Source organism: Ambystoma mexicanum, chromosome 5p (assembly GCF_040938575.1).
Source record: "Ambystoma mexicanum isolate Mex_15411 chromosome 5p, UKY_AmexF1_1, whole genome shotgun sequence".
NCBI classification, from domain to species: domain Eukaryota; kingdom Metazoa; phylum Chordata; class Amphibia; order Caudata; family Ambystomatidae; genus Ambystoma; species Ambystoma mexicanum.
Window position 1 is genome coordinate 181,332,986 of NC_090930.1, and position 72,089 is coordinate 181,405,074.

Sequence of the window (72,089 nt, forward strand, 5' to 3'; positions counted from 1 at the left end):
GTCTCTCAGAAGGACCGGAGTGAGGGGAACCAGAATGTCAGAGTGGCTTTTACTGACCATGGTCTGTCCTGTCCTTGGTCGCCAGGTGGAACACGGAGTTACGGGAAGCTATAGTGTGAGGCTGTGGATCAATAAAGCGGGCTCCCTTGGAGTCATCTGGTTAATGGAGGCCTCCTGGTGAGAGCGAGGAATTTGGTGGCGTAGTCCATAAATGGATCCCATATGTTTAGGGCTCTCAACATTTCAGCCACCAAAGTGCCACAGAAGGGCCTTCTTTATTTTTCCACACCCGGGCCATTGCTATTTTTGCTGCTAGGAGTAGATGCGTACATAGCCTAGGGATTTGGCATGATATTGGGAATGTACCGTCGCCTGTATTGCCTACAAGAATGATTACGGGATCCCATGGGATGGTGAGGCCCGATATTTCCTTGATGTGTTTGATTACCTCTCTCCAGAATGTTTCCGCCTTCAGGCATGACCATACCATGTGGAATAGTGAGCCGGTAGTCGGGCACCCCCGCCAGCAGGTTCCGGGAATGTTTGGATTGGCCTTGTTGATTTGAGCAGGAGTTACATAATATCTGTAGAAAAGTTTATAGCCCCCTTCTCTGTTTGTAATGCATTGTGAGCTTTTGTGCAGCCTGGTCCAGATTTTTCCCCATTCTTCAACTTCAATTTCTTTTCCCAGGTCCTTTTCCCATTCGAGCATGTACCTTTCCTTTTTAGAGGGGTCTGTCCTGTCTAGGAGACGATACAGGGTCGAGATCCTGCCTTTGCTTGTAGGGGTTGCTAGATATAGTTCCAATGCTGTTAATTCTGTGGAGCATTTCTCCCTGGTTACTCTGTGGGACATCCAGTGTCGGATTTGGGCATAGTGGAATCTCTCCCATTCATCTATCCCAAATTTTGCTTTGCACCTTTCAAATCACTGGCCTTGAGTAAGCCACCTTCCCTCCAGGGTTGGAAGCCGTGCGCTGACAGGCCTGGGGAGAATTCAGGGTTATTCCAGATGGGAGTTAGGGGGCCTAGTGACCCGTGGATGTGCCATTTCTGGGCTGCTTCCTTCCAGCAGCAGACTGTCGATATTGTTGCCAGCAGGGGTCAGCTGTTTGCTTGTGGCTTTATGGGTGGGTGGTGTGGCTTGGGACGAAGGTGCCACCGGAAACCAAGATTCTTCGAGTTGTGACCACTTTGGTTTGTCTGACTCTTGGGCCCATGTGAAGGCGTGAGAACGTTGCGCAGCTAGGGTGTATCTGGCTAGATCCGGTACTCACAGACCTCCCTGTGGAATCCCCCTCAGCATTATTCATTTGGCAATACGAGTTTTCCCTCCCCGCCATACAAATGCTTATATTTGCTTTTGCAAGGCTGGACCCGGGATTTGGGTTGGGAGTGCTGTGCAATGGTACAGCCATCTAGGGATCAGATTCATCTTGATGGCTGTGATTCTGCCAAACCACAATATTTCCTGGGGCTTCCACCTTTTGAGATCATTTTGAAGATCTTTGATCAGTTGTGGGAAGTTGCTTGAATACAAGCGCAATGGGTCATTGGGGATGTAAACCCCGAGATAATCGATTGGTCCTGTCGACCATGGGATTGGCATTAGGGGGCTGAGAGTGTCTTTTTTCTGCCTAGAGAGGTTAATCACCAGTGCTGCGGACTTGGACAGGTTTACCCTGAACCCTGACAGTGCCCCGAAATTTGAAATCTCCTCCCAGAGGGCACCCAGGGATGATGACAGGTTTGTTGCAGTTTTTAGGACATCATCTGTGTATAACGCTATTTTATATTCATGGCCTCCCACGGACAGCCCACTTATATTAGTGTTTTGCCTGAGTCTTGCAGTGAAGGGCTCCACAGACAGAACAAAGATTAGGGGTGAGAGTGGGCAACCCTGTCTAGGGCCTTTGGATATGTGGATTTTGCTGGACCTTGTACCATTGACCCGCAGCTTTGTGGTGGGAGATTGATAGTTGGCCATTACCCATGTGATAAAGTTGGGGCCAAAGCCCAAGTGCGCCAGGACTGCCCTGATATACCCCCAGTCAACCAGATCAAAGCCATTGTGTGCATCTAAAGAAATGGCGGCCATTCCTACCTTTAGTTTGTGGGCGCTTTCGATAATGTTGATCGTCCTTCTAATATTGTCATGGGTACTTCTCCCAGGGATGAATCCTGTTTGGTCTTGATCAATTAGGGTTGGTAGGGCTGGTCCCAGTCTACTGGCCAGCACTTTGGCAAAAATCTTCCCGTCGTTATTCAGGAGTGAGATGGGCCGTTAGGAGGCAGCCAGTTTGGGGTCTTTTTCCAGGTTTATGTAGCAGGACTGTGAGAGATTCTGCCATTTATCCGGTTATTGACTTCGAGTTAAGGAAGGAGTTAAATAGGGCCAACATCTGAGGGGCTAGTATTCTGGCGTATTTTTTATAGAAATTTGCAGATAAACCGTTGGGGCCCGGGGCGGCTGATTTGAGAGATTTAATAGCTTCCATGATTTCTTCAGTAGAGATGGGAAGTTCTAGGGATTCCAATAGGGATGTGTCTCAGGAGGGTATGGGACTTAGGTATTCTGGCAGAGTGTCCAGTGCCGTGGGGTTCCCGGACATGATTGATTCATGGTGATTCAATAGTTCTTCGATTTTTTCTGTCTCGGAGTAGAGCATTTTTCCATCTTCCCTTCTTAGTTTCAGAATATGGTTTCGGCTGCGGATTCTTTTCAATTTTTGGGCTAGCACTTTGTTCGCTTTGTTCCCTTTGCTGTAATAGAACTGCTTTGTAAATGCTAAGGCTTTTTCTGTGCGGTCAGCGCAACGCATTTCCAGCGCTGTTTTAGCTTTCCTTAGGGCTCTCTCCGTTTTTCTGGAGTTGTGTTTTCAGTTCATTCTCTAATTGCTTTACTTTTCCCTCCAGTTTAGCAGCCATGATATTAGAGACTCTTCTCTGTTCCGCTCCGGCACTGATTAGTGTGCCTCTGACGACCGTTTTCATGGCATCCCAGACAATGTTGATGGGAGAATGCTCCGTCGTGTTTTCTTTGAAATAGTTGGAGATAGTTTCTTCAGTTTCCGAATGGATGCATTCATCTAGTAGTAGAGAGTCGTTAAGTTTCCAATGCCTTTGAACTGGATGTTTTTGGCCTGAGATAACTAGATTAGCAGATACTGGGGCGTGATCCGATATCATGCAGGTGTGGATTTCTGCACTGTTGAGACAAGGGAACAGGACTCCAGATAGTAGTATGAGATCTATTCTTGAGAGGCCTTTATGCACACAGGAGTAATGGGTGTAGTCCCTTGATGTGTCATTAAATAGCCTCCATGCGTCGACAAATTCGGTTTCTCTTAGCAATTTGGCTAATGATAGTGCTTGTGCGAAATCTGTGTTTGTGGGGGGTAGAGTTTTATCCATTTGTGGGTTTGGCATGCAGTTGAAGTCTCCACTCATGATCAGGTGGCCTTCGCGAAAGGTTAGGATGGTCGGAATTAAGTTTGTGATGAAGGTCGCCTGGGATGTGTTGGGGCCGTAAACTGAAATGATGGTGATGGGAAGATCTTCGAACAGGCCCTTTAGAAGGAGGAAGCGGTCTTCCGGGTCTCTTTTTATGGTAATTCTCGACAGTGGGACTTTGTCGCTTAATAGAATTGCTAGTCCTCTGGAGGAGGCGAAGTATGCTCTATGTTTATATCTATTGAATCTCACTTGGGATTCGTCTACCTGCAGTAGGTGAGTTTCTTGGATAACTGTCCCAGTCTGTGTTCCACTGACTTACGTTTTCTTGGCGAGTTCAGGCCTTGGACGTTCCATGTGAGTATCACTATCTCACTTGTATCGGTCATTGATATCCGTTTTAGTGTCAGAAGTGTCTTGGTCCGTGCCCTCCCTCTGGGGCCGAGAGTCTGTTAGAAGAGAACGTTTGCTGCGTTAGACTGTTGGAAGCTTAAATGCTGGTCTGATATGCTGCGAAGCTGACTGTGAGGCCAGAACCCATGGGGTTCGGCATGCCCTTCTCTGGGGTGATCGCCGTGGTAACTTATCTCCCTCCCTGCCCCCCCAAATGGAACTGGTAGTAGAACCATTGTCCTGCTGCCACTGGGGAACTGGTGGCACCAAGGCGCCTAGGAATGGCCAACTGGGCCGCTGAGTTGAAGTATGTTGGAGCTCATCCTTGCTCCCGCACTGTTGTCGTGAATGACAGTAAGTGATTCTGAGGACTTCCTCCCTTTAATGGACTTGAGTCGTTGTAAGCCGTGAGATGTACCTTATCTTTAGACCGGCTACCTGAACAGGGTGATAGCCCAGGGTTGGAGTGTCAGGGCTCAACTGAGTTATTGCCAGATTGGTTAGCCTGGAAGGTAATCCGCCTGCCGGATTTTGACCATACTCGTGTGGTAGGCATATCCCGAGGGGGGCGGGTTGTTTCTTCTGATTCTGACTCCCCGTCAGACTTTCTGAGACCCATGAATTTATCTGCCTCGTTAGGTGTGTGGATTTGCCTCAGATCTCCTTCCCATTTAAATTTGACTGAGGTCGGGAAACCCCATTGATACGGGATCTTTCTTTCTCATAACCATTCCGCTAGAGGTCGCATGATTTTCCGCTTTTGGAGAGTAGAGGCAGCCAGGTCTTTGTAGAGCGAAATTGTGGATCCCTGGAAGGTGATCTGGTGCAATTGCCTCACCTCGCGCATAATTTCTTCCTTCAGTTGAAAGAAATGGATTCTAACTAGGACGTCCGGAGGGAATGTAGATTCCCGTCTTGGGGAGGTTCTGTGTACCCTGTCCAGCTCCCAGGGTGCACTGTCTGGAAGTGGAATTATGAATCTGAGTAGATTTGAGACATAGCTTTTTAATTCTGCGTCTGGGATGGAGGATGGGATCCCCCGTAGGCAGATGTTATTCCTCCGAGAGCGGTTTTCTGCATCTTCCTGTTTTGCCTCAAGGAGGTTGCATCTTGCCTACAATCCTGTCCCTGTCCTGTTTGACTTCAAATCTTTGGTCGCAGATCTCGGTTTCTTTTGCTTAGAGCTGACAGTAGGTCTTGCAAGTCGGGTTTAGTGACCGATTGGGATGGGCAGTGGGTTGATGCCGGTGCCGTGGACACGGTAGTATTGGTGGGATCTTCTGGTAGTTCCCTCTTTCTGGATCTCTCAGCAGGGGTGTTCGCCAATAAGGAGACAATGTCTGCTTGCCTGGAGGCCTTGCCGCTTTTTGACATTTTGGTGCTGATGGGTCTCTGTGGCAAGCCTATCTGCGTAGGAATTTTTGCTAAATTCCACAGGGAGAAAGTTCTGGAATCTTCTTTAGATGCCCACTCTGACTGGTGTGGTCTAGGGAGCACGAGGGCCGAGAGGGGGTGGGGGGATTGTGGTATATGTTCAGATGCCTGTAGCAAAAAAGCAGTGGGCCTCGATGTGTCGTTTGAAGGATCCTGGTGATAGGGGGAGATGCGGTGGAATATCAGGCAGAGGAGGCTTGGGGGTGTAGTCACGGTAAGGCGGGATGGGCCCGCAGCTTTCAATGCTGGTATGATTCGGGAGCCTGATACGGACGGGGCTACAGGAAGTGTCTGACTCATGCGGGTATAACCTTCTCCACCCCACTCCTCACCTTAAGGATGTTGATGTTGGTCTGATGAGCATATCCAGGGGGCATGGGGACTCTGTGCTGCCCCACAAGATTTCAGTATTTCAGGCCCGTAAGTTTTGATCCGGGAGTTCTGTGCGCCGAGGCTGGGCATGCTGGTTGTGATGTCCCAGTTAAGCATGGCGCATGCGCGAGCCTCAGTTGGGCTCGCGCATGCGCAGTTGAATAAACAGCGTCCGTGCGGGCAGTTGCCACCGGGACGCGTAACAGGCAGCCTTGCGCCCTGCGCCTCTCTGTGTGAGTGTGTGGATGCATGAGTGCGTGTGGGCCGCCCGAGGCACGGGTGGCCATGTAACAACTGGCGATGAGGCGGGACGCCACCGGAGCGTTTGCTCGATGCACACGGCATGTTGAACATCAGCAACGTTACGACGTGGTGAGTCACGGACCCAGCGGGAGCACTCCTTTGATGTTCTAACAGCTGGTATACAGCAGTAGCGGCCTGAAAAGGTGCTCGTGCGCTGCTTTTACCACCTCATAAACAATTTTTGGAACTTTTGGCTGTCCTCAACACCCAGAGGACAGCCCACATCTGACAGACACTCAGCGCCAGAAAGGGAGCAAGGAAATGCTGTTTGTCACCGGACAGTAATTTTAGGTACGTGCACTGCCCACCCAAGTCAGGTTTGCGGCCTCTAAGCCATAAGGAGGTGCCTGTGCAACCTGTAAACATGGCAGGAAGCGACGGAGAGGCGGAAGCTGCGGCAGTGGTGGCGAAAACACAACAGGGGTCTTTACTGCCGATGCAAGAGTTTGATGTGTCAGGTCCCCCTTCGAAATTGGGCCCAAGATGGTTGCTATGGATAAAAAAACTTGATATGTACTTTACAGCAACTGGGATAACCGATGACAATGTGAAGAGGGCCACCCTTTTGTACTCGGCGGGTTTGGAGGTCATACGCATACATGAGTCCCTTAACCTGCAGGTAGTCACCTATGCTGCAGTCAAGACTGCTTTGGAAAACCACTTTATACCGCTCTCCAATGTTGATTACGAGAGATTTCTCTTCTGTGGGGAAAAACAGCAGGAAGAGGAGTCACTTGATCAGTTTTGTGCTCGATTGCGATTGATGGCCACCACTTGTCGATGGGACAATGAAGAATCTATGATAAGGAATCAAGTTCTCCAAAGGTGTACATCTGGCAAGCTACGGAGGCAAGTGTTGAGGGAACCGGGCTGGACCCTGCAGCAAATCCTGGACAGTGGCAGACGTACGAACTAGCCGAGTCGAGAGGCGCCAAAATGGACGCAGCAGTGCGTCCGGGGACATCTGAGGATGCGTTTGCTATCGGGAAATGGGCTACGTCGAAAGACAAGTGGGGGCAGAGAAGGCAAGAGTCTCGTCCTCCAATGGGGTCTGACTCTATTTGCCAGTACTGCGGATATGACTTGCCCCACTCTGAGGAGTGTCCGGCCAAGTCGAGGTCATGTGGGCGATGCAATGGACCCAGCCACTACGCCCGGATGTGTCGCGTCCCTGCTCATGTGTCTGTGCAGAGGGGCCCAGCCAGGGTACGTGGTGGTGGTTCAAGGAGACAGAGGAGCATTGCGGCCTTGGAGCAAGAAATGCAGAGACTGCAGCTAGCTGAAGAGGAAGAGGACGACGAGGAAGAAGTTTTCTTCATCTCGAGCTTCGCCTCAGGGGCAAGGAGTAAGAGACAGCCCAAATGTGTTGTGGACATTCAGGGGGTGCCGACACAAGTACTCATTGACACAGGGGCCTCAGTCTGTGTGCTTGCCTCGGGTCATTACCAGGGGATCCCGGGGCCACCTGTGCTAGACGTTCGACTGCAAAGATCTTCAAGTTTGGTGGGGACACTCCGCTTCCCATCAGGGGCGTGTTCGTAGCGCCTGTGTCCAGGGGCGGGAAAACCATAAAGGCCGATTCTTCGTCACAGATGTGAGTCCCCACTCTCTACTCAGCTGTGCGGCATCCGAAGCCCTGAGCCTGGTTCACTTTGCAATGGAGGTCTATCAAGTGGACATTGAAATGCTGTTGGACAGGTTTGCAGGTATTTTTGAAGGGGTCGGGAAGTTGAAGGCACCCCCGGTGCGTCTACACATTGACGACACGATCAGGCCAACGGCCCTCAAGCATAGGCGGATCCCATTCCATCTTCGTGAAAAGGTGGAGGAGGAGCTTTGCTCGCTTGTCAACATGGATATTATCGAGAGGGTGGAAGGGCCGATGCCCTGGGTTTCACCCATAGTGGTTGCACCCAAGCCAAAACAGCCAGGGGCAGTGAGAATTTGTGTAGACATGTGCCTCCCCAATGCCGCAATTAAGAGGGAGAGACACCTAACGCCGACCCTTGATGATATCATAGGGGAGCTGCAGGGGGCGAAAGTCTTCTCGAAATTGGATCTATGAGTGGGCTATCACCAGCTTGAGCTCCACCCAGACTCTAGATTCATCACGACTTTCACAACACACAAAGGTCTTTACCAATTTAAGCACCTGAGTTTTGGCATTTCATCAGCTGCTGAAGTATTCCAGAACACTAGAAGAGGGGCGCTCGCAGGCCTAAAAGGCGTTTTGAACATGAGTGATGACATTTTGGTATTCGCCGACTCGGAAGCAGAGCACATGAAGAGGCTCGAGAACACGCTAAAAAGGCTGCACCGTCAAAAGTGTGAATTCTTTAAAGACCGGATTGGGTTTTTCGGATTCATTTTTCACGCAGCGGGGGTGTCACCTGTCCCGGCAAAGATCAGAGACATTCATGAAGCAGCGGCACCATCGTCCCCCACGGAGGTAAGGAGCTTCCTGGGGATGGTAAATTACTGTGGGCGCTTCATCAAGGGTTTGGCTTCCTTATCTGAGCCCCTAAGGGCATTGACCAGGAATTATGCCATGTGGAAGTGGGAAAGCAGAGAACAGGGGGCATTCCAGGCTCTCAAGAATGCCCTGTCTGATGGGGACACTATGGCGTACTTTAACCCTTCCGTGGAATCAGAGATTGTGGTCGATGCCAGTCCCGTGGGTGTTGGGGCAGTACTCTTGCAGCCAGATGAAAGAGGGAACATGCGGCCCATCGCTTACGCGAGCAAGGCTCTCTCCAGCACCGAGAGGCGATATTCACAAATTGAGAGGGAGGCACTGGCCATCCTGTGGGGCTGTCACCATTTTTGCCTCTACATCCTGGGCAAGCCTGTTGTAGTGGTGACAGACCACAAGCCGCTGCTGCCCATCCTGGCGGTTGTGTCTTCGAAGCCACCACCCAGAATTGAGAGGTGGATGTTGGCCCTGATGGAGTATGGGGTTCGACTGGTATACAGACCGGGCACCAACAACCCGGCGGACTATCTCTCACGTCACCCTAATTCGGAGAACACCGACAAGGACGGCGGTGTGTCGGACTGCCAAGGGTTGCTCTGTCATGTGATAGATGGGGCGTTACCAGTGGCGCTGTCAAGGCAAGCTATTGCGACTGAGTCATCCAAGGATGAGGTCTTCAGCATAATCAAAGCAGCAGTAAGAAGTGGAGATTGGAGAGAGGTACTGCGTAACAACTCCCGACGTCAGCCGGAGGCCCAAAGGGATCTTCAGGCACTCTGGAGGGTAAGGGATGAGCTCTCTATCTCTGATGATGGACTGATCCTCAGAGGGCGGCAAATTGTGATCCCACAGGCTTTAAGGATGCGGGTGTTGGAGCTGGCGCACATCGGGCATCAAGGGGTTGTCAAGACCAAAGCGAGACTACGGCCCAAGGTGTGGTTTCCAGATTTGGAGGGGATGGTCGAGAGTTTCGTGAGAAGGTGCCTGGCATGTCAGGTGGTGACCCCAGGAGACAGAGCCCCACCGATAAGTTTGATGGAGCGAAGTGAGAAGCCGTAGGGAACTGTCCATGTGGACTTTGGCTCGACTGGTCGAGGCATGTATTTCCTGGTGGCAGTGGATCAATGGTCTAGGTACCCGGAGGTGGATGTGGTGGAGTCGACGGCGACTGAATTTACCACGAGAGCCCTGGACAAAATGTTTGCAACACATGGCTTTCCGGAGATACTTTGCTCTGATAATGGACCGCCATTTACCGGCAGACAGTTTGCCCAATATCTCCGGGAAAGGGGGATACATCACTGCAAGGTATCCCCGCTATAGCCCCGCACCAACGGAGAGGCTGAAAGGCTGATGCGTACTTTAAACAAAGTACTGAGGATTTCCGCCAATGGGGGTGACGACCTTCCGAAGAAGCTCGTGGAATTTTTGCGAGAGTACCGGACCACGCCCCACCAGTCCACGGGGGTTGCCCCTGCGGAGGCGCTGTTTGGGCGCTGCCCTCGGGGAATGATACCGGAAATCGAGGGGAGGAGTCCAGGTGTCATAGACAATGAAAAGGTTCGAGAAGAGCGTGCCACGCACAATCAGAAGGAAAGCGAGAGACGAGGTCTGCAAGACAAAGAAGTGTGCGTTGGGGACTCAGTGCTCGTTCGGAACCGACACCCTGCGGGCAAGCTATCTTTACCATATGAACATCGCCCATGGAAGGTCACCCATGTGAAAGGGACCATGGTGATGGCAGCCTGTGAAAGCGGCAGGGTCACCCGCAACCGGTCGTTTTTCAAAAAAGTGAACACGCAACATAGACCATGGGTCAGGAGGATGTGCCTCGCCAGGAGGCAGTCCCCGAGGTTCCAATTGATGATCCCACTAGTGCAATCGCCCTTTCTGGGGACAGGGCCCCTGGAACACCACCAGTCACTTCAAGGTATCCCGTGCGCAATGGCCGGAGACTGCCTGCTCATCTCAGGGACTATGTCCTGGACTCAGGAGACTGAGCCGAGATCGCAATGGACCGTCAACAGTGACAGGTGGGATCCTGTTCATGTTTTGCCAGGTATGTTTGGTGCTGCACCATAATGTTATGCTGTTTTGCTGTTAAAAAAAAAAAGGGATGTGATGTCCCAGTTAAGCATGGCGCATGCGCGAGCCTCGGTTGGGCCCGCGCATGCGCAGTTGAATAAACAGCGTCCGTGCGGGCAGTTGCCGCTGGGATGCGTAACAGGCAGCCTTGCGTCCTGCGCCTCTCTGTGTGAGTGTGTGGATGCATGAGTGTGTGTGGGCCGCCCGAGGCATGGGTGGCCACGTAACACTGGTGAAGGATCCCTGTGTTCAGCGGGTTGGCCTCCGGCTGCGGCTTGCAAAGTGGAGCAGATGAGGCGCTGCTGCGGGTTCCCCCAGCAGAAAATGGTGTATGGATGTGCAGGAGGCAACTGCTGCTGGAGCGATTGCCAGGGGTGAGAGGATGCCCAGGCAGGAGACCACGGATCGTGACACACTCCGCCTGCAGCCCCTCCCCAGAGGAACAGCTCCGTACAGGCCGAGCTCAGGGTGAGCAGCGGGCCAATCTCGTGTGGGATGGGAGTGAGGCGGCGTGCTGGCAGTGGTAGAGGGACCCGGGACTGGGAGGCCTCTCGAGCCGGAGACTCGCATCAGACATGGAGCAGACTCTGTCCGAAGTGGCGCAGTCCTTTGCTGAAACGCTGTCTTCAGTGCGATGGATTCAAGGGCTGTGCACGATGATCAGGGTTGTCGGTGTGCGCGGCTTCAGGCCTAAGGGCGAGATGCTGGTGAGTCAGTGCATGGTGGAGAGCTGGGAGTGCTAGGCGGCTTCATTTGCTTTAGCGCGCCTGCCCCTCCCCCTCATGGAGGTGCTCCTCTGTATTTGCTCCAGGGCCACCATCTTGCTTGCGAGCGGGGTCCCGTGAGAAAAAACATGCTGAAACTCTCTAAATCGGCCACGGAATGGGGTCCCACTCGGCAGACAGCCACATCCCGGATTCATGTAAAAGGAGTTCTAATTTCGCTGCATAACGGGGTCTGGCAGCGGCAGTGGCGGTAACGGCGCAATGAGCCAAACAGGAGCTCCTAAGAAGCCATTCCACTCGCGGCGGCTCCGAGCCACGTCCCGGGTTTTAGTGTTTTTATTACTTGCCTGTGTTTTACATAAACTGCATATGTTATATAACCTTCTTTTGTTATTTTTCTTTATTTGGGACTTACCATACAATTGTTGTTTGGATGCTTTTTTGGCCGACTCTTTGAAGGCCCTCACTCTAACCTATCAAAGTTGATGCAAAGGTGATAAGGAATTAACGTTCTAATTGTTTTACCTTCATGGCTGAGACACCAATGAGCTGAGTTGTGCTGCAAGTTCAGGCATAGAGTTTGGAAGCCTGCAATGTGTGCTCTGCCTTAAGCCCTGTACAAGTATTTTCTCAAGGAATATCCAGCACATACCATTATCCTGTGTGATCTTTGTCAGTGAAATGTTGCACAAGAGGTAGATCTTCAATCTTGTTTCTTACATAAATTTTGCATTCTGTAATTCTCTTTTTCTGTTCCTCATTTTGTTTTGTCATCATGTATTAGATCACAGGGGTACCTTATCAGACAGATGAATATATTTAGTTGCAGTTTGTGAAATCTTATTGTTTCCATGTTTTTGAAGTATTTGATGTGTTCTTTTTGTTGGGGGGACATACTTGACCCTCTGTTCCTAAAACTATAGACCCATTACCAACGTCCCATACCTGTTGAAAATCTTAGATAAAGTAGCTTATTTACAGTTGCAGACGTTTATTGAGGAACACAAACTCCTCAACCCAAATCAGTCTGGTTTCCGTGCCCAGCATGGCAATGAGATCGCTCTTTGGACCTTGAATCAAACATCATTGGAATTATTGAAAGAAGACATCTTGCGCTGCTACTACTATTAGACCTCTTAGCAGCTTTTGATATTATTGATCACAATCTATTACATTGTAGACTGCTAACCATCTCCAATTGCTCTGAGAATGCAGGGCAAGGGATTGTGTCATTTCTGGGTCCTAGAACCACTAGAGTGCCAGTCCAGAGAGCTCAAGCCAAACCTACTTCTATCGCATGCAGTGTTACAGAGGGTACATGTATATCCCTGTTGCTCTTTCACAATTATGTCAGACCCTTTTTGATCTCCTAGAGGATCTGGGTGTTCAATTTGCAAATTATGCTGATGACACCCAGATACTTTTCAAGCTGTCTGGCAATTACCAGGAGGATGTAGTAGCTGTGAATTGTGTCTATCTTGAAATCCTGGCCTGGACACTACGTAACTCATTAGCACTCAATGAATCAAAAACAGAGTTGCTTACTATGGCCTCCAGTCCTCGACTAAAGAGCCTCTCCCAACAGTATGAATCTTTCGAGGTGGCTGGCAACGTTAGCCCCGTGAGCAAATCAGTGAAAACCTTGAGAGTGATGTTGGATACCAACCGCTCAATGAAAACAAAGGCAGATTTACTCATCATGTGGACATGTAATCAAACTCTTGTATCATTTCAGGCCATATCTCACACTTAAAAATAGATCTCTTCTGGCTTAATCATTAATAAACTCACATTTGGACTACTGTAATAGTCTTTTGATTGGGACATCTCAAGGAAATCTTAATCGGCTACAAACTGCTCAGAATGGAGCCGCTAGGGCAGTATTTGGCTTGGCTAGACGGGTTCATGTCACTGCCTTCAGGAAGAAACTTCAATGGTTTCCTGTGAGGCAGAGAATCAGACATACAATTCTCTCTTTCTCTCTCGCCTGTAAATGCCAGATTTTTAATGCACAATATTATCTCTCTAAGAGATTGGTGAGGAAATTATCCTGTAGAGTGTTACGCTCTTCTGATACTCTCCAGCTAAATCAGCCAAAAACCTATTTAAAAAACTTTGGCGACCGTAGCTTTGCATTAAATGCTCCACGTTAATGGAATGCCTTGTCTTTAAAATTAAAACCTCTCAATTGGTTACTATCTTCAAGAAACACGTGAAGACACTACTGTTTAATCTACCTGATTAGAGCTTTTTTACACTTCAGTGATACTTCTTCCTTCTAATCCTTCTCTTGGAGCACTCTGAGGCCTATGGGCATACAGCACCTTGTAAGAATTGTAATAAATAAATAAATAACAATACTCCACAACAGCTACATGGAGAATTATTTGTTACCGCTGATATATGAAATACATATATTCATGATCTAATGTCTTTTTACAGTTAGATTTCTCATATGTTACATTTATATACATTTTTTATATTCATGGTTCCCTTAAAAGTTAACCTAAGATCTCCCAGTCTCTTTTTTTAACACTTAATGAAGGCTAATTAATTAATTGAGGCCCATTGCTGTATGTTGTGGTACATACTAAACTGTGAATGTTTTTTTCTATCTTTTACTCTCAAGTAGGTGTTCTCTTTTGTTGCTCATAGTTGGCTTTTTTGCCTTTTTGACTACAGCTTTTGGGTAGGTTTTCTTAAAAAATGTGTTTAAAATTCAAACTGTGTTCCATGCTATTATTGACGTCACTGGAATTACTATCTAGGCTCAGTAGTGTCCATATGGAAGATTTGTTTGCAAGGGGCGGCAGATAAAAGCTATCAAACTTTCATAGTTCATATCAAGTCTTAGTTTTACATTAGTTAACTGAAAATAAAATGGTGAGGTCAAGATAATCAACAACACTATCACTAGCACTACATATAAGGCAAACATGTTCATCTCATTGCTTTATATATGTCTTAATAATAATGCTTCTTCTTTGCTTTCACTGTATATGCTTAGTGCATTATTAATGAACATATATGCTATTATGTTTCTTGAAATGGAAAGGCTTGAGGATAAATGTGTACCTCTTTGAAATTAGCAACATATAAATTGGCTACATTTTAGGCCACAGTTGCCCTCATTGTAGTGCTGCTAGATTTATGGTACAGCTAGAGCTTAAATTGAAATCAATTATTTGTTAAAGCTGTATTTGCGCACCACATGATAACATGGCCAGCAACAACCAAAAATGTTGTTTAGATTTTCTTCAATTACCTTTAGGAAGTCTATTGTGTAGTAGCTACCATATAGAGATACAGTATCCATACTATTAAGGATCTTCATTTCTTTTAGAAAACTGATGTTGCTATCTTATTTATTGTGTCAGCACTATCTCTTTCATATAAGGCCATTTTAGGTACAAACTGCCTTAAAAAGAAGTCACCATATTTGCAAAGGGATTCTTTTTTTTTAAAAACATCTTTTTATTAGTACGTCAACCAATAAATTACACAGTAGTACAATACAGAAATGAACAACAATCAAATAAACAATTCAAAATCAATTACCTAAATTGCATATCAATATTCAAACATCCCATTCAAGTAACCCCCCAGACATACTAAGAAACATTTTAATTAATGTCGACAATAAAAGATCAAAATACAATAATTAAAAAACATCCAATATAAGACACATACACAAACACCAACATCACACAAACAACACCAGACCAAACCCCCCAAAGAAAGAAAGAAGAAAGAAGAGAAAAAAAAGGTTTTTATTTTCATCTATTTTCATTTTATAGAATGTACCCACTCCCTATATTTAACCACAACCCACAAAATCAATCATATAAAGTATTGAACGGTCCCCAAAATAAATTATACACCTCATCCTTTTCTTTTGCCTTAAACAAAAGTTTCTCAAAATTCGATAAAGTACGCAATTCTACTAACCAATCTTCAACATTTGGCTTCTTCCTAGTTTTCCAAACCCGAAGGATTAGCCTTATTGCTATTTATAAAGCCTTATCTATCCAATTGTTATATTTCAAAGACTGGATACATCTATTGCGATGTAGAAGTAGAATAATATTCCCACCCGATCTCTGTAAAACTACATCTAAAATCAAATTAATCCTATCAACCACATCATTCCAAAAATCTCGAACTCTAGAACAACTCCAGAGAAGTTGTAGAAGGGTACCACTTTCAGTTCCACACCCCCAACATAAATTATCTGTTTGTAGTCCCAGTTTATACATTCTAACTGGTGTCCAGTACACTCTACCCACTACTTTCTGTCTAACCAGACGCAAGTTCAAATCAGCACTGACATTGGCACTCACCCTAAGTATACCCCTCCATTCTATATCCGTGAAGTTCATGTTTAGATCATCCGACCATACCGGTCTCAATCTATCCCATGCCACAATATGCTTTTTATCTAATTGCATAAAGTTCATAAATGTACGCACTGAATATTCCTGTCCAGTAAGTAGTTGACACAATGCGGGTTTAGTGTCTAAGTAATTACCAATCATGCTTTTCCTGAGATTAATCAGGGTGCACAGTTCTTCATACTTCCGTCTTTCCCTTTGGTGCAACCCAAACCTCACCTGTATTTCTTCAAACATCAAAAGACGATCTCCTTCTGATAGATCAGATCACCAAGTGTCAAAACCCCATTCCGCACCCAACTCTGCCATATCAGACATCTGTTGATAAATTTTAACACTTCATTATGCCAGAGAGAAGCATCCTCACTAAAGCCATATGGTTGACTATTCTCTTCAAACCATAACTGCAAGGTCCGCCTGGTTGCCACCATTGACTTTAACTTTAATCTATTGACAGATATATTACCCATAGTATAAAGATTATTCAAACGATACGGACAGCAGACCTCCCTCTCCATGCGCAGCCAGATAACACCTTTAAAATCATCATTTGCATAGTAATAAGGTCCCTTCCTGAGAAGAAATGCCTTACAGTACTTATTCAAATCCGGATAACCAAAACCAACTTCTTCCACACTCTGCATCAACATATATCTCGGTATCTGTGGCCTTTTGCACAACCCCCACAGGAAACATTGAAACATTTTCTCAATTTTCAAAACTTGCTTTTTGGAAATCAAGAACGGAATCGACTGTATTATATATAAGATTTTTGGCAACAAAATCATCTTTATCGCATTTATCTTTGCCCACAATGATAAATGAAGCCTTTCCCATCTTCTTATAGGATACACAATTTTATCCATGAGTTTATAAATATTATATTGCATAATTTTCTTCAAATCACCAATGATGTAAATACTGAGATAATTAACCCATTCAGGGGAACATTTGCACTTCCATACCTCCAAAATTTCTTTACTACATTCTTTAGACAGTGGGAAAATCTCAGTCTTGTCCCAGTTGATCTTATGACCCGAAAGCTCACCCACTTCCTCAAACATCTGCTTCAGAACTACACCACATTGGGTTAGATAATAGGACCAACATGTTGTCCGCATAAGACAAAACTTTAACTTCTACTCCTCCAACACATAAACCTTTAATTCCTCCACATTGCCTAATATAAGCAGCCAGCGGTTCAAGTGCCAAGTCAAACAAAAAAGGTGACAGAGGACACCATTGGCGCGTGCCCTTGGATAATGAAAAAGACTTTGACATTAATCCATTCACAGTCACCCTCGTTAAACCTCATAATGAATACATTTTATCATTTGCATAAAGGTTGGTCCAAAGCCCATTTTTAATAAGGTGTATTCCAAAAACTTCCAATTAACACTATTGAATGCTTTCTCTGCATCAAAAAACCCAATGACCCCCTTTGATTTTTTATTATGATGCATCCCAATGACATTCAAAACAGTCCTGATGTTATCATATCCATATCTTCCCGGAATGACACCCACCTGAGATTCATCCACTAAATCGCCCATATTTACCATAAGCCTATTCGCCAATATTTTCGTAAAGATCTTAAAGTCCACATTCAGCAATGAAATTGGTCTGTAATTACTGCATTTTTTGTGATCTTTATCAGGCTTAGGAAGGACAATAATCACAGCATCAGTCATTGATTCACATACAGTTCCGGAATCTAAAAAATCATTAAAGAGAACACACAAAATTGACGATATTTGCTCAACAAACATTTTTAAAAAATTCTGAAACAATCCCATCCGGTCCAGGTGACTTACCATCTTTTAATTGCAATATAGTGTTAGTAACCTCAGCTACATCTATCCTAGATTCAAGAATCAACTTTTTGTCAACCTGTAGCCCTGAAAGGTTAATTTTAATAGAAAAAAGACTGCAAATCTGATTCATTAGAATGTAACTGCTCCTTATAGAACTCTTTATAAAATAGTCTAAACACCTCACAAATATCATCACTTTTATTGAAAACTTCACCTATATCATTTTCAATTGATGAAATACACTTGTCTGCCATCTGTCCTCTAAGCTTATTTGCCAGAAGTCTTCCATTTTTGTCTCCAAATTCCCCAAAAAGTTGATTTGTATAAAATATGCTCTTGCGTGCTTGTGATTGCAGAAGTATCTTTAATTCCTCTTCCAATTTGTTCAATTTATGTTTCATGCAATCCTTTTCCACTTGCGCACAACACCTCTGTAGGACCACAATTTCCTTCTCTAACCATTCAATCCTTTCTTTTCTACCTTTTTTAGCATGCAAAGTTCTACAAATCAATTCCCCCCGCAAGACAGCCTTAAAACAGTCCCATACAATCTTAACGTCTGCTGATCCAGTATTTTCCTCAAAATATTTTTGAACAAAGACATCTATTCCTTCATTAATCAACGGGTCACTAAGAGAATTGGCTTTCATTCTCCATCTATTATTCTTCCTACTAAGAGTATGCAAATTAACTTTCAAATCTATTAGCGCATGATCAGAAATACATCTCTCCCCAATACTGGAACACAACGTCTGATCCACTAATTTATCACTAATTAAAAAGAAATCTATCCTTGAATACGAATTATGTACTGTCGAATAAAATGAATATTCTCTGTCTCCTAGATGATGAACCCTACAAATATCAACCAAATCATATTTAAAAGCAAATTGTTTCAATTCTTCACTTAGCTTCCCACTATTATACCTGCAATCTGACTTCCTGTCCAGGTCACTATCCATCACCAGGTTAAAGTCTCCATCCAAAATAACCTCCTCTCCCTCCATTTCCTCTAAAAGATCATCTAATTTCCTAATAAACATATTCGGAGCACATGGAGCATATACAGTCCCAATAGTAAGTTTCCTTCAAATAAATAATACATCTAAGAGTAAAATACGACCTTCCTGATCTTTTACTATTTTTTCAATTTTGATAGACAACCCCCACCTGAACAATATACTAACTCCCCTAGATTTAGTATCATAATAATTCGATATCACCTGTGGATATTTATTAGTAGATACATAACTACCAATTTGCTAATTCAAATGAGTCTCCTGAAGAAACACAACATCTCCTCTACTTCTCCATATTTGTGTCAATACTTTCCTTCTTTTAAACTTATATCCAATACCTCTAACATTCCATGAAACAAAGTTTAAAGGATCTCTTTGCCACTAAAATTACATGCATTTTTACATATGAAAATTTCCATCTGCAGATACAAAAATATTTTACTAAATCCATTCATGACAGATAGATAAAAGTTTCCAACCGAAGAGTGTGAAAAGTATGAAAGATGAAAACAATAAATGAGAAAGTGATTTTAAAACAGAAAAAAACACCAATACACTCACAAACAACAACACAAAACAAACATATCTATCTTTTCCAGAAGCCCAACAACCATCAGGCTTACGATAAGCAAAATTATATACACTCCAACATCCATTCAGAACTATACTCACCAGTCATCCTAGGCCAATTAATACATGACATAAAAAATTAGAGTCCTACCTCACTTTAAAGCCTTAACAATCCTAAGTAACTCCTATGTGTATACAACAAAATGTCTATAGCATACCACCACAAACTATAATTTCAAATACCTAACAATATCATAAACCTATGTCAACAAAGACTCTTCCTCACCTCCCTCCAGAAACTATTGGCCATCAAGGTGGCCAAGGTAGTGTTTAGCTTTATATGACTCATTGGTTTAAAATAAAAACTGGAATGTGGTTTTGTTTTTCTACTAAATATTCTGCTTCTTTCTCATGGACGCATCAATTTACAACTGCTTTCACAATTTTAGATTTTATTTCCCACATAAGTGTATTCATTGGGTCTTTCTTGAATTTTTCAGAACTCTTTTCATAATCGTCTATTTCTTTCCTTCCCATAACACCGACCATTCCATAATTACCATGGGGCCCCCTTTAGATTGCTATTTCATTGATGATATCATCATTAAAAGTCAAATTGTTCAATGCATAATACTACATTTTCTCATGTTGTGGTGACCTTTCCTTTTTTTGTTTTTTCTATCTTGTCCCAGTTGATCTTATGACCCGAAAGCTCACCCACTTCCTCAAACATCTGCTTCAGAACTACACCACATTGGGTTAGATAATAGGACCAACATGTTGTCCGCATAAGACAAAACTTTAACTTCTACTCCTCCAACACATAAACCTTTAATTCCTCCACATTGCCTAATATAAGCAGCCAGCGGTTCAAGTGCCAAGTCAAACAAAAAAGGTGACAGAGGACACCATTGGCGCGTGCCCTTGGATAATGAAAAAGACTTTGACATTAATCCATTCACAGTCACCCTCGTTAAACCTCATAATGAATACATTTTATCATTTGCATAAAGGTTGGTCCAAAGCCCATTTTTAATAAGGTGTATTCCAAAAACTTCCAATTAACACTATTGAATGCTTTCTCTGCATCAAAAAACCCAATGACCCCCTTTGATTTTTTATTATGATGCATCCCAATGACATTCAAAACAGTCCTGATGTTATCATATCCATATCTTCCCGGAATGACACCCACCTGAGATTCATCCACTAAATCGCCCATATTTACCATAAGCCTATTCGCCAATATTTTCGTAAAGATCTTAAAGTCCACATTCAGCAATGAAATTGGTCTGTAATTACTGCATTTTTTGTGATCTTTATCAGGCTTAGGAAGGACAATAATCACAGCATCAGTCATTGATTCACATACAGTTCCGGAATCTAAAAAATCATTAAAGAGAACACACAAAATTGACGATATTTGCTCAACAAACATTTTTAAAAAATTCTGAAACAATCCCATCCGGTCCAGGTGACTTACCATCTTTTAATTGCAATATAGTGTTAGTAACCTCAGCTACATCTATCCTAGATTCAAGAATCAACTTTTTGTCAACCTGTAGCCCTGAAAGGTTAATTTTAATAGAAAAAAGACTGCAAATCTGATTCATTAGAATGTAACTGCTCCTTATAGAACTCTTTATAAAATAGTCTAAACACCTCACAAATATCATCACTTTTATTGAAAACTTCACCTATATCATTTTCAATTGATGAAATACACTTGTCTGCCATCTGTCCTCTAAGCTTATTTGCCAGAAGTCTTCCATTTTTGTCTCCAAATTCCCCAAAAAGTTGATTTGTATAAAATATGCTCTTGCGTGCTTGTGATTGCAGAAGTATCTTTAATTCCTCTTCCAATTTGTTCAATTTATGTTTCATGCAATCCTTTTCCACTTGCGCACAACACCTCTGTAGGACCACAATTTCCTTCTCTAACCATTCAATCCTTTCTTTTCTACCTTTTTTAGCATGCAAAGTTCTACAAATCAATTCCCCCCGCAAGACAGCCTTAAAACAGTCCCATACAATCTTAACGTCTGCTGATCCAGTATTTTCCTCAAAATATTTTTGAACAAAGACATCTATTCCTTCATTAATCAACGGGTCACTAAGAGAATTGGCTTTCATTCTCCATCTATTATTCTTCCTACTAAGAGTATGCAAATTAACTTTCAAATCTATTAGCGCATGATCAGAAATACATCTCTCCCCAATACTGGAACACAACGTCTGATCCACTAATTTATCACTAATTAAAAAGAAATCTATCCTTGAATACGAATTATGTACTGTCGAATAAAATGAATATTCTCTGTCTCCTAGATGATGAACCCTACAAATATCAACCAAATCATATTTAAAAGCAAATTGTTTCAATTCTTCACTTAGCTTCCCACTATTATACCTGCAATCTGACTTCCTGTCCAGGTCACTATCCATCACCAGGTTAAAGTCTCCATCCAAAATAACCTCCTCTCCCTCCATTTCCTCTAAAAGATCATCTAATTTCCTAATAAACATATTCGGAGCACATGGAGCATATACAGTCCCAATAGTAAGTTTCCTTCAAATAAATAATACATCTAAGAGTAAAATACGACCTTCCTGATCTTTTACTATTTTTTCAATTTTGATAGACAACCCCCACCTGAACAATATACTAACTCCCCTAGATTTAGTATCATAATAATTCGATATCACCTGTGGATATTTATTAGTAGATACATAACTACCAATTTGCTAATTCAAATGAGTCTCCTGAAGAAACACAACATCTCCTCTACTTCTCCATATTTGTGTCAATACTTTCCTTCTTTTAAACTTATATCCAATACCTCTAACATTCCATGAAACAAAGTTTAAAGGATCTCTTTGCCACTAAAATTACATGCATTTTTACATATGAAAATTTCCATCTGCAGATACAAAAATATTTTACTAAATCCATTCATGACAGATAGATAAAAGTTTCCAACCGAAGAGTGTGAAAAGTATGAAAGATGAAAACAATAAATGAGAAAGTGATTTTAAAACAGAAAAAAACACCAATACACTCACAAACAACAACACAAAACAAACATATCTATCTTTTCCAGAAGCCCAACAACCATCAGGCTTACGATAAGCAAAATTATATACACTCCAACATCCATTCAGAACTATACTCACCAGTCATCCTAGGCCAATTAATACATGACATAAAAAATTAGAGTCCTACCTCACTTTAAAGCCTTAACAATCCTAAGTAACTCCTATGTGTATACAACAAAATGTCTATAGCATACCACCACAAACTATAATTTCAAATACCTAACAATATCATAAACCTATGTCAACAAAGACTCTTCCTCACCTCCCTCCAGAAACTATTGGCCATCAAGGTGGCCAAGGTAGTGTTTAGCTTTATATGACTCATTGGTTTAAAATAAAAACTGGAATGTGGTTTTGTTTTTCTACTAAATATTCTGCTTCTTTCTCATGGACGCATCAATTTACAACTGCTTTCACAATTTTAGATTTTATTTCCCACATAAGTGTATTCATTGGGTCTTTCTTGAATTTTTCAGAACTCTTTTCATAATCGTCTATTTCTTTCCTTCCCATAACACCGACCATTCCATAATTACCATGGGGCCCCCTTTAGATTGCTATTTCATTGATGATATCATCATTAAAAGTCAAATTGTTCAATGCATAATACTACATTTTCTCATGTTGTGGTGACCTTTCCTTTTTTTGTTTTTTCTATCTTCTTGAGGTGCTCTATGATACATTTTTCAAAAGTGATAGATTCCTGACTAATTCTTAGATTTAATTAATGGACAGGCAACTCAAACCTGTGATTAAAAATGGTATTTAGAAATGGAAATAATGCAGAGCAGACACCTCAAAGTGCAGAACAAACATTGATTTCAATAATCTTAACCAAGAACAAGGGCTCAATGAGTTCATAGAATGGTTCTCACAAATCTATATTGAGCAAATACATTTGCTCAAAGTTACTAGTTACATAAAAGAGAAAAGAAAAGCAAATTGCCATAGTCGAAATAAATAACTTATGAAAAAGTAAATGTAACTACCTAAAATTGATAAGCCATCAAACAATGGCCTGGACTTCTTCTCCCCACACAATGACCTATTTTCCACTTTGAGGATAAGGGCAATGGAACATCTTTAGTACTCAAAGTGGCCCTAACTGTTGCTCTGAACTTAATGGCTAGTTTGTGCTAATACGGATTTGTTTTAAAACATCTACTTTATAGTGTTTTTACTGGAATTTTGTGATGGTATATGATATGAACTGCAGAGAGTGATGAATGTTTACTTTTAGTATGTTACACAATATATTTGTTTTCCATTTTTTGATGAAAAGGCATGTAATGTATTGATTTATTGGATGTATGTACATGTGATTTTTAATGTGCTTTGTGCTTTGTGCATAATATAGATTATGAATTTAATTGAATTGAATAGGTAACTTTGCTACCATGAGACATAATGAGAGTCAAATATAAAATATTGTGTAATTCTATACAACTTTGGTATTATAATACATTGACATTGAATTATAACACATAATATGAATATGGAGTTGAAAGTGGTGTTTGTCGCTGCTATATATGTCCATGATACCTGGTTACTAAGAAGGAGGTTGATGGGCAATATCTAACCTACTAAGATAGGAAGTACTGTGAGGCTGCAATCTTGTTCTCCTTACTGGGGGGGACATGATTGTAAGGCATCCACTATATATGGCTGTTTTTAATTGTTATGTGTTTATGTATATTTGATTTTTGTAAAAATTACTTTTGTTATAAGATTTTAATGTGATGAACTGTGCTGAAGGTCTATTCCGAATAAAGCATTGGAAATGGAAAGTATCCCAAAACTTAAAGGCAGTCCATATTCTATCCTCCAGTTTTGATATCAGGTGGTACTAGTTGTTCAATGTTCCGTTTCAAAGATTTCCCACCTTTATTTCTATAAGTGTCATCTTTGCTCTAGAATACGCCATTATCCATAGTCCCTTCCCATTTACCTTGATACTCATCAAACTATCTCTGGCGCTGTACTCTCTTCATCCTCTGAAGACATGCTAGCATATCCACCTACAAACTGTATGTTTTTCTTTGGAAAATATCAATCCTTGAATGTTTTTGCAGCAATTTGCAAATGACCCCATCTCGTGCATGTTGTACACATTACCTTTCTTACTTAACATACTGGTGCACTAGCTAAGTGATTCTTACCTCTGCTAATATAGCATGTACGGTCATTGGAAAATGTACTAGGGTTATACTGTTCTGAAATTCAGAATTCCTTCCACAACGAGATGGATTGTCTCTGATTGACTTGTACGTTTTGTACTTGGAAACATTTTTTTTCCTCTGACTCTACTTTGAGAAGATCTGTTTGGACCTTTTTCTGTTGCACTTTGTTAAGTTTTGCAACACAAGCTATGACGTGTTACACTCTCTTTGTAACCTCATCACGGAATAGGTCATCTTTGAGCCATAATTCCTTTCTCATATGATTAATGCAAAATGTATCATGAACTGGTCCCAGATATGCTCATCCAAACTCTGGATTGAAGATTATAGCTAAATGTCTCAAAGTGCTTAGATATTTTTCCACCATTTGCCACCCTCCTGTGCATGAGTGCCAACATTGTAGCACCCCAATATGGTGCTCATTTTAGGGTTGAAATGAGATCCAATTTTAAAAGAGCTGTCTCTAATTCGTTCATATCATCCACATTATATGCATCATCTGATACATCATGTACAGTGTCATAGATTTGTTAGCCTTTATAACCGGAAAATGCATTAGTAAAGACACTGGCCCTCATTCCGAGTTTGGAAGTGAGTACCGTCCATTAACGGCATGGCGCAAATAGCATGTCCGAGCTGGCAGTAGACCGCTAAAAGCGCACAATTACGAGTTCGCGGGCACAAGCTTTGCGCCATGCCGGAAATTACCGTAGCGGCATGCCGCAAAAATGCCTGAAAAAACCCCTACCAGCATGAACTGCACCGTAACGAACACTACAGCACTCCCGCCATAGAGCAACGCGGCAGTAGCGGTGACTGTAAATAGCGGTCACCGTTAATTACGTCAACATTAAAATGCAGAACCGGAAATAGGGTCATCGCACAGGAACTGGAAGGAGCACGGCGGCCATCTTTAAAAACACAATCCATTGCCATCCTCCCTAGACAGGACCCCTGGCACACTGTTGACATACCGGAAAATTACCACCACTACCGAGGAATGCCCAAAGCACCAAAGAAGGGAGCTGCCCGCCTCCGAAAGGAGCGGTTCAGCCCAGACGAACTGCAAATGCTAGTGGATACCCTCCACGAGCATGCTGAGACTGTCTTCATCAACGACATGCGGAGGGTGGCGGTGCTTAAAAAAAAAGACATCTGGGCACTAGTGGCCCAGAAGGTGAGCGCTCTGGGCAACACCCCCTGCACCACGAAGGACTGCCGCAAAAGGTGGGATGACCTGCGGCTGAGGGTGTGGAGCATCCTCTCTGCAAATAGAAACCAGGCCTTGGAGACTGGAGGAGGCCCAAGTTTGCCTATGAAACTCATGCCGTGGGAGGAGACATGTGCGGCCATGATAGGCTCCGAATCCATCGAAGGGGTCGGCGAAATGGAGTGTGTTGCAACATCATCCGCTGATGGAGGTGAGTGTCCAAAGTCAACACTGCCAACGCCAATGTTATGAATGTCACTGTTAAGGTCTGGCCAAGGAGTCACAGCATGGTCGTCCTTATCCCCCCTGTAAATCATGCCAAAGCAAGTGAGACCCAAGCTTGTGCCAGGTGCAAGGCCGTAACGTATATGACACATACCGCACAAAGTGGCCCATTCCATGAGGCACACAGGGCAGTTGATGTAAACAGTGTGCATGTCAGACAGCACAGTACCCGGCCAATATGAGTGACACCGACATATGCATGCATTTACCACCCAAATATTGAATGATGTGCCGTTACCTACCGAAATGCTGATAACCTACAAATATCTGAATGTGCGATTGTAGCCATGTATAAATGTTGCCTCTCAAATCATCACTCATGCCGTCCCTCTCTTCCACCCCCACAGGCATGAGCATAACAGTGAGGAGCAGGAGAGCAACCGTCCCAGCACCTCCAGGGGCCAAGGCAGGGGCTGCCGTCTCCCAGCGAGGAAGACAACACCTGGACGCACACCACCAGCTCCAGCAAGGCCAGTGGAGGGTGCACCACCCCCACCCTCACCCCTCTCTGCACTGGCTGCAGACACATGCCCTACGCCACGGTCTGAGGAGACGAGTGTGGCTGGGGAGGTGGCAGCCACGGCCCCCCTCGGAGTTGCAAACAGCCCCAATTCCATCTGTGGAGCGACAGAGGACGACACAGTTGCTGTCATGCACACCACGAAGCCTACTTAAACCCCCAGGTCTCCTTTAGTGACTCGGGTGAGACCTTGAACAATCTGACCAAGGACCAACACAGGGACATGCCAGTCCTGTGCCCAGTTCCCTTGAGGAAGCGCCAGCAGGACATGTCAGCCGATCCCCAGCAGGGCCACTACCTCATCCGCAGAGGCAGAGAGGGCTGAGCAGCTCACAGCTCTGATCACAGATTTCTTGCAGGACAATCGACAAGCCAGGGAGGAGTGGCGCGGTCAATTGAGGGCACTGGGCCAGGTAATAACAGACAGCACCAACTGGCTCTGTTAGGTGCTCGGCCGCATAGCTGATGCTTTGGAGGCTGCTCATCCTGCCCAACAGCCCCAGCATGAGGACACACCTTCAGCATGCTCCTCCGCCCAGACCAGCCCGCTCTGTCGGTTGCTCTGTACGCTGCGCCACCAGGGCATGCCTCCCCCTGGCTCCGGGAGCGCATGGTGACATTACTGCCATCCACATGTGGGCTATGTGAACCCTATGGGACTAGTGTGTGGTTGTTGTGGTGGGAGGGGGAGAGGGGTGAGGGTGTGTTGGGGAGTCGTGGTGGGAGAAGGAGGGGGTGAGGGTGTGTTGGGGAGTTGTGGTGGGAGGGGGAGGAGGGTGTGGGTGTGTTGGGGAGTTGTGGTGGGAGGGTGAGGGGGTGAGGGTGTGTTGGGGAGTTGCGGTGGGAGAGGGGGGGAGGGTGGTGGAGGGTTTGTTTTTCACATTGAAATTTTCACTTTAAATACACTGGTTGTTCATCCAAAAAAAACAGAGTGGACATTCATCATTGCGCATGTGTCATTTAATATTGCACAGTGCATAGTGTACATGCATCCCCACACCCAGTGCCCAATGTCTTGTGTGTCAGAAATATTGTCCAATCAATGACTGCCGCACCGCACGTCCCTCCTGTGCATCGGCACCGTGATGCTGTCCTGCCACTTCTTCCTCCTCCTCCCCTTCATCATCATCAGGTGGTAGCAGTTCCATGTCAGGGGGCAGGGGCATGTTCCGACGGATGCACATATTATGCAGCATTACACATGCCATGGTGATCTTGGACACCTTCTCATGGCTGTAGATGAGGGCCCCACTCAACCGGCTGAGGCAACAAAATCGTGCCTTCAACAGGCCAAAGGTCTGCTCAATCACCACATGTGTATTGGTATGGGAACGATTGTAGTCCTCCTCGTGCCTGTTCTATGGGTTTCAGACAGGGGTCATGAGCCATGGCTTCAGGGGATATCCACCATCACCTGCAGGAGAGGGGAATGAAGGTAAGTGTTCGTACATTCATGGCGGACAACTGTACTAGTCTTACATGGCAGCAGGTGATTTCTGCCCATACGCACATGTCCCTGGATGCATTGACCCCATTTCTGGCCCTGCTATGTGTCCTGTGCAATGGACTGATGGAGGGGTAGCATCTTCAAGATGGGTTATGGTGTGCACTTACATCTTGAAGATGCATCGTATATGCATGCAGCAGTGTTGGAGTAAAATCATTGATGTGTTGTGTTCTGTGAGATTTGGTAGTAGGGAGTGTTGGCTGTAGTCAGTAGCATATTCATCATTCTGCACTGATCAGTACCATGGTGACTTGCAGCACTCCTATGGGTGTGCAGAACCAGTGACACGCTGTGGTATTCCTGTTAGGCTCACTTCAATGCACTCCCAGGGATGACTGTCCTGTGTGGTGATATGCTGGAGGCAGCGACATAGTGCATATGCAGTGCATAGTGTGTGAGGGCCGCCGATGAGTGGTGCATGTGTTGTGGGATGTGGCCTGGTTACCTGTTAATCATGTAGTGTTAGGTGTCGGCCTTACTTCATCACTGTGGGATTTGGTAGTCATGTGCCGTTTCACTTGCTTTGGGCGCAGTGTTCGGTGATGTGCACATCGTGCACTGGCGTCAACATTTCCACCCAGGTGGAGTATGCATCTCCGCCCCCTTCCCACCCAGGTGGAGTATGCATCTACCCCCCTGCGGGGGTGTGGTGTGTGGGTGTGCTCCTTTTGTGCTGTGCCAGACTCCATTGCCCCCACCTGTGCTGATTGTGTGCACCTGTGGCTCTTGGAAACACTGCTCAGGGTTCTTAACACCTTCTCAGAGATGCCGGTATTTACTCCATGCCGGTAAGGTATTTTTCGGGCTTCAGAAGGCCGTTATTTGCATGTCCGCATGGCATGTGATCAGCTCCAGTTTACGGCATGCCGGTAATTCCGGCATGGCGTGTCGCGCGCACGCGCCTGGACCGCTATTTACGGCATCGTAAAGTACGATGCCGTAGTTAGCGGTCTGGTAGGTCAGAATGGCCCGTAGCGGTAAGCGATGCAGGTAATCCTTTACCAGCATCGTTTTTCCCTTACCTCCAACCTCGGAATGACCCCCACTTCTTCTTATCAGTTGCAAACAGACGGCACCACACGTGGCTCTAAAAAATTCAGGTTATTGTTCAAGAGCAGTGTCACACTGTAGTATTTTGCTTCACCCTCTTTCCTTTCCTGTTTATGAGATGACTGTGAAATGGAGGAAGTTCCTCCATTTTCTTATGTTTCTGTGCTGCAACAGTGTGCTGGAACTAAGATTTACTGTGCTAAATGTCTGCGTATATTTGATTTCCTTCGTTGCTTGGCAACCACAGAGGCGTGCCCATGTTGCATGGTGCTTTCTTCTAACCTGCGAGAGGGTATTTCACTCAAGCACCCCAGTGTTCGCACAAGCACTCCTGCTCGCTGCTCATCCACTCTCCTCAGTCTCAACCCTTCACTGGGTGCCCACAGACCCTCCAGAACCTTCTAAATCTGTCAATCTTGTCTCTGGCAATAACCAGCCGCATTGGAGTCACTGATATTTTTCTTTGATGGCGGTGCTCTGCTCCTTGACATTGAGGGTTGCGTTGGAGTCACTGATGTGCCCTGCTACAGTATATCATGCGGTGGGTGTGCTGAAACCGCTCATCGCCAGTGAAATGAAGGCAGGTGGAACCAACACCGTTTTAAAGGTATGTTTATTGATAATGACAAGATGCGTGCAAAACGCCCCCACCGCACACTCACTCTTCTCCATCACCGCTCAACTGCTTCTTGTGGAACTTACCCAATACTCCATTCTCCCTTCCAGAACACTTACATAACCACACTCCAATATTAATTCTACATTCACACACACACATAACTATTTACACCACACACCTCCCATCTTTACTTCACATACAATGACAGATAACTTCACAAAATGAACAGTAAATCGCTTTATTCAGTTACAATACGTTACATTAGATGATATATAGGAAAACCACTGGCACCCATCACCAAGGCAAGCTTTATCTAACTGCCTGAGTGTGGAACCTTTACAAAGAACATTCTGACACTCACACCACAACATTCTCTCTTACATCACTACCCTCATGCATCCATTCCAAGCACTATACAACATTGAACCTCCTACAATATTAAGATGATATACAGCACAAGGCAACTGTGTGTTGTATGGTTGAGATACCCTGCCCTCTTAGAATTCCCCATGGATGTATGTGATGAGTATGAGACTACATTTAGCTGGGAAGGGCAGTTAGTGAGGAGAACAGATGAGCCAGTCCAGTGCCCGGTCCATGATGTGAAAGGTATTATGTAATCGTTTAATAAGGATACAATTGTTGGCTGTGTGAAAGGCGGAGGAGACATCAGGTATCACTGTTCTCAATTGTACTACAAGCATAAATACCTTATACACTTTAATAGTATAATTCCATCACAGATACTGTATAATCCCCCTACATTACCTATAATTACTATACTCACATTACTATACTATGGGCCTCATTACACGGAATGTGGTAAGGGTTTACCGGTACCGGTAAGGACACCGGTACCGGTAAACCCTTACCGCCTTACTACGAGGTCCCTTTGCGGGACCCGACCTCAACGGCTGGGTTAACCAGCCATTAAGGAACGGGCCCGCAAAGGGACCTTGGTGCTAATTACGGTACTGCAATTTGCGGTACCATAATTAGCTCCTTCCCCATTCCCATTCAGCCCTATGGGGGCAAAAATGGGAATGGGGAAGTGCCTTGGTGAATGGAATTACCGCCCCCGCTCACCTTGGAGTAGGACGGTAATTCCGCCATCCACCAAGACGGACACGGTAAAATACCGGCGGCAACCATGGCGCTAGTAGCGCCATGGTTACCGCATACCGTATAATGAGGCCCTATGTGTTGCCAGTGGCAACGTTTTTGGAGGTATGGCCTCCGCCCATTCCCCCAATAATATGGCCACATGAAAGACATGGTATCAACAATAAGACCGACACAGACACAGACACCATAGTTCAAGGGTGAGAAATACCTGTCTAATCATAAATCTACAGACTGGAGCTAGTTATGACCATCAAATACTAATAATGCAGTCCTCATAGTGTCTTGTGAAAATAAAATGGCCTATACTAATAAACCTATTGCCAATCCTTACCTCTAAATACAGATAGTTTGGGAAACAATGTTATGAAAAAGAAAGAAGTGTTCACAAAATGATATGTCAGGATGTTCAGGTCGTTGGCCTCCCTTCCCCACGTTTTAAGGCGGTAGACTCGAGGTTAGCACTGACTCTGGCTTCTCTAGCAAGAGAATACAGTTCAATTATTAGCATCAGGGCCTTTGGTGCCCAACTGTCAAAGTCTAGTCATTCAGAGGGCCTGATACGACACACAAATTATACGTTATTTTCCTCTTTCAGATTTTTCACAAGGACTCAATTTCTTAGGTGATTCACCATTCACCTCAGATCCCCCTCAACTGGGCCCATTTCCTCTCAACTCAATGTGTGTAAATTATTTATGCATCCAATTTCTCATAGGATATTCTTTCTCAGGTGACTCAAGGTTCACCCCGGATCCCCTCAGTTGGGCTCAGATCTCGGATCTCCCTCAGTTGGATTAAGATCCTTTTTAACACAATGTTCAATTAGTCTCCCTCCGCCGGGCTCAGACTAATTCCAATTTCCAATATAACTTTACACAAACTTGCTTTAACCGAAAGCTTTTAGCTGATCTCCCTCCGCCGGGCTAGGACCAACTTCATATACATTTTCATAAAATATCAAAGACTTTCAAATGTGCACAGGGCTTGACCTTTTGCAGGACCACTTCAGTTTCATGATTCTTCATCACTCTTCACATTTGCCACCTTTCAGCTGGATAGCTAACAGAGAATTTCGAATGTGCCGGACCACACTGATTATGGTATAGTATCCTGGCTTCAAGGTTCAATCACTCATCTGTTGTTTAATTGTGCTCACGTCACTTGTCACATATGTTCTCTCTAGTTTTCACTATTCAATGTTACCGCTTGCAACCTTGGCTTCAACAAAGACCAGTCTGGTATCAGTCTCCCCAACTCACCGGCTGTGCTGTCTTCACTGGCGCTGCTTTTTTGTGGGAGCCAAGGACAGTACTACGGCGGCAAACAAATCTCCCTGCCTTGTTTATTGACGCGGGAGAGCCCCGGGTACCTCCGATACACAATTCAGGATTCTTCAGCCTTTATTCCTAGTCTTACGTTATCTATTCTCGAAGGTTCATGAAAGTAACAGTCTTTCATTGAAAAGGTCAAGGGCAATTCCCTCCTTGCAATCCTCTTCAGTTTTGCTGTCTTTCGCCTTGTATTAAACTGCCCTCTTGGAACCGTTGCTTCCTAGTGTGCTTTACCTTGCTCAGAGTGTGCTTGCATGCTCCGCCTTTTATCCACATGGTGAATTGTAATGAAAGTCAGATGTGTGTTATGTTCAGCAGTAATTGCCTGGCCCTGCCTGACTATTGTATTGGGACATGTCAGGTGTATGGCTCAGGTGTTAGTCCATTTTCTCTTGTAGTGAGCTGTCCATGAGGAAATGTTCATGTTGGGAAAGGCTGGGAATTGAGTTCCTAGGTATCCTACCTGGTAGGATGGGGTAAAGGTGTTACAGGGAACGGGATATCAGTCTTTGTCATCCGGCGTCCCGCTTCCACCCCCCGAAGACCCCACACCCAGCTGATCCTCTTGCACTGTTCCACCCCCAGGAACTGGATCCAAAACCGATGGCCATGTCCTGGCCACCTGGATAACAGATCCCGGGGACTAGCAGGTGAGACACCTTCAACTTTGTCACACTGGCCACAACCACCACAATAGATTTAAACCCTATAACAAGTACATAAAATGCACCTTCAAATAACAGAACTCACCCAGAGCACCCTGACATCCATATAATGTCTCCGGAGAGTAAGAAGTGACAGTGGATTCGGTGGCACCTGCACACCCCTTTTTCACCTCGAAAACAGATTCATGTCAACTTGATTCCACTACACCACCCTGTCCAACCCCTCTTCCAACCAATAAATAACCCCAAATATGATTTACAGACCTTTTCTCCACTGCACTATCTGCAGACACTGGCAGCTGTAAACGGATCCAACACGGTGACAGTTTCTAAAAAATATGACACACCTCTCGCTTTTCACTATCCAATCAGTGGCCATGTCCGATATCGGCAGGGCATCACGCTGGAGCCTGATTGGTCCAGGGGGATGTCCTCGGACAGAATAGGCAAGTGAGTCCACAGACCGGACACAGATATCACTAATTCTTTTTGAGCTAGAGTTTGGTCATTTTTTGAAAAATTACTGGAAGGATTCTCACCAAATTTCCAACAGTCACCAAGAGACTAGCCATAAAACAAGAGCCTTGTAGCACGTTGCTTAATCAAAGTGTGTGACCCTTGGCAAATAATTTAAACTTACTGCTTATTGCCTGACAAAAATATGAGTTAACGGACCATTCACTAAAGTTTATTAATTGAATTTCAGGGGTTTTGTTATTCCATAGATTGTTTCCACACCATGGCCAGTGGGCACGACATTCAGCCAAGGCCAGTGGACATGGCCTTTGGCCGTGCCCACTGTCCATTTTAAAACACTACAACATCACTAGCCATGGCCTTCTAATAAATATATCCTCTCGGGCTTTGCAACGGGAACGTGCCAAGTTAAGCTGGTCTTGAGTTCCCCAATGCGTTGAATTTCAGGGGCTCTGTTGTGATAAGTTTCTTACCTTAACTGATCATTAACTGAAGTTTTTAATATACAACATGACACAATACAACCACAACAATGCATATACAAAAGAGAACAAATAGAATAAAACAGCCTATAAGCTTAGTACATTAAAATGAGGAGCACTTGGAAAAATACATTCACATCACACCATTCATGCCACGAGCTGCAGGAGCAGCTGGAACCAGCGAGCACACAACAATGTGCGCTTCCCTGAGGTGAGACGGAATCTCCTCAAGCCACCACGTTCCCTGGCCAAGATCGCCTTTATATGAGGATTAAAACCCGTTGAATCTGTTTTCCCTCTCCATTTTCCCTATTACATCCTGGCTTTGCCTGCTTCTAAAATGGTGGCCACACAAACACGGAGGGAGGCTCGCATCGTGCTGCCAAGCAACACCAGATCTACTTAATTTGCCCACTTCCGCTGGCAGGCAGACACCGGCCCGCCTTCGAGAAGTCCCGGCAAGAAAAGGCCCCTGTTGGCACCCCTGACCATCATTTCTGCCATAGCTGCTCATCGGAAAGGGCAGGAGCCCTCCCACACCATCGATGCCACAAGCTGTAGGAGCAGTTGGAACCAGTGAGCACACGACAATGTGCGCTTCCCTGAGGTGAGACGGAATCTCCTCAAACCACCACGTCCCCTGCCCAAGGTCGCCTTTATATGAGGATTCAAATCTGCTGAATCGGTTTTTCCCTCACCATTTTCTCTAATACATCCTCGCTTTGCCTGCTTCTAAAATGGTGGCCACCCAAGCATGGAGGGAGGCTCGTGTTGCGTTGCCAAGCAACAACTGATCGTCTTAATTTGCCCACTTCCACCGGCAGGCAGACGCCGGCCCGCCTTCGAGAAGGCCCAGCAAGAAAAGGCCCCTGTTGGTACCCCTGTCCATCATTTCTGCCATAGCTGCTCATCGGAGAGGGCAGGAGCCCTCCCACACCATCGATGCCACGAGCTGCAGGAGCATCTGGAACCAGCCAGCTCATGACGGTGTGCGCTTCCCTGAGGTGAGACGGAATCTCCTCAAGCCACCACGTTCCCGCCAAGATCGCCTTTATATGAGGATTAAAACCTGATGAATCGTTTTTTCCCTCTCCATTTTTCCTATTACATCCTAGCTTTGCCTGCTTCTAAAATGGTGGCCACACAAACACAGAGGGAGGCTCGCATCGTGTTGCCAAGCAACGCCTGATCTACTTAATTTGCCCACTTCCGCTGCCAGGCGGACGCCGTCCCACCTTTGAGAATTCCCGCCAGGAAAAGGCCCCTGTTGGAACCCCTGTTAGCGCTCCAGCTGCGCGGAGGCGTTGAAGACTGCATTTGATCTCCAGGTATCTCAAAGCCACTCAATTTACGACCACTCACACCAACGTACAATCATGTGTCAAAGCGATAAAATAGATACGATGATCCGGTTTCGCTCAAACCTAAGAAGCAGCCATTAACCTCTCCCATAGACTAGTTGCAGACTATCGCACGAGAACAACCTTAATGCCGACGATTTGGGATCCCCATCCAAACTATTCTGCCTATTGTGCTGTTATTTTAGCCCATTTGACTGCTTGGTAAGTAAATCTGCCTATTGTGCTGTTATTTTAGCCCATTTGACTGCCGGGTAAGTGAATCTGCCTACTCTGCTGCCATTTCAGCCCATTTGACTGCCTTGATAACCAAATCTGCCTATTGTGCTGTTATTTTAGCCCATTTCACTGCCTTGATAACCGAATCTGCCAATAGCGCAGTTATTTTAGCCCATTTGACTGCCTGATAAGTGAATCAGCCTATTGGGCTGTTATTTTAGCCCATTTGACTGCCGGATAAGTGAATCTGCCTACTCTGCTGCCATTTCAGACCATTTGACTGGCTTGATAACCAAATCTGCCTATTGTGCTGTTATTTTAGCCCAGTTGGTTACCTTGATAAGTGAATTAGCCTATTTTTCTGCTACCTCAGCCCACTTGACTTCCTTTGATAACTGAACCAGCCTAGCTTAATTACTGATGCATATACTTACTACCTAATTATTGGACTGCACCACACATACTATTATCTTCATATATCCTGCCTCGCAGCTTCATCAAGATGTGAGTATCGGGGCAATGCCTGCTCTTTATCATAATACGATTAGCCTTTGCTTGCTGCTATACAACACTCTTTGGATCCCTTCTCAATTTTGACACAGACCAGCTTCTCCTATACCCAACCAGGGATCCACCTAAACGACTTTGTAAAAGATCAACAGTGTCACACTCAGGACACCCAACCTTGTAACACTTCCATCAGAAACGAAAGACTTTGCTCAAGATTAAACAAGCTCTATGAACCGCTAGCCAGATCCCTCCCTCCTTCCAATAGCAGGAAAGTAACCCCCCCGCCGCGTAGCTAACAACCTTAGCAAAATAAATCAACATAGGCCTTATACTAAGATACCTAAAATCCAATCCGCAACTATTACCGGCACCAAAAACTACACCAATCCTAACATCAAATGTGCCCTAATTAACGCCAGATCTCTAGTTGCACATGCGACTGAGATATCTGACCTTATCCAAAAGTATGACTTTCTGGCCATCACAGAATCCTGGCTTCATCCTTCTGCAAGCCCTGCCCTTATGCTGGCCATCCCGGATGGATATACCATTCTAAGATCTGACAGAACAACAGGGCATGGAGGAGGCCTAGCCCTCATCTCCAAATCCAACCTCTCATTCAGACTCACCCCCGCCAGCCATTGACTTCAAATTATGCGAAAGCCTTACAGCTAAATTATCCATTAATAATTCACAGACTCTTACTATCCATCTGACATATAGACCTCCAGGCCATGTAGGCTCTTTCAAGGAGGACTTATCCACCATCAGGTCAAATAATCTAGAAAGTTCCTCCCAAGTCCTTCTATTAGGGGATGTTAACCTTGGCTTTAATGATCCCAAGGACCCACTTGCATCACATGCAGCTAATATCCTAACCGAACTCGGTTTTACCCAAAGAGTACTCCACCCAACCCACATCAAAGGAAGAATATTGGACTGGGTGGCAGAATATAACGGCAATGCCTCTATTTTGAGTATTTGTCCACAGATCTGGACAGACCACAACCTTGTGACTTTCTCTTTAACTACTAAGAGACCCCCTGCCGATCTTACCCAATGGGCTCCTCCCATTCCAACGAGAAATGAAAAGTATATTACTCCTGATAACCTTATCCCCCCATCCTCTCCACTCTTAACTCCTGCCTGAAGGCCTCAGTCCCGAGACGCTAGTGAATTAATACAATAAGATAATCTCCAAATCTCTTGACTCAATTGCACCGTACAAAATGCGAAAAAGTATGCCCAAACCACACCTAAAGACTTTACGCACTAAAAAAAGACAATGCGAGGTATCCTGGAGACTATTTCCTTCTGAGGAGAACAAAATTACCTTAGTGCTATGACAGCATTCTACAAGCGCGAAATACTCCTGGCTAAACGCAAAACCTTTAATATTAGAATAGCACAAGCTAACTCAAGTACAAAGGAATTCTTTGTTATCCTGAAAGAACTGGAAGCCCCCATCCCAGTAGTGGATAACTGTGTGAAAGATAAACCATGGTGCTCCAACATTCAGCAAGCACTTGCCAATAAAGTTACTAACTTACAAGTGAAAATTGACAAGAAAAAAGCATCACGTAGCACAACTATGACCCCAAATAAACCATTTTCACTACCTACTAAAACTGCATGTCCACCCCGCTTCAAATTCTCTAAAGTCTCGATCACTGAGACAGAAAAAACCATACTCTCGCTCAAACCTTCAAACTGTCAGGGAGATCAATGCCCAGCGCAACTGATAAAGGATGTAGCCACAGATCTGTCCCCATTCATATCTAAACTCATTAACGCCTCTTTCTCGTCAGGCACCATACCTAGTGACCTCAAAGAATCTTGGGTGCTCCCCCTACTTAGAAAAACAGACATTAGATCCAGCTATACCCACTAATTATCAACAATGACAACAGTGCCATTTCTTCTAAACATTCTAGATAAAATGGCATACCTTCAAATTCAGAAACACTTGGAATCTAACTCCCTGCTGGGAGTACGACAATCTGGCTTTCGACCCCAGCACGGAACAGAAACAGCCCTCATAGATCTAAAGGCCCAGATTGATGAGCTCAGGGACAAGGGAAAACAGCCTTGCTCCTCCTTCTGGACCTATCGCTTCATTTGACCTTGTGGATCACAAGGTCCTCTGCAGTCACTTGGACTCGGCTGCACATTTCTCCAAGGAAGCCATAACATGGATCCAATTGTTTCTAAATATTAGATCAATGAGAGTCTTCTCCCCTACAGTAGCAGCAGACCCCATCCCCATTACATGTGGAGTAACCCAGGGTTCATGTGTTTCACCCACTTTATATAACATTTTCACAAAGCCCCTTTTCGATGATCTGGATAGTCTGGGTATCACCTACACTAACTATGCGGACGATACTCAGATTCTCATACCACTTACTGGGGATTACGAAAAGGATTTGGCCTTGGTGAATAAGGTTTATCTCATCATCCAAGCATGGATGGCCACCCACAGACTACGCTTGAATGATGACAAGACTGAGATCATCATCCTGGGGACCACCGCAACCCTTAAAAAACGACCTTTCATTCAACATTGACAATAACCCCATCACAGTTGCAATTTAGGTGAAACCCATGGGCTTTTACCTGGATTCCACCCTCTCCTTCAAGAAACAGGTTAAAGTAATGGCATCCACCACTGATTATACGTGTAAATTGATGAGAGCAGGCAAACCCTTTCTGTCAAACAACAGTTGCCTCACCTTGGCCAGAGCACTTGTTTTGTCAAAATTGGATTGTTGTAATGCTCTATAAATTGGAACCGACAGGGAAATGATCAAAGAAATCCAATCCCTACAAAATAACACTCTCAGAGCTGCTCTTGGGATTAGCAGAAGAGATCACATCTCAGAAATTTGAAGATATAATAATTGGCTGTGAACATACGACAATATACAGCTTTAAGTTACCTCACTCACTTATAAATGCCTGAATAACACCGCCCCTTGCTATCTTTCTGAGAGACTTACCGGGAAAATCCGCACCAGACTCACGAGACTATCCAGCATAACCACCTATCAGTCCCCAGATTTAATCTTTCCAGAGTCGGGGTTGCAGCTTCCCGATGAAGGCAGCCCAACTCTGGAATTCACTACCTACTCCCCTGCGAGAGAATCAATCTTACCTAAAATTTCACCAGAACCTCATAAGAAGGTTCAAAGACTCTGATAAATAATGCCTGCCCGTCCAGTCTTCCTCTCCTCCATCCCCTTAGCCTTTGTAAGGCCGCAAGTACCCTCTCCAGCACCTATTACCATTACTATCTAACCACCTATTCGCTGTTTAGCCATGCCTGCTGATATGTCTCACCTGTGTACCAGGATTCATATTGTATTACTCTATGTGCCCCTGAGTACTTGCTATGAGCCACAAATATGTTGTAAATTATATACTGTCCGATTATGCCGTGTGTAACCAAGCTGTAAGCTCTCTTTTGCAATGCGCCCTAATACCCTTGGGTCTGGTGCGCAATATAAGTAATAAAATAAACAAACAAACAGTAAAAGGCTACGTAACAAAAAAGCACTTTCAATGTAGGAGTAAATGCACTGTCCTGTGAATAAATCTGAGACTGATAAAAGAAGCCTAAGGGCTGATTGAACATGTCTCACACCCCACACCCTCAGTATTGGCATCAGGAATTGCTTCCTCAATGAAAAGAAAAGTGTTGCAAGTCGTGCGCATTATGCGAAGGACATACGCAGTTGTACCTGGTGTTACTAATATTCAGTCAAAAAGCTTGCCATGTCATATGTGAAAAGTAGGTTTGTTCTAAAGCGAAGGATAATTAACCTTTTCCTTGGGTTTGTGAACCACTGGTCGTGACCTATTGTGGCAACCATGGCAGGGATGTTCTTGTAATAAAATTGCACACTTTCTTTTCACGATTAATTTCTCCTCCTGACATTTGCTCTATAGGTCCATAAGCCCAGATAGATTGTTTCATTATAACCAAAAACTTACTTATCCATGACCATGCTTAAGTTCAATATTTGATCGACTGTGACGATGCCCTCATGAAAGCCATACTGGTACTCTGAGAGGATTCAGTGTTATGTGACCCAGTACATTATCCCTCTATGCACCACCCGTGCAAACCATTTTGCTTAGTTGTCAATTAGGGAGATTTGCGGGTAGCATGAAAAATCACGTCTGATACCTTTCATAAAGATCAGTACTATCATTGCCTCCCTCCAAGAGTCCAGTATGGCGTTCAGATGTAGTATCATGTTAAAGACCAAAATAACTCCTGAAACCTGCACCACCTACTCATCTTTGAAAAACTCAATCAGGATTGAGTCCATTCCTGCTGATTTGCCATTGGCCATCCCTGCAAAAGCTTTGGCGACTTCACTCATCAACACCAGCAGACTGGAACCAATAGTCTGGCAAGTATTACAAACAACAGTGTCTTTATCAGATATGTTTAAAGTCCTCTCACCCCTCTCATCATGTGAGTTATGATATAATGTTGAAAATGTTTTAATCCATTTCACATCGCCCACCAAGTCTATGTGAACGTAATCCATCAGAGTTGGTTCTCCAGCATTCCCTTAGGTTGCCTGACATTGCAGCCCTCTTTAGTTTTAACCAGGCTTGCTCGCCAGTTCCTGTTTCCTATTTTTTAGGGTCTTCTTGTAAAGTGCCCTGGCTTTGGCTATTTCCTCGTGATCTCTACTTTGCTGCCTAAGTGCATTTAAGGGGGTTTGTTTCACCAACCTGCATTTTGCATTAAAACCACTTTGCACTGCCTGGTACAGTTATTGTTACAGTAGGGATTTTCCTGAATGCCCGACTGATGATTGGTGTGCCAGCCATTTGACCTGATCAGCGGCGCCAATATATAGACATTTCTTCAAGTTATCAATGATTGCGTGCATTATCCTGGAGTCCACGTTCCCCCAGCACAGCGTTTTGTGCACCGCCACTTCACCCTTCACCCTCATAATCCCCTGGTAAAGACGGATCATACCCAGTCCATACCGCCAAGACAAGAGGGTTGTGGTTTCTTTCAGCACGACAGACCACATTGAAATCTTTAATCCTGGACCAATTTATGATGGCCTGTATTAAGTAGTCGATAGTTGAACATTATCTGGTATTTACAAATGTATGCTTGCCCGGAACATCGGATGGAAATCTTCAATTTACTGCCCCAAACCCAATTCGATAAGAGCATCCATACATTTCTTACCCCTCCCATCCACACTGGGCTCTGTCAGAGCAAGTGGATAAATACCAAATGCCATGTCTTCTTCTACTGCAACATCAACAGTGCCGTCATAATTTCCCATTTTTAAGTTAAAATGACCATCCAGTAAAAATGTGTTATCCAGAGCAGGGACCTTCACAGTTTCTTGCAACACTTTTTTCATCCAGCACACCCCACCAAAGGCCTACTGCTTTCATTATCACAGGGTGCATTTTAGAAATTGGCTATAGGTGGTACCATCAGCCAGTTCTATGTTTATGATCAACAATGTGGTTGAGGTAGAGAATAGGCAGGTCTTCTTGATCTTCTGAGAACTCAGCACATATGTGGCAAGGCCTCCACGATTCATACCCCTTATGTATGCAGATGTCTTCACGCTGAAAACCTCAAAATTGTCCATGTGAATCATGTCCTCGGCTCAAGTCTCCTGTGATAGTAGAATGTCCCCTCTCCCACCACTTTCCCCTTCTCCCCTCCCTTGCATTTGCGCAATCTCAATGTCACCTGGCCTAGTAAGATCACTGTCTATGTCTTCCCTCTTTACCCCCTCCCTTGCCTCGTCACGCTTTGAAACACTTGTGTAGGTGCGTTATAAATGACATATCATATCATGTCTGCTTTTTCCAGGAATGCCACACAGTCAGGATCTTTGAGTCTGGTGCTCAAACCAGTGACATTCCAAGAGACAATGTTTATGAAAAACAAACAGGTATTATCATTGTTAGGCCCTGGACGGGGGGCATGTCCTTTGATCTGCTCGTTAACATGGGAGAAGATGATCTGGCCAATAAATCCTCGAAAGCCACTTGGTTCAGGTTCATCATGTTCCCTGAGATCAAGGGGCCATTAAAATGTGACTGCCCAGTGCCACATGTGTGCATGTCCTTCGTCTATGAGATTGCCATAATATTGCAAATCGATGGATGCCATGTGTCATGTAAATGGCATATGACATGTAGAGGAGGTCCCAAATACAGCCGCACTCCAACGGTCCATTTTGAAGTACCAGAAACATTCACACCGAAATATGTGATGTATGATGAGCAAATAAACCAGCAGAGAGCCGCAGTGGGGCTCTGCCCAGTGCCCATCAGAAGAACAATGCCTATTTAAGTACCAGTACCAAGGAAACCATGGACAGGAAGGTACCCGTTGAGAAAACCCTATCAACAAATGGAACGAAATGAAGATCGTCTAAGTACAGTCCATGAAGAATCCAAAAAGGTCTTAATGGAAGACGAATGGTGACATCATGAGAACCCGGTCTGACTCACATAAAGAAGAAATGACGACCAGAGAATGGCGAAAAAGAGATGAAATGCCATGAACAAGGATATTGTGAACCTAAAGTGAAAGGATGATGTCAAATATAAGAAGTTTAAGCTGTAAGCAGGACGAAGATATTCAAACAGTTTATACATGTACATATGCTTGGAACCGCAAGAAATCTAAGAAAACTGTGCGGCTTGCTATGCTTAGTTGAACCGTAGTGCAGCAAGCGCCACTATACATAATCTACCTCAAAAGAAGTATGTTTTATAAGTATACTTCCACTTTGCACAAAAAGCAGAATTAACCAAGGGTATTAAAGGCCACACAAGGAAAGCTTCATATTTAGCAAAATCGAGAAGTAGCGGCTGAAAAGAAACTCAGCAGAGGCAACTCATGCCAGGAAAGCCAAGGTCGTATCCGTAGAAGAGACGAACAGTAGCTACAATTTATTGAAACTAAGAACATAATATCCTGTTTCTGAAAGGTCAAGATAAGAAGATGAAGGCAGGTAGTCCCACTCAAGCTTACTCCTCATTTGAATGCCTAGTCTGCAGGCTCTCTCTCTCTCCTAGCCACTCTCTTACTGTTGCTACTCTCTACCGGCCCCCTGGTCAAATCACCTCTTTTCTCTCTGAGTGGGCTGACCTCTCCTCTTCCCTCTTGGCCTCCACCACTCAACTTCTCCTCCTTGGTGACCTCAACATTCATCTTGATTCTACCTGTCCCTCATCTTCACTCTTTCGAGACCTCTGCGATTCACTCTCCCTCTCCATCCTTCCTTCAGGCCCGACTCACTTGGCTGGCCACACACTTGATGTCTTGATCTCATCCGGCCTCCCCCTCTCTACTCCCCTTACCACTCCTCTCTCCTGGAGTGATTACTGCCTCCTCTCCTCTCTCCATCCACTCCCCCCAAGCCAAGTTCACTCCTAGATTGCCACCCACCTTCTCAGATATCCGGCCCATGAAGCGTGTGTCAGTCGAGGCCTTTGCTGCAACCTTCTCCCCCCCTCTTCCACCCCAGGCTGACTCACACCCTGACACAGCCCTCTCTCTTCTCTACTCCTCTATTTCTGCTACTCTTGATACTCTTGCCCCCGTCATGAGGATCCGTTTGAAGTCCAAAGCCAAGTGCAATTCTTGGTATGACTCTGATCTAGCTACACTTAAACGGAAGTGTAGGGCGGCAGAAAGGAAATGGAGGGCTTCTTGCTCATCCCCTGACAAACTGGCCTGCCGCCTGCTCCAAAGGCAATACCGACTTGCTTTCCACACTAAGAAGAGAGTCCACATACAAGCCCGCGTCTCTGCGGCATCTAACAACTCGGCAGAACTTTTCAAAATCTGCAAGGAGCTGGCCAACCCTGTTGCAGTCTCCACCCCTCCTCTCTCCTCACAGGATCTTTGCAATGCCCTTGCCTCCCACTTTATCTCCAAAACCCAGGACATCCTGTCCACCCTCTCCTCCGCTCCCCCTCCTCCTCTCCCTCCTTCTCAGCTGGCTGACCCTCCCTCAGCTACCCCAATCCCCCTTTCTCATCATTTCCTCTTTTCTCCCCTGATGAGATATCTAGACAAGTCTGATCTATGAAAACCTCATCAAAACAGGTCCATCCATGTTCCTCTAAAACCATTAAGGACCACATTGACACCCTTGCGCTGGCCCTTGTTGATTTCTGAAACCTCTCCTTTGCCTCTGGCTCTTTCCCCACCCCTCTTAAACACTCCCTTGTGCATCCTCTCAAGAAATCCACTGCTGATCCTTCATGTCCGGCAAACTACCGCCCAATTTCCATTACTCCCTTTTTGGGCAAGCTCCTGGAAAAGCTGGCCATCTCTCAGCTTAATCTCCATTCTGACTCTGTTGGCTCCCTCCAGGACCACCAATCTGGCTTCAGAGCTGCCAGAAGTACGGAAACGCTCTCCTGAACATCCGTGAAAACCTGCTCTCCAACCTCGATTCTAACATTCCCTTTGTCCTCATCCTACTTGACCTCTCATCTGCGTTTGACACGATCAACCATACCACCCTACTCAATCGTCTTCGTGACAACCTCGGCATCACTGATCAGGCTCTGGCCTGGTTGACCTCTTTTCTCTCTGATAGACCCTCCCAGGTACAACATGGGTCCTTCCTCCCTCTCCACATGTGGTGTTGCCCAGGGGTCTATCCTCTCACCCTGGCTTTTCAACCAATACCTGGCAACTCTCGCTTACTGCATCTCAATGCTCTGCTCAACTTTCCATTGCTATGCTGATGACACCCAACTCATTTTCAGGCTTCTTTCAGCCTCCTCCTCTCCTTCCCTCATCTCAGATTGTCTAATCGCCATTCAAAATTGGTGTGCCGCCAATGATCTATGTCTAAATGCCAACAAGACTGAGATACTCCTTATTGGTACACCATCTCCATCCTTTCCTCTTACACTCTGGCCGGCCTCCCTTGGCCCTCCTCCCACCCCCACTTGCGCGGCTAAGAACCTTGCGGTTATCTTTGACTCTACACTTTCCTTCTCCGCACACATCTCTGATGTCTCCAAAAAATCTAACTTTTTACTCCACCTCCTTAGAGATACTCTACCTTTCCTCTCCTTCCCTCAAAAGCTCACTGTCTCCCAAGCTCTGGAACTTTCCAGACTGGATTACTGTAACAGCCTCTTCCTAAATCTACCTGCCTCCACTCTCCCCCCTCTACAATTAATCCAGAACAGGACTGTAAGACTTGTCCTTGGCCTCAAGCCCTGGGATCGTATCTCTACAGCCTTGAAATCCCTTCATTGGCTCCCAGTGGATGCAAGGATTAAATGTAAAACCCTCTGCATTGCCCACAAGGCTTTCTGGGGCCTGGGTCCAAAATACCTTCAACCATCCCTCTGTAAATACCTCCCCTCTCGAGCCCTTCGCTCCTCTACTTCAGACTCCCTCAGGGTTAGTCGTTTTGCAAAAAAACAAGCTGGGGGTAGATCTCTGTCTTCGGCTGATGCCTCCCTTTGGAACAGCCTCCCTTGAAACCTTGAAGCTACCTTGAAACTTGAGGAAAAAAGTCGTCGGTTCCAAAACTTCTCAAGACCTTCCTCTTTGCCTCTGCCGTTGCCCCCCTTCTCCCCTGCTGATCTGTTTCTTGTCATGGCATTGTGCACCTGGCCACCCTCTGTTCTTTCGGGTCCAGGTATCTGCTCATCCTGCCACCCTCCTGCACTGCCTCCAGGCCACCATCTGCACTAGAGTTCTGTATCTGTACCCATACAGTCCCCCTCCCACATTTCTTCTTCACTTATCAGATATACCATTCTGACTAACTTTCACCTGCCACTTGCTGGCTGCACTACCATGGTTTAAAGCCCTTATTTATTATTTATTCTATTTAATATTTATTTATGTTTCCTCTCCTCTGCTTTGCACTTTCCACTCCCCCCAACCCCCTGCACTTCTCCCCCATTTTCCTTTCCCTTGCACTTGCGCTTTCTTAAATGTCACTGGGCCTTGTAAGATCGTTGTTTTCTGTTTTTTCTTTGTTCCCCTCCCCTTCTGCCTGGTTGCGCTCTGAAACACTTGTGTACGAGCGCGATATAAATAAAATATCATTTCATTTTTTCATTAGGTGGTGGGTGAAATGAAAATCAAATACACAAATGATATGAAGAAGGGACAAATTCACAGTGTCTGAATCGCGTGACCAGCCAAGCGAGGAGAAGTGAGACTTTCCCACCTACGCATGGCATCAGGCCAGGCAAAGATATCAGAACTTTCCAGACAGGAGATTCAGTCTAGAGGCCAACTACAGTGAACTAATTGACACATGGTCACTAAAGTGATGATTGATTGTAACAATAATTGGAGGAAGGCCGGGTAGCTGAAGGGCACCCTGCACCTGGCGGACCATTCTGCATGCTGCTAGTCAAAGTGGAAAAGTATGAGTGGGGTTTGGTGCCAACCCAATCACAATGGACCAAGTAATCTAGGGTCCTACAGTTAGTAGAGCCAATGGGATGTTGTACTTTTAGTGACGTCTACAGTAGCCATTTTGAAGGTAGGGCTTAGATGTCCCACCTGACAGTGTTTATCCAATCCCCTTACTCTGTTACCATATACAGATATAGTACCTATATTAAAGTTACCTTTCCTAAACCAATACAATAGCATGCCAACTTTTAAGTGTTAAACGTCAGTGATGACGAGTTTTCAGTATAAATGTTATGTGTTTTATGAAGTTTGTTGGAGTTGAAATGAGAAGGAAGATCGCGCCACTGCTGATATTCATAACTCCCTGTTTTTTTTACTTGTCATTAAACGGACTCCCTTTGGCAAACCGTCGAGATGTCATTATTGATTTGGTATTAGAGTATTAATCTGCACCCCATCCATCTCAATGGTGCTGCTATCTTGTCTTAAGTGCTTCTGGACAAACCCTGACTCTATGGGCCGATTGGGGGTCCCAGAGCACACTTGGTAGCAGAGGATGGTTATCGATTATCAATTAGATAAGACATCCATTGACAGTCCACATAAAGTAATTCTAGGTCCTCGGTAATATCACAAGTCCTTTGCTATCCGGCTGAGTAGATCGTGAAGCTCCCCATAGACAGTGGCTAGATTAAAAGTACATTCTGCAGACAAGAATAACCCCTTCTCACTCCTACGGGTATCTGAGAGGCAAAACGGCAGAAGAGGCGGTGACGGAGGTGGTGATCCCGAGGATCCAGAGAGGAAACATGCGAACGGTGAGTGAAAAAGACTAAATTCTTTGGCAAAAAGTGCATGCCTTAGAACAAATAAGGGAAAGGTAACGTAGGGAGGCGGGAAAACAAAATATAGTCAGAAGTAGAGTAGAATGTATATATATATATATATATGGGGAAGGAAATAGTGACTTAAATGGTGACTAAATAACAAAAAGAGAATACCTGGGAGGACACCCGAGAAAAGAGAGGATACCGGGGGGTACACCCGAGAAGAGAGAGGATTCGCCTATTCCTACGCTTTAATATAGCTGCTAGAAGAAACTTGTATCCAGAGTCATGAATAAAGAGGAACAAATAGGTCACCACAGCGGTTAAAGATGCTGTGAAAGGGATACGTTTAAACTCCATGTAGGGGTAATATTAGAGGCAGAAGTATATGTAACCAGCTGGAGTTCGTCTAGTCTGTTAACATCTGTCTTACGTGTTATTTGTTGTGACGTCATAGGTTGACATTTTTCCTTCAAGGAACTAGCATAAAATGTATGCAATTAAGTAACTGAGATATTGGGGTGTACGAATTGATGTTTATTGATTAAAAAAAGGAGATATAAAAAATGTTTGTGAAAAAATCGGGTTTGGAGCTTGTGACGACTGGTGCTCGCTCATATTGTACGACTTGTTTAAGTGACGAAAGACATTAACAAGTATTGTATAAAGTGAAAGTGAACAAAGTTAAATATGGAAGACATGACTACATTAGTACACCTGTGCAAACAGTTGCCGAAGCACGCACCTAAGCTGAAAAAATACAGTGCAGAAGGGGTCAAAGGAGCGGCAAACAAAATGTATATGCCTTGGCCACAGGGTTGATCGTTAACTAGAACGGTCTTCCAACACATGACGACATATTTGCATGCCACATACACAGGCAAAAAATTAGACAAACGCCTAGCTAGTCTAGAATTGTGGAAAATGTACCAACAGAATAAAGAGGAGGAGCCACCAGTAGATTGGATACTTAATGTATGAACAGAGGGGGGTGAGATGCCCACAGCACCACCTGCCCCATCTGAATCAAAAATTGAAGACAGTAAGGACAAAAGCGGTGAAGAAAATCTAGGCAAAGATCGAAATAGAGATATCACCTCTAAAGTCCCGAGTTACAAGGAGAGATGTGAGACCGAGACAAAAGACCAGGCACAAGGAAGTACATCTTTCGACACGGAGAGAGAAGGCAATAGATGGAAAGGAAATGAGGATGGAACTGATGAAATAGCACTCACACAAAACGAATGGATGGGAGGTCAGATTTTATTGAAACTCGATGTCAAAGGCATTGATGATGCAAAACAAAAAGAGAAGCTAGACGATGTGCAGAGGAAGGAGAAGGAAAAAAGAAAAAGGATTGAGAGACAAAAGAATAAGCAAAAAAGATAGACAGAGATGAGAACAGTTATATCACGAAGAGCAAGAAAGGTAACGCTATCGTAAACAGAGAGCAGTCAATGACCAAGCGCAGCGAAGGATAGAAGAAGAACAAAGTATACGAGAGAAAAGTATATGGAGATGAAGGGATGAGGAAATCTGAAGGGCAAATGAATGTAGAGATGCAAAGAAAGAGGAAGAATTATATGGTCAGAGAAGAAGCGAGGAAACGCAGAGAATTCAATGGCGATGTAGAACGTAAGCAAAGACAGAGAGCACGCGATCTCGAATATCTTGAAAGAGAGCTTAAAAAACCTGAGCCAGTAGTAGATTGGGAAGACATCGAAGAATTCTTTCCTGAGTACGATTCAGTACCAGGGCCCGTCTAGGGCTAATATCGAGTTTGACTTTGACACTAGAAGCATCTGAGAGACGATCAGTAGGATTTATGATGAAATGGGACTAGAACAAGTACCCCAAGGGGAGGGGGAAGATGAGCGCCTGGAGAGCAGTCAGCATTACGATACTGAGGATGTCTCCCAAAGTAGTGGGAATAGAGAACTGACCTTAGTTAGGTTGGAAATGAGTAGGAACAAAGAGGACGCAAGAAGTTGCACGAGTTGGGGGCAGACAATGTCTGACGCTGAAAGAGAGGAGCATGAGGAAAAGGAGGAAGAGAGGAGACACGAAAAACGATTTTCAAGGGAGAAAGGGATAAGATGGTCAGTGAGTCTGAGGGCATCACAGTCAGCCACAGTCAGACACACAGTCAGACCGACGAAGAGAAGTATCTCACGGTCAGAGGGGGGTGTCTCCACCACCCTATGTAAGCCGACTAAGGTAGACAGCGATGCAGGAACATTACCCCTGCAATAGACAGGAGAACAATGAGAGAAGAGAGAGAGGGCTATGTGTCCCAATTTCCATTGCTCGAGAAAGGAGGAGCAGTACCACAGTATATTCCATGGCCACACATGGATTGAGAAAAACTGAAAAATAAGCTTCCAATGTTGACATCGGGAGCCGGAAAATGGATACACAATCTAGAAAAAATGACAGGAGGGAACACCTTAGCTATAGGGGATATTATAGGTCTCTTAATTGCCATACTTGTTAATGGAGTAGATGATGTGTGGACATGGGCAGGTTACCCTGGTGTGACCACAGTTAATACTGCACATGATGGAGCTCCATTTAACAATTGCAGAGCCGTGGTATGGAAAGCATTACGATTGCTATATCCAGATACTTCCGACATGGGAGCTATCATGACTCAGAAAATGAAGGAGTCGGAAGACCCGTTGATTTACAATCAGAATTTCCAAGATGCGTGGGTACTCGAGACTCTTGAATCTTGGGGGAAATCTATACCCGTGTTCTGCTATATATTGTGCCAAGGGCTGCCAAAGCCGATACAGAAACAGTTCAAGAAATTGGTAGGAATCAAAGCCAAACCCTGGTCAGAAATACAGCTGACCATCGCACACTATTGCAGGCTGCTGCAAGAAAAGAATCACAAAAAAGAGGCTGCAAGAAAGGGTGAAGAGGCAAAGTTAGTACAGAAGAAATTGTCAAAATATGCCCATGAAGGAGCAATGATAACTAGCACAGATGGATCGAACATGCAACAAGCCAATAATCCACGGCAGAATAATCAGGGCAATACTGGGTTTTATTTCAGGGGAAGAGGATTTAGAGGAATCAGGGAGGTTTTCATAGTAATCAAGGAGGTTTTCAAAATATGCAAAATAGCAACCAAGATATGTCAAAGGGGCAAATTATCAGACCACCACCAGTATGTTGGTTGTGTGGAGTGACAGGGCATCTAGCACGCACATGCAGAAATCAAAGCATGATGCAAAATGACCAAGGAACGGGAATAGGTATGGTGAATCCACCTGTGCTTTTACAGCAGGGAGGAAATGGAGTTGCACAGAATCACACAGTGCAACAACACATGCCAGGAGCACAGCAAAACTTGCATCCTCAGAATTCGATGAATTTTATGCAGGGACAGTCACAACAGTCACAGATGCAACTGTCACAGACAGTAAGTGCTGGATGGGCTACGAACCCTGGAATGAGGAATGACACTGGTGATGGGGGAAGTCCCACAATTGGGACACAATTATATATGGACTAGGACATCCCACTGGGAACTCTGATGTGTTCTATCTTATCAGTGACACCAGACCCTCACCAGGAACCAGGGGTGGATGTTGTTGTAGTGGATAAAGAATATTCCTTCTTAGTTGACACGTGTGAAACACGTTCATGTATACGTGAAGGCAAGTTTTCCTTGTCCGGCGATGCTATAAATACTCAGAGTTTCACAAGAGCTACAAGTCATGTTCTTTTACAGATAGACTTCCAGTTTCTATAGGTGAATGTGATATGAATGTGCCTTTGTTATATTCGCGACAAACCCCAGTAAACATTTTGGGTTGAGATCTAATGACAAAGTTAAATATTACAATCTCGTTCATGGAGGAGGGCATAGCATGCTCAACTCCAGGAATGCACTATGTGATTGTATGCAAAATGATTAGAGCATACTCAGGACACACAGCGATGAGGGCTGCACCATTAGAGCCAGAAATATTCACGTATGGAATACGTGTATTAATGGCAGGGCTGCCAGGCCTTGCTGAGAAAACCATGAGGACCCCAGATGAATTTCTGTTCAGACCAGGAATATCTATGCACGAGGAAAAGGGACAAGTATTTCCCTTAATGACATACACAGCTGCGATACGAGGGAAAATGGCTTTGATTGATGGTTGTGATGATGAAGGCTGTCAATGGTGCACAGTAATCGCCATTGAAGAAGGATACAGATTAACTGATGTCACTGATGACGATCTGTATGATTAGCAAGCAGATGAGGGAGAAACAGCAGTCGAGGTGAACCTCACCTTTTGGGTGAAAATGATGAAAAGAGAAGTGCCTCAGAGAATGCTGGTGGCACAGAACCATCCTGGATATTTCGAAGAAGACATGGCCCAGGTGTCTATCTCTGTGTGGACCACAGGCCCCTATGACATAGGCTTATTGGAAGGAGTCGGAAAAGTGAAAATCAAATTGAAGCCAGGAGGAATTCTTCCAAAAGCACAGCAATACCCCATGTCCAGGGAGGCAGATGAAGGAATTTTTAAGACAATTTTGGCTATGATGGAGCAGGGCATCTTAGTGACGTCAGAGTCATCATGCAATACTGCAGTTTACCCTATAAAGAAATCAAAGGGAGGGTCTTGGAGGCTAATTCAAGATCTGAAGCCGATAAATGATATTGGCCCTCATTACGACCCTTGCGGAATTCGGAAAACGATGGCGGAAATGCAATACCGCCATCGAATAGCGCTCGGTGCGACTATGACCCGTCACCGCAAAGTACGAAGCCATTAGCGACACCGTAGTGAACGCCAACGCTAACTGCACCAAGCACACGCGCGCGCGCCATGCCAAACCGCAAACACCACCATGGCGCAAGGGTACGCCAATTCCGACCCTAGCGGACATGTACCTAACGCCATCAAGCATGGCGGAATGTACCATTCCGCCATGGTGAGAAGTACGGCATCGCGAATCAACCGTAAACGGCCCCACTGAGTGCCTGTACACCGCTCCCTGCCCACAAAGTACAACTCCCCGTAGGTGCAATGAAGTCACAATGCAACCAGTGAAATGTACAAGTCACCCATGCATGGCAACGAACAAAAGAAACACAAGAGGGGCCAATGGGAGCTGCAGGGCACAGATGGCACGAATACAGAAGCCATCCCAATGGACATGACCACAGTCCCCCACCAAGAAACGCACGCAAACACAGGCACCTGTGACCAGCAATATTCCGAGAATCACATCATTCCACCAGTCCACCTGGCTGACCGGCATCTGTTACACAAAACCCAATCCCCCGCCCCTGAGCATGACAACATTCAAACTGTCATATTGGCAGCCCCCATCCCTGACCTCACGGGCTTCATAGGCAAACGCGCCCAGTACAGTACCACGCAACTAAACTCCGAAGCTGGAACCCAATGCAGATCTCCTCACAATACATCGCCCCCCAAATAGGCATATGCCACATCACTTGCAAAGAAAAACGCTACACGGGCCAAATCAGAATAGAAATTTAATGCACATCAAAATCACCAAGCCCATACAGCCATCAGGCCATGAACTCCAAAACACTTATCACCATTGTGGGCTGCATCCGCAAGAAATGACCAGCCACTACTTGTGTGTCGCCTTGTTCCCTCATGGTACACAGAGCCACATTCACGTACGAAAAGGCAACATGGAAGCGCACAGAACCGCAGGGCCGTCCCAATGGGGAGGCACTAGTCCAGCTGAAAGGCCGAAATGTTGCTCCGAGCCACCAGTACTGCGTAAGGGCATGTGGGCCATTGGCGATCGTCCCATAACATCGTAATGCTGCTCCACTGATTAACACGAAGCAGCAGGTGTCGGGAGTAAAACCCATCTGCAGGAGTGGCATACAGATGGCAGTGGCAAAAGGGGAGGAGATACCTGTCAACCAAAAGAAAAGAAAAAGAACAGAATGGCAATCAGAACTACATTCGAACAACTCACTTCAATGATCACACTAAATCCACAGCCATATGCATGCTAGCCCACTCCAAAGGATCATCACCACCCCAAAACCACTTGCGACTCATAACCATCTATATCGAGGTGCAAACACCATCACAAACGAGTGTACCTGTGCATGCGTCTGTCAAAACAGAATCCATCAGATGGGAATGTTAACGTGCATGGACACAAGTGTCTGAGGGCGCGTCGAGACAGGGAGGGCTCAACAAGGCCAGATAGACGATGGTCCCACTATGGCAGCCCTGCATCACATAGCGTAGGGGAGGCGGATAGATCCCAAGAAGCCCTGTACATGGCAAACTCTGTATCAAATCACCTGGCCATGCATCCATTCATCATTCCCTCATCCCGGGATTAAAACGCCTGAATATTTACTCACATTACATTAGAAATATCCATTGAGTCTGTGCGTTATGCAGCCTGCAAAATCCACAGTGCCCCAGGCCGTAATTCCAGTGTAGTGAAGTAACATGTATTTGGGAACGTCCGGCCTCTTCGCCCACGTCGCTATTGCACATCCCAACTATTCATATCAATCATTGCATCCTCGCCATGGCCCCTGTCTCAAGGACATTGAACAATAGTACGTTATATTTGCAGTCAGACCTGTGGGCATTTCCTCGCCGCTAGCTGAAAACCGAAAGCGCCGCCCTTCGAATTCCTCATTTGCAACATCACGTCGAAGAGGCATCTGTGGCCGTTTGAAATCACTAATTATTCCATCGAGTGCGGCAGTGTGTGAAAATGGCAACTGCCTTCACCCACAAATGGGACGCCCCGCCCGTCGTTGCAACTCGGTACAGTGATGCATGAGGGCCCACCGTTACTCGAGTACTACGTTCCACTGACCCTTCACAAGTCTGTTCGCGACTGCACAGATAGTATGTGAAACAATGGGACCACAGCAGAATGAACATATCAACCAATCTTACACGGCCATCGGGTACAAATACATGATTGCAATAGCAAGATGCCATTCCCCGAATTGCAGCGTTGTGCGCGGGACGTGCTCGGCCAAAGGGGAGAGCATTTTGCACAGGTGGAATGAATCACCACAGGTGGAGGCCATACAGCCTGAAAACACATAAATTGCACAGCCAGTCTCCTCCCACAACCACACCGAAATGCTACCGGCAGGACTCGCGATGTTGGCCCTGGGGGACCTGATAGCACTGCAAGTACTCCAACTCCAAGAAGAAGACGAACACCAACTACAACCGGCCGCACGAAGGAGACGCAGGAGGAGGAGGAGGCCAAGGCAGGGCCAGCAAGGGCCGCCAGCACAGCCACTACCACCACGCAGGCAGCCCGCAATCCCACGCCTCCGAGCACATCCGTTCAACCTCACTGATGAGCAGATCCACACCCTCTACCGTCTGGACCGGGACACCATAGCCGCCATTGTGGACATGACACAGGCTGACCTTGTCAGCATGATAGATAGCCCAACCGCCATCCCACCCCTACTGAAGGTGGTGTCTGTACTCCACTTCCTGGCCACAGGCACCTACCAGCACACAGTCGGACAGTTGCATGGCATTTCTCAGCCACTGTTCTCACGGACACTATTTCAAGTGCTCGATGCCCTCCTGCAGCACGCAGACGACTACATCTCTCTACCACGCTCGGAGCAGGAAATTACCAACACAAAAGTGGGATTCCATGCACTTGCCGGCATACCGGGTTGCATTGGTGCCATCGACTGCACCCATGTGGAATTGGTCGTCCCACATGCCATGGAGGCCCAGTACCGCAACCGAAAACAATTTCATTCCCTGAATGTACAAATGGTGTGTGACTCCAACAGGATCATTACACATTGTTGTGCCCGATTCCCTGGATCAACCCATGATTCTATGGTCTTGAGGAACTCTACAATACCACGCTACATGGAGCGACACGCAGGGAACAGATCCTGGGTACTCGGTGAGTCACATTACATGCATGATTATGTGGGGTATGTGATTTGGCAATGACCTGGCAGGAAGGGGGGGGGGGGTGTGCGTACGTAGCAATGGCATTCCACATCATACGTTTCTCGTCCACATACAGGTGATGCTGGATATCCACTGAAGAGATGGCTCCTCACACCAGTCCGGAACCCACGGGACCAGCATGAGGAGGACTACAACCATGCCCACTCACGTACCCGTGTAGTCATTGAACAGGCATTCGGCCTACTGAAGACTCGTTTCCGCTGCCTCAGCAGGTCTGGCGGGGCACTCCTGTACCGCCATGAGAAGGTTGCAAAGATGGTCATGGCATGTGTCATGCTCCACAACATGTGCGTACGTAGAAATGTGCCCATGCCCCCTGACGCAGAACTGCAAGCACCTGATGATGGTCATGATGAGGGTGGGGATGTGGCAGCACCTCATGGAGTCTGCGAGGCACCGGAGGCCCGTGACATTCGTCAGCATCTCATTGATGCATGCTTCTAGCACTCACGCCTGGTGGCTGATACATGGACACGGGACTCGTGGCACTGCGTGTGTCTGGGACATGCACAATATGGACTGTACGCCTATGATGGCCTAGTACACAAAGATCAATGTCCACACATCTCATTGGTTGATCGTGCACTTTTTATGGCATATGTGATGTCATGTTGAACACCCTATCGACCCGCCACCCAAGTGAGCCCAACACACCCCCTCCACCCTCCTACCTCCCCCCCGAACACCAGTGTCCAAAGATGCTCATTGTCAGTGGGCTGTCGCTATTGCAAGCCCCCTCTGCGGGTATCAGGGGCACCCCTGCCTGTGGAGCGCAGGTTCCTCCCAGATCTACGTTGGGGGCTGCCCTGGACGGAACTTGCAACGGATGATGTGTCTGCCTGCTCACGTCCATGCATGTCCCTAAGGGTTTGCGAGAGCTCAGTGAGCACACGGCGCACTGCGGCAAGTTCGGCACATACGTCTTTGGACGTCGCATGCAGTTCCCCCCTCAGGCTCTCGGTGCTTCTCTCCATTTGGACTCTCAGGCTCTCGGTGCTACTCTCCATTTGTGCCCTTAGCGTCTCTGTACCTCTCTCCATTTCTGCCCTAAGTGTCTCAGTTGATGTTTCTATGTCTGCCTTAGTGCCCCCACATTCATCGGCATGGTCCTTGAGGAGTGTGGCCAGTTGCTGCTGTTGTACGATTAACTGGTCGAGGGACTGTTGCCTCTGCTGGGCCATGGCCATTTGCGGGGGTGTCACAGAGGGGCTGTTGTCCTCATGTTGCCTTGCCACAGGGCTTGTGGGGGATGGCCAGTCGTCGTCTTGTGGGTGCCCCTGCGTGGTATCCTCATGTTGTACGGGATGGGACAGACAGGGGGATTGGGACAGGTCATGGATGGATCTGACTTCGACATCCCCGTTTTCTGTGTCCGAGCATGCTGCCATCAATGGGGTGTCACCTATGGTGCTGCTGCCACCAGAGGCAGTGCCTTCTGTGGCATCCATTGGGGGGACCTGTGGTGGTGGTGTTGTGGGCATGCTGGCTGCTGGGGTGCCTGTTGATGTTCCCTCCTCTGTGCTGCCACCTGATTTGTGCTGCTGCCGTGTCTTGATGCGTGCAGCTGAGGTGGAGGGTCTCTGGCCGTTGGTCTTGGCCCTCTTTGCAGGTGTGCTGGTAGGGGTGTCCTGAAGCTCGTCGTTTGGATCGGACCCTGTGGTGGAGTAAAGGAGGGCGAGGGTTATTGATGGGTCTGTGGGAATTTGAATGGCATTGTATCACATGCTTTGGGGTGGTACCTGAGGGTGATTTGGGTCGGGCCCTTGGAGGTGCTTTCATTTGTGTGTGGAGTGAGGGTGCAGTTGTTTGGCAGCCTGCAGTTAGGGTGTGCCTGCTGCACGTGTAGTGCGTGTATTAGGGGTTTTTAATTATTTATGTATTTATTGTGGGTTTTAACGTGCGCTATCAGGCCGATGTGGGTGGACGTTCTCCTGGACATGTGTTTCTGTTGCACTATGTGGACGCATGGTACTTCACATGGATGGACTGTGTGGATTTGGCATTGTTTTATCTGGCCCACCTACCTGAATCTTCGGATGTCTGCACTCCTTTCTCCATCCCTCCGACTCCCTCTATGCTCTCCATTCCGATGGTGGAGGCACAGATTTCTTCCCAGGGGGTCAACTTGATGGGTGATTCAGGACCTCCCCCGGTGGCTGTGGCAATGTTGCGGTTGGCAGAGAGTATGCTGCGGACGCGTATCCGCAGGTCGTCCCATCGCTTGCGGCATTGCTGTGGGGTGCGGGGTGCGGTCCCCACCGCACTTACCCGCTGTGCCACCAGAGCCCATATGGCCTTCTTGTTTGCAAGTGCCGTTCTGGTCATTTGCGTGGAGAAGACGACGGCAGCATTCTCCTGGAGGGTCTCTGTTAGCACGGTGAGTTCCTCACGGGAGAAGTGGACCTGCCGCTTGCGGTCGCACGCTTTCTTCGCTACTTTTCCCATTTGTCTTGGTTTCGCTAGGGTGGGTGACGGGTTGGGGTGTATTTCAGGGTAGTGATTTTAGTGGTTGTGTGGTTTTAGTGGTTTTATAGGTGTACGGCGGGATGTTTCCCGTTCCGGGCCCATGTTTTTACTTCCGTTTCCGTATATTTCCGGTCAACGTACTTTCCGGTAGGCGCACACTGCGGTGACCGCTAAGAGGGGTGGCGGTATTGCACCTAGGGCGCCGTACGGCGGCGGTGTGGGCCGTTTTGGGGTCATTTCCGCCATCGCGGACTTTGCACTTCCGCCATGGCGTGGTGCTCGTGCCCGATGGGTCGGAATGGGCCGCACTTTGCTCCTTCGTGCAATGGCGGAAACGCTATTTACGCTGTGGCGGTCCGGTCAGTCACTTTCCGCCAGGGTCGTAATGAGGGCCATTGTTGAAGCCGAGTTCCCTTTAGTCCCGAACCCGTCTACAATTTTATGTAATATACCTGTTGAGGTAAAATATTTCACGGTGATTGCACAAAGACTCACAAGATCTGATGTCATTTACATTCAGACAGATGCGTCTGAAAAGCACAAGGCTACCCCAGGGGTACTGTGAGTCTCCTTCTATTTTTAACAGAGTTCTACAGATGGAACTTAGCAATGTTGCATTAGAAAGTGTTGTCTTTCAATATGTGGATGACATCTTAATTTGCAGCACGACAGAGGAGCAATGCAGACACGATTCTGTTCAGCTATTGACTATATTGGCTGAGAAAGGATATAAGGTTGACAAAGATAAATTACAATATTGTCAACAAGAAGTGCTATACATAGGTCAGCTGATCTCACACAAGGGGAAAAGAGTTACCCCAAAAATGGCTGAAGCCATATTGAACACGGCTAATCCACACACTATAAAACAGATGCAGAGTTTTTTAGGCCTTTGAAACTATGTCAGGGCGTGGGTCTTTGACTACAGCTCATACACCAAACCCTTGCTACAGGCCGTAAAGAAGGCACAAGTGACGAAAGAAAAGATTGAATGGTCTGAGACCATGGAGAAAGGTTTTGCCGAACTGAAAATAGCCATTTTTATGGCACTGGTTTTAGGGATTCCCAATTATGCAGAAAAATTCTACCTGTTTTCACACACGAATGGCGGCGTTATGACGGCAGTGCTCTCCCACAGAACCACATAGGGATACAAGCCCCTTGCATATTATAGTAGAAATTTGGACCCAGTGGTGAGAAGCCATTTCCCTTGCAAACAAAGTTTAGCTGCTGCAGTGTTCGCCATCGAGAAGGCTACTACCATTGTAATGTGATGCTCAATGACATTGTATGTCGAGCACTCACTATTTTCTATCCTAGAGAAACTGAAAGGCACCTTGACATTTCAGAGAGCTTCTGCTTATGAAGTGATCGTATTGAATCCATTGATTAAAATAGTCTGATGCAAAATAGTGAACCCAGCTATGTTCATAGCCGAGCCAGTCACTGAAGGAGAGCCAATACATGACTGTGCGAATTATGAAGAATTCTATGATTAAATTTCCAGAGTGAAGGAAAATGCATTGGCAGAAGGAGAGATTGTCTTCGTTGATGGTTCTTCGAGAATCGATCAAAGCGATGGACAAAGATATACAGGCGCTGCTGTAATGAAACACACGGCAAATGGAGAATTTTGAGTGCTTCATAGTGCAAGATTACCATCTCACTACTCAGCACTAGCTGCAGAATTATTAGCATTGATACTCGCGATTGAGAATCACGCAGACCAGGAAGTAACGGTGTACAGTGACTCCGCCTATGTTACGTCCACAGTGCACGCAGGCTTAGCGCGCTGGAAAAGGAGGGGCTACATCCGAGCGGACGGTACACCAGTGCAGCACGCAGCCTTATTGGACAGGTTGATCAAGGCACTACAGCTCCCAGTGGGCATTGCAGTCGTGAAATGCGCCACCCACACAAACAATTTATCTCACGAGGAAATCAAGCAGCAGACACGGAAGCTAAGCATATGGCATCCAAGGGTGAGACAATCGTGGATGTGGAAATTGCAAATGCACAAGAGAAAATGATTGTTGAACGATGTGAGCCTGAGAGTTATAACAGTATGGGAAAAGCACAGTTAATGTAACTCCAAGGGGAGGCACCACAGGAGGAGGAAAACCTCTGTAAGCAGCGAGGGTGTTCTTTAAACCTATCCGAAGGCTTGTGGCAACAAGACAGCACTGGTAAACCAGTAATGCCTATAACCTTGTTAAAAATAGCACTGGAGCAGTTACACTATCCGGCACACATGAAAAAAAGAGAATCTAGCGGAGACACTCGCTGAAGACTGGTTCATACCGAATTTAGCGGAGCATGTTGCATTTTTTATGGTGAACTGTATAATTTGCCAAACGTTCATGGCTGGGCACACACTAAAAGTAATCAGAGGAGTAATCCCAAGGCCCAATGAAACTTTTTAGCACTTGCATGTCGATTACATCGATATGATTCAAGTATGTAACATGTACAGGTATCTAATTGTTGTTGTGTGTCCATTCTCTAGATGGATAGAAGCAGATCCATGTACACACCCAGACTCTACTTGTGCGGTCAAATTCCTAGTAAGAGAAGTATTCCCCAGGAGGGGGGTATGCAAAGTCATGAGATCAGATAAGGGGACTCACTTTGTAAATGAAGTTTTTGAGCAGATTAGCTTGTTGCTTGGTATAAAGCACAAGTTCTCATCGGGGTATCTTCCGCAAGGTAACTGATTATTTGAGAAGCTCAACGGCTTATTAAAGGAAAGGATAACCAGGTTGAAGCTTACTCTAACAAAGGGATGGTTGCACTGCCTTCCTTTGGCACTGTATGCACTCAGGAACCAACCCAGTTCCGACCATCCTCTTACGCCGCACGAAATAGCCACAGGAAGAAGAATGCACCCTCCACTGACACCCCAAGATAGAGCTAGATGTGATGCCAAGTCAATAGGAGAAATCTTAGGATCTGAAATGCAAAATTACTTGAATTGCATGACATCTTGCCTAATTGTAATTTCAGGCCAGCTGCAGCAATGACGAAAAGGTTGCAGGGCAGCATGGAACACAGAAGGAGATCTTACTGCAGACACAGCTCAAGGACTACGTATACTATCAGTCTTCCCTGGAGACAACGTCCTGGTGAGGAATCACACGAGAAAAAGGTGGGACGAGCCAAGGTTCAACGGTCCCTTTACAGTGGAAGACTGAACTCCCTCTGCAGCGAAGCTACAAGGAAGAAGAGCTTGGATCTTTTTGGGTGACATCAAGCCATATATCGGAGAAGGCCCCCTGTCTGCACCCCACCGTAAAAATACTACAGACGATGGGGAAGGAACAAGGATGCATGAGCAGCAGCAAAATAAAGACAAAGAACTTTTGTGAAAAAATTGTGACTTCATTTTGGACAGTCCTCTGAGCAAACAAGGGGATAAGGACATAAGAACGAACACTCTGTGCATCCTAATTGCAGGGTGAAGAAGCAAATTGCATTCATAAAGCCACAACATAGTCTGTCAACTTTGAACTTTGGACTGAGGCAACTTGAAGCCTTGATTAGGGAATAATATGCCAAATTTTGATTGAGGACACATACATTGGAAGAAAATACACTATCCAGATTCTTTCCACACAGAGACCTTGTTCAGAATTCCTTATGGTGTCCCACAGTAGCGACATCACCAAAGATGTACTATCATATTTCGATCTAGTGCTAAGATCATACCCTTCATTGGTGGGGAGGCTCACGAGTGTCACTGACTTTCTTCAAGCTCCTGAAAATGAAAAAAACTATGAGGAGGTTGCTTACTGTGATTGCCGAACAGTTCCTCCTACTTCCTGAATACAGCGAGGCAAAACCAAATGTCCCAAGCGGTGGAAGAAGTGAATAGTCTTATTAATGTGCTGTTCTTTTGCATAATTGAAGACTATCCAGATCTTGTCGGAAGAACAACAGGTGTATTGACATTTCTGAGAGATCCAGCAAATATAGAACGTCTAAGCATAATCTTAAATGGTATTGTAATACAAGTTGCTCTTCACGCACACCAAAATTGCAGAAACTGTTCACAGTGAGTGAGAGCCAACAGTCCAAAACTTCAACAAGACAGGACATATGTCCCTGTCACCAGAAGACAGCAGGTTAGCAAGTAATGTTTTCTTTCACCTAATCACGGATTTCCCAGAACTTGTGGGGAGACCTGTTGATGTTGACATCCTCACATTTATCAGAGAACCAGATCATTCTACACAGATGAGCATGCTCTTGCATGGTATTGTGATGCAAGTGGAATTTTCTAATCATCAACATAACTATTTGAGAAGATTGTAAACTTTTCGCCAAGGGACAGATCGAGAGAGCAGTACCAGAGATTTCGTGCAATGGTAACACGAATAGACTGAAACAAACGGTCATTGAGCTTTCCGTAACTGCGAGGCATTTCGAGAACTGTATCTGGCATTGTCCTACTCTAAATGTGGAGTTCTTATTGCTGCAACCTAAGCCTCTGATGAAAAGCTGTACACAGCTTGAAACACGTGCCAGGCTTCTCTTCGCACAAACAATAAAGGCTTCTCTTTGCACAAACAACTAATTATAATTTCTTGGCGCAGTGAGACTGGAACATCTTTGTTTTTCTTCAACTATTCCTGTGGATGTGTATTGGCAGTACACCCACACCGCCCAGATACCCGCAGCCTTGATGTTTATTTTCTTAATCACTGTATAAGCACTGTGGACTCGTGACTTTTTCTGCCATAATTTTGTTCCTGCACAGTAAAGAGACCTGCTGAATTATTGCCTGATTTTGACACTTCCCATAGCCTAGCAAGAGAACTGTATCCAGAGATAATAGACAATTCATTGTTCAGACAAAGGGGGACAATTGTTTAGTACTTGCAACTCACAAACAGAATCTAGAGATAACATTGTTTAGAAGTTGTATTAAAAGTTAGCATCTTTCAATGGATCATCGAGATGGGGATCCAGAGCAGCAATCTTGTCCTCCCTCAGGAGGAGCGATGTCCATACTTTTCTGGGAGTAAATGCTGCAGGCGGACCTACAGAAGTATTATGTATTTATGCATTATAGTCATCATTGTTGTACTGTCACTGACGATTAGAACAGCTTTTATTTATTGGTGCACAAAGCGGTCCGATTCCAGTGCGCCCACCCAATGATGCACGCGTGAAGCCCACGAAGGCACCCAGAACTTACATAGTCATTCCAGTCCCTAGAAGATCCGATGGTGGATTAAATGAACTTGAGATGGATGTGATTAGCAATGACACACACACACTTGTGGTAACAAGCTAATTGAAAAGCTGAAGACAGGGTCGGCGGAGTATGAATGTGAAAAGCTTACTGACAACTACACACATGCAAACACTGAATGCACATACACCAGGCCTAGTGTCAATGACTGCAGAACCACAATCCGAAGCAGTGGGTAAGAAAAGACGACCTACTATACGAAGTTCCTGTACAAGTGAGGTGATAAGACAAATGGAAAAAATTGAACTCCTGAAGAGACAGGAGGAGTTGGAGAAGAAACCAACAGAAATAGCAATAATAAACACCTCTGAAACTACACTGATGGAGACAAAGACAAGCTCAAAGAAAATGTAAGGAGCACAGCTGATAGCAGAATCCATATGGTCGCCATTAGCCAGAGCCAGGAAGAGGCAAGAGGACAAGGAAAGAACTGCCAGACTTTTGTCTACTGAAATGGCACAGATGAGAAGGCCTGCGCCATGGACCAGGATACCTGAGAATCCTCCAGCAAGAAAGAGCCATACAGATGCCTTCAGGGATGTAGTTATTGCGAACTACATGAAAACATTAAGAATCAAGAGAAGCATACACGGAGATGACAGCGAACTAAACGATTACTTGGACAGCACATTTGGGAAACAACATTTGGTACCAGCCTTTGAAAGAAGTTGGAAGACGGAGTTCAGAAGGGGAATGCTTTGTTTGTGCACTCCTACCGTACAGCATGGGAAATTCCAAGATCTTCGTAGCTGTAGAAATTGATGTCCAGACAGCACACTGTCTTTCACAAATAGCAATATGCACGACCAGAGCCCAGTTCATGGGTAGTGATGCCTCATTGAAATGGGCAACTGAAGCAACCGAGCCTAATGAAGACGATTATGTCCAGGACATAAAAACAAGAAACAGTGGAAAGACAAAACACATTGTACAGATATGGGAAGCCTGGAGTTAAAGGAGCAGAAATCCGAAGAGAAGCAAACCAGAAGCTAAATATCCATGGAAAAACTCTGGAAGAGGCTCGACGTTGGAAAAACAGAGGCCAGATGCAGATTTGGGGAACCATGCTTTCACCAGACAAACGGGAGAAAGGAGTAGTGATTTGCAGGGCATGGATGGTCCTTGGAGCCTGCCAAGAAGCAATTGAAAATGCACAAAGGATAGGCAAACCATTATGGCCAAAGCTTGCAAAACTGCTGACATGGGTCAAAGACAGAGAAGGACCCTTGCAGATAGTACCGCTGGAAAGCTCAAAATTGTGCTTCAGAAATAATTGCACAAGGAAGATGGGAGAGAATCAGAAGTGTGGAACATTTTTTGATGCTCCGGGAATGATGCATGGAACTGCAGTAGTTATATATCATGTTGGACATGAGGATCCAAAGCTTACATCAGCCCGCCGAGAAACTGGGTAGGTATATGCACAATAGTGAATGTCCACGTTCCAGCGTGGGTGATCACGAAAAGTGACTTGAACATTGACAGTTTCCGAAAGGAGATGCTCACCTGAGGAAGAAGAGATCTGTGGAACTGCTGACTCGAATTTAGAGGGAGAATTACTTTTCTGCTAAATCAGAAGAAGCTTTTCATGCAATCCCATATGAACATAGGCTGTTTAGCCTCACCTCATCAGTGTTCACAACAATCTTCATGCCAAGAGTTCAAGTTGGGGCAAATAATACATGGTTGCCGATAACCAGATGGGAGTTGCTGCAGGAGACCATCAGCACTACCATAAAAGGATTCAATGCAATCAAGGAGGAGTTAAGGCCAATCCGACTGATGACTATCCAGAACAGATATGTACTTGACATGATCACAGCTATAGATGAAGGTGTTTGTGCAAAAACTGGAGAATCATGATGCACATTTATGCTTCTCACAATGAGGAAAATGGAACTCTAACAGAAGCCATAGGTATGCTGACAAAACTACAGAACCAAATGATCTATGAGACTGACGAAGTTGATGATGACAGCTGGTTTGGATCACTATTCTCATGGGTTCCACAATGAATTACAGATGCATTCAAGTTCCTGGGAGCCCTGCTAATGATGATATTGCTACGATTCTGTGTTATCAAGATAATAATCTCTCAGTGCCAGAAAAATGCAAAAAAGCCATAGAGATGAAGATTATGATTGATGTCAAGCCAGGATGGAAGCTCAAAGACCTAACTGACGAAGAAATAAGAGACTTTGTGAAGGCCAGCATTCATGCACCAGAAGAAACACAGTTTCTATATCCCAGAAAACATAGAAATTATGTGGGACGATGGGTTTACTGCAGCCCAAATGGACAGTGTCAACTAATGACATGGAACAAAGACGAAAACATAAGAACAGCAGGAAGTCTGAAAGGAGTCATGAAGAAATGGACCCTAAAGAGACATTTCTTCAGACCATCATGCATAGACCGAGAAGATGAAGAAAGAATGGAGCCAGGCGATGAAGTAAAGGTGAATACAGAGTAACCAAAGAAGACGGACCCAAAGAAGGAGGTGAAAGTGGTCGATGAATCACCCAGAGGAGGGAGTGTAGAGGAGATCCCAAATACATCCCGCACTCCAACCGTCCATTTTGAAATACCAGGCACATTCACACTGAAATATGTGACGTATGATGAGCAAATGAACCAGCAGAGAGCCACAGTGGGGCTCTGCCCAGGGCCCATCAGAAGAACAATGCCTATTGAAGTACCAGTACCAAGAAAACCATGGACAGTAAGGTACCCGTTGAGAAAACCCTATCAACAAATGAAAGGAAATGAAGATCGTCTAAGTGCAGTCCATGAAGAATACAAAAAGGTCTTAATGGAAGACGAATGGTGATGTCACAAGAACCCGGACTTACTCACATATAGAAGAAATGTCAACCAGAGAATGATGAAAAAGAGACAAAACGCCATGATCAAGGATATTGTGAACCTAAAGTGAAAGGACAATGTCAAATATAAGAAGCTTAAGCTGTAAGCATGATATGCTGGGAACCGCAAGAAAGCTCAGAAAACCGTGCAGCTTGATATGCTTAGTAGAACAAAAGTGTGGCAAGTGACACTATACATAATCTACCTCAAAAGAAGTACGTTTTATAAGTATACTTCCACTTTGCACAAGAAGCAGAATTAACCAAGGGTATTAAAGGCCACACAAGGAAAGCTTCATATTTATCAAAATCGAGAAGAAGCAGCTGAAACGAAACTCAGCAGAGGCAACTCATGCCAGGAAAGCCAAGGTCGTATCAGTAGAAGAGACGAACAGTAGCTACAATTAATTGAAACTAAGTACATAATATCCTGCTTCTGAAAGGTCAAGATAAGAAGACGAAGGCAGGTGGTGGATGAAACGAAAATCAAATTCACAAATTATATGAAGAAGAAACAAATTCACAGTGTCTGAATCACGTGACCAACCAAGCGAGGAGAAGCAAGACTTTCACACCTACGCATGGCATCAGGCCAGGCGAAGATATCAGAACTTTCCAGACAGGAGATGCAGTCTCGAAACCAACCACAGTGAACTAATTGACACATGGCACTAAAGTGATGATTGATTGTAACAATAATTGGAGGTAGGCTGGGTAGCTGAGAGGCACCCTGCACCTGGCAGACCATTCTGCGTGCTGCTAGGCAAAGTGGAAAAGTATGAGCTTTGGTGCCAACCCAATCACAATGGACCAAGTAATCTAGGGTCCTATAGTTAGTAGAGCCAATGGGACATCATACTTTTAGTGACGTCTAGAGTAGCCATTTTGAAGGTAGGGTTTAGATGCCCCACCTGACAGTGTTTATCCAATCCCCTTACTCCGTTACCATATACAGGTGTAGTATCTACATTAAAGTTACCTTTCCTAAATCAATAGAATTGCATGCCAACGTTTAAGTGATAAACGTCAGTGATGATGAGTTTTCAGTATAAATGTTAGATGTTTTATGAAGTTCGTTGAAGTTAAAGCGGGAAGGTAGATTGCGCCACTGCTGATATTCATAACTCTCCGTTTTTTTTACTTGTCATTAACCAGACTCCCTTTGCCAAACCGTCGAGTTGTCATTATTGATTTGGTGTTAGAGTATTAATCTGCACCCCCATCCATCTCAAGGGTGCTGCTATCTTGTTTTAAAGTGTTTCTGGGCAAACCCCGACTCTATGGGCCGGTGTGGGATCCCAGAGCAAAGACATCTGCTTGTCGGATGTACTTCTACACCTCTTAGTGCCAGGGTGTGGGCACAGAACACAGGTACTGATTTACCATCCGAATCTCACATTACAGCCACTGCAGTATATGCAGTCTGAAAGGATTCTCGTTGCCGAAAAGATTTTTAAAAGATACGTCAGTAATCCCCAGAGTTGCTGTCACTGGTTTGATCAGTGATCTGTTATAGGAATTTGTGTTGCCATGGTTCAGGCCTTTGAAGCAACAGATGATGTCTCCTTTCATCCATCCCGAAAGGGAGTCCACCATGGCGATTTCAGTCAGACCTTGTCTATCTATCATCTCAAGCAGCTTCGGGTGTGTCGGAAGCAGCTTTGATAGCTTCCCTCTATCTTGGATGGCATTTGACGACCCTGGGTTGACTGTTATATCAGGAGTTAAAGACTCAGGCAGCGGAGGAACATTTATGCCATTATTCACTCCGCTGTTCGCTTTCTGTGGGTTCTCCTCACACAAGGGCATTGCACTCTTGGTTGTCCAAAACATCATGGTTGAGTTTTAGTGATTACTGAAGATGATATTGATGATATTGATATTGAGACTATAAGGCCAGGACTGCTCTGTATGGTACGCTGATTTTTCACCCTTGGATTGGGTTAAGTCTGAGTCCCAGCATCCACCTGTGTAAATATCTTGTTACTCAGGGAGGTTTTGAGTGTTGCTCTACCTAGCCAACTTTAAGATGACTTCTAGGAATTTATCCAGGCACTGCTTGTCCCTGGCTTGTGAGGTTTGCAACGTGTTGTTCTCATCCTGAATATCATCAATAGACAGGATGATGTCATTCAGCCACAGCTGCAGTATTGCCCCGCAGACTACATATCTGGTCCATGGACGGGATACAAAATAGAGGAAAAAAAGTCTAAGGTATATGAACAGTCACACATTACAATTCAGTATTAGTAGTATGTGAATGTCTTTAGTACTCTTTCTCAGATAAAATAATAAAAGTTTCATAACTTGCTCCCCCGTACAATATTATTATGTCCACGGTCATCGAATAGGACTGCTTTCTCCAGACGCATCCGTTGACCCATGAGGCACTTGTAAAAAGTCCACAAAAAACAATGCAGAGCCGCAATCACATTGACAAATTCAGTTGACGTCACTGTGAGCGTGTTGACATCCAAGAATGCTATGATGCGGCTGCAAATGGCTGCAAACCAAGCAAATCCGGCATGATGACGTAGCCCGCAATCAGTGTCAGTTGTCCACTGACACATAAAAAGCCGTTTTGCCTGCTACCTAGCAACCATTTAAGTTCAACTTGTGCTCTTATAACAAAAAATGGTCATTTCTCCCTCTGGTATTGGGAGAAAAGATTGTAAAAAAAAAAAACAAATGAAACAATCTCACACTCTGAAACACTTGTATAAGAGCGCGATGGAAATAAAATATCAATTCAATTTAAAACGCAGAATTCAGCAAAATAAATGTCGAAGAAGAGAACCAGGGTTTGGGGGTGTCCCCACTCCTCTTCTTTGACATGAAGGGAATTCTGAGGTGGCGGGGGTCACCTCCGCTTCCATAACAAGGACAGCGGGGGACAAAGAAAGATTTTTAAAAAAATGTAAACGTGTTGAATTTCAGGGGTTTTGTTGCAATACCTTTCTTACCTTAACTGATCCTTAACTAAAGATTTTTCATTGAATTTCAAGGGTTTTGTAATTCCATAGATTCTTTCTGGTGCACTGGCATTCAACCATGGTCATTGGCCACAGCCTCCAGCCGTGCCCACTGTTTATTTTCCAACAATATCAGACTACTAACAATGTTTTTTTGCCCACTTTTTGCCCATGGATAGTGGGCATGGCCTCTGGCTGTGCCCACAATTCTTTTTGAATCACAGCCTGGACACTAGCCATTGCCTTAGGCTGTGCCCATTGTTCATTTATGAACACTACCAGACCACTAGCCATGGCCTTTGGCCATGGGCAGTGGGCACGGCCTCCGGCCACATCCACTGTATATTTTTAAATCACTATCTCGTCCCTTTTAAATACTATTGTGTCACTGGCCCTGGCCTTTGGTCATTGGCAGTAGTTTTTCAACCCTGATATCACTGTAGCTATAGAAATCTCTTTTATTCTAAGTGTTTTTTTTTCTATAGCCACAGTACCATTTTAATGAACTACTGATTCCCTTGGTTATTTGAAGCAATTATAGCCGCAGATATTGGAAAAAAAACTATGGAGAAAATAAGAAATTCTCCCCTTCCCTCCACAGCTGTCACCAAGTGCCCCCCCCCATGTGTCCCTAATCCCCCCACTTCCCTGATAGCCTCCTCACCTTTCCTGCCCTCACCATTTCCCCTGACAGCATTTGCTGCTTCTGTAATGCAGTTTGCTCTGAAATTGCAGCTATTCACAGCTATTCTCTCCGATAGCCGAGGTTACAGAACAACTTTGTGTTGCAAACTCTGACCCTAAACCCTCTCTGATTCCCAAACTTCACATGGTGTTCTATTGCCCCCCACCTCTAACCTGAAGTTAATTCCCTTTTGTTTGACCTCCAAATGCCATTTTTATCCTTTTGTGTTTTCGGCTATTCGTGTGTATAGCCGCGGATATCTCTCACAGTGAGAAAAAAATCTATAAAGATTTATAAGATTCCATTTATAAACACACGGTTTCTTGACAATTTATCAGAGATGTAGCTATCTATTTTGGAGAAGTGCTGGAGAGAATTGGAACGGGTCTGAAACAATTTAGGCACGAAGCATTGGCTCGCCATCCTTTTGTAGGTTGAACTTACTATGCCCAGTAGCCCAGTAGTTTTTTAAATATTTGCTGGAGAAGGGAGTGCCCCCTTCTCCAAACAAATAGAGTTATCTCCCATGGGGCTGTGCAGGATAGTGGCTTTTTAGAAATGAAAATACAGCCATATTATTTTTCTGATGCAGGTATAACCATGGCTACCCAGAAACACAAAGGAGAAAAAGGCAATTTGTAACAGGAAAAACAAGTAAATGGCATCAGGCTAGAGGTGGTGGTAGTGGGGGGGGGACACCATGTGAAATTTGTGATTTGGAGGGGTTTAAGAGCACAAATGATTTCCCATAGCTGTAATTACATGCAAGGATAACTGCAGTCACAGAAGATAAGGCGAGTGGGAATGAATGTGCGTTGCACAGAAACGAGTGTTGGGCATAATGGGAGAGGGCTGGGTAGGTGAAGAAGCCTTGAAGGGGGAAGGGAGAGCAGGCGCAGATGAGGGGGGCTCCCGTGAGTGCTTGGGAGGGCATAAAGTAATTATTTTCATAGTTTTTTTCCAATAACCGCTGGTAGCTAGCACTTTCAAATAACCGCAGCTATCTGTAGTATGTAGTACTATAACGCAATTATGGGGAAAAAGCAAAAACAAATATAAAAACACTGCCCATGGCAGAATGCCATGGCTAGTCACCTGGTCACCTTGTTAAATGTACATGGCCCTGACTAGTAGGCCTGATTCACATGTATAGTGAATTAGGTTGAAGGTTGTGGCCATCGGCCATGGAGAACGCCACCGCCAGTGGCCTTGTAGTGTTGTAAAATGTACAGTGGACATGTGTTGGTTGAAGGTCATGGCCACTGGCCATGGCAGAATGCCATGGCTAGTGACCTTGTAATAGTGTAAAATATACAGTGGGCATGGCCGAAGGCCGTGGCCACTGGCCATGTCTGAAGGCCAAGGATATTGCCCTAGCAGTGTTGTTAAGTCTATAGTGGGCAGGGTAGAGGGCAATGGCTAGTGGCCTGATAGTGTTGTAAAATATACAGTGGACACGGCCGAAGGCAATGGCTTGTGGCCTGGTAATGCTGTAAAATATACAGTGGACATGGCCGAAGGCCGTGGTCAGTGCCCATGGCTGAAGGTCATGTCTAGTGGCATAGTGGTATTGTAGTGTTGTAAAATATACAGTGGGCACAGCCAAAGATCATCATGACTGACCAGAGGCCATGGCTAGTGGCCTGCTAATGTTGTAAAATATTCAGTGGGCAAGGTCGAAGACCGTGGCCATTAGCCATATCCGAAGGACATGGCTAGTGGTACAGAAGAAAACAATGTTCTAACAAAACGCTTGAAATTCACACAAAAAAACTTTAGTTACAGTGCCAAGATGTATTGCGACAAAACCCATGAAATTCAATGGATTTGGGTAGTCATGACCGGCTTAACTCAACACGTTCCTATTGCAAAGCCCATGACCACATACATATTATAAGGTAAGTGATTCACAATGACTTACAAAGTGGCATTATGAGGGGCTATAGCATTATGTTAGACATAAACCAGAACGCGCTGATTTAAGCCGGTTGTCAAGCTTGCTGAAGTATTTGGACAGCAGGATTTTACCCAGGCTGTCATGTTCCCATTGCAGACGCTTACCCACAAGACTAAAAGCACGTGTTTCGTATAGGGATTTTGTTTACCAAGGATTATTTCATGACAGATTGCTGGATGAGCACCTTTTACACGTTGCCAACATATTTATTGGAACATTTCCTCAGGTTATTTTTCTGGTGTTCACTACTTCTTTTAAAAGTCCAATGCTATTTTGTCTTGCACACTTTCTTCTAAATTGAAGGTCAGATGAACTACATTTTTATATTTCACTTTAATATATATGTTCACTTACTGTGCATATATTCATGGATGCCCACCAGCTATGACTAGTGGTTTGGTAGTGTTTGTAATGGCCAAACGCCATGGCTAGTGGTCTGGTTGTGTTTTAAAATGGGCTGTTGTCATGGCCAAAGGTCTTACCCACTGGCCACGACCAAAGGCCATGGCTAGTGTCTGGTATTGGTTTAAAATATACAGTGGGCACGGTGGTGGCCACTGGCCATGTGTGGAAAAAATCTATGAGAGAACAAAACCCTTGAAATTGAATGAAAAAACTTTAGTTGCCGGGACTTTAAGGTGAGCAAGACATTGTAACAAAACCTCTGAAATTCAGCTAACGCCACCTGAACTTCACGCCCATGTTGTGCAGACTACTACCACAATGATGGCAACACAGATGACATCACACATGGCATCACATATGACATCACAGATGACATCACTGTTGACATCACTGGTGACGTCACTGGTGAAATCACTGGTCACATCAGTAATGACATCATCTATGACATACACAAACATCAGTGTATTAAAAAATTGGATTCTGCTATTTATAGTTCAAATATCATCTTTTACTAAAGTATTACAAAGGAAAGTTTCACAAGTAGTCAAAAGATACATATCTAGCTGTTTACTGTTTTAAACAATG